We start from the raw sequence: 72089 nt of genomic DNA, 5'->3' as shown, positions 1-72089 counted from the left end.
TTCTCACTCAAAAATTACGTTCTATGGATATTTAGTAAGGTCTTGAGACGATTTAAATTTCTTATATTACACTACTTTTCCATTTAAGCAGTGTTAGGCCCTCATATTTCCATATCTTTGAAGAGATGTATGGATACTGCCCAACAGAAACCACCAAGAAAGAAAAATCCATATCTCGAGTTCTAGGTATTCAAAAATTACCAAATTTTAACCACAGCTTCCACATATCATATAAAAGGTACTTTAAAAATTTCATGACCATTGGATTAGTATAGCATAGTCAAATCCTTGCTCAATGTTGGTGATGAATAGTAAATCCGAAAATTAACTTTGTTTTCTTGGCTTAGGTTTTGAAGGATCTACCCACTATAAGTATCATCCAAGCCATACAAGACCTATAAAAAATAGTTATAGTGTCCCTTGTACTCAAGAAGGTATAAACTCTTACTTTTAAAGATTTATAGGATGAGTTTTGTGAATGATGTTGAGATAAGGTTTAGTATGTTGAATTCTTAAAAGATTAGTACACTTAAGATGTAATCTTGATGAGTAATGCTTATTTTAAAGATGTGACTTTTGGATGTTGATTAAGATAAACTAAAATACATGTTAATGGATGAATATTGGTGAGTTTGAGTGTTGGTATGAGATTTAAGGGATGAAAATCTCAAGGATTTGATGTTGTTTTGAATTTGAGACTTTGATTGCATATGAACTGGTTAGATAGAAGGTTTAGGCCATGTAAGTTCCGTAAAGTAAAACTGACTGGAAATGTAAAGCTATCTCTTAATTTGTAGTTTATGTACATATAAAAAACACGTCAAGGAGATTTACGGTTTAGGAGATATGACAGTTTTAGTAAAATACTTACGCGAAAGCAAACTGCTGAAAATTTGTCTAAAAGTTGGACGTTTTTGAAACCCTTAAAGCATTCCAAGACTTTGAAAGAATTGGACAAACTATCTAAGATGGTAAGGAAAAAATTCCTAAAAAGAATCGTGTTAAAATTTGAAATTTTCGATTTTATAAAAATGTCCAAGTGAAAAGCGTGCAAGTAGAAAATGCATAAAAAGGATGCTTCGACGCGCGTTTTCTCACGCGAACACTTAAGACTCGAAATGGATTTTGTAAATTAAACGAGCGATAAGAAAACCCGTTAAGGTCGTAAAGATATTGTTTAAGTTCCAAGTATGGGTAAAACGAAAATTAATTGCATTGACATGTTTACAAAAATTAATAGTTAAATCGAGACGTTAGTCGGGTGCTAACCGAGAACGTGACCTTTGTTATAGGCTGTCATCCGAGAAACCGAGGTCGTGCACCCCCTAGCACCAAGGCAAGTTTCAAACCCTACATTTTAAGATTTTTTGTGTTATGATTTCTTTTAAATACTACAATATATGCATGATACTGCTTAAACTATTTTACCGAACAAGATATATTGTTGCGAGTAATTGTTAACATTATTTATATAGTAAAACACCGGATTTGAAATGATATATACATTTAGACCGAGAGTAGGTCGGTGTAAGTTTATAAAAACTCGGAAGTATTCCGAAAGTGTTTATATTTGAGAATATTTACGCTAGCGAGTAGCGTGGTATTATATATTATAGATAGAGAGTCGGTCGGAATAATTTAGTTTAAAACTCGGTAGCATTCCGGAGATGTTTTGGACGAGTAAAGTCCGTATCTATTTTACTCCAAGGGACTCGATGTCCTCTTACGATTTATTAATTACCTCAAATTTTATTTAAAAACGATTTCTAAAGATCATATTCCATCAACTCTATTTAATTATCCGAGCAATGAATATTATTTGAAATATTCATTCAAATAGGGAGAAGTATTCTCCAACGTTTATTTTACTTTAAAACCAATTATTTATATATATTAATATTAATTTAATTACTTAACCATAAATTAGTTGAGGAATATTCTTTCAAATATTCTTTTAAAATAAAATTATTCGAGGTTTAATTATATAATTATTACTATTTAATTATTAAATATTTATTAAATGATTTAATATGATTTAAAAATCATAAAACCTATTTTAAAATATTTTCTAGGTTTCAAAAAATCATTATAATCCTTTCGGATCGTCGAAAAATATTATCTTGACATATTTTAAATATTTTGACTGTAGTGTCAGAAGAAACCCCCCTTATTTATTTATCTATTGACAACGGTCAACTCACATTATATTAGTAATTCCTCCGAAAATTCTCGAAAGTACATATATACATATATAAGATGAGATGTGCCAATCAACAAGCAAAACGCTTGGGGATCTTCGATGTAGTTCGAGTTCTAGGGATATGATAGGATGCTTCAAGGACAAGGAGGGGTAGACTCTAGTACTTTGTGTATTGGAGCAACTACTGGTGGCAATGCCCGAATGCTAGGGGTGAGCAAACAAAAACCGAAAAACCGAAAAACTGAAAAACCGCACCGAAAAAAACCGAAACCGGTAAAAACCGAAAAAAACCATAACCAAACCGAACCGATATAACGGTTTGTTAACGGTTATGGTTTTAACATTAAAACCGAACCAAAAAACCAAACCGTTTTATATAATTTAATATTTTTTATTTATCATTATATGATAATAATATAATTATAATAATATAATTATAATAATATAGTATAATTATATATAATACTTTACTTATCATACAAGACCTAGTAGTAGTAATAAACCGAAGGCTCTTTCTTATGTGATGGTAGTTGTCTGTATGGATTAGACGGTCTACTTAATTCTAATAGACTGATACAGAAGTTAAGTAGTAATTACTAGCTTAGGTCTTTAATTCTGCATCTAAAAGACTACTTAATAAATATAATAATAAAAAGTGCGTGATTATGAATTTTAAATCCATCTTTTTTATCTTATAATTTTGAATCTTATTATTATAAAATGTGTTCAATATTTTTTAAATTTGTATAAAATCGAGAAAAATCGAAACCGACAAACGGTTAACCGAACCAAAAAAAACCGTTCTGAACAGTTTGGTTACGGTTAATAGGTAAAAACTAAACTGAACCGACATATACGGTTAGGTAACGGTTTTCGGAAAAAACTGAACCGAACCGATCCGTGCACACCCCTACCGAATGCGGTAAGGGTGATAACTAAAGAATGTGAAAAACCTGGATGTATGGGCCACATATAATATGCCCGAATGCGGTAAGGGTGACAACTGGATGTATGGGAGTCGTCTTTCTACATGTAGAGAACAATAAATATTAACCTTTATACGTCTGATCATCGTATTTCAGGGGCTCCGGTTAATGTCCTATTCTTCCAATTGGAATTGAGATGCAATAATGTAACCCAAGCCTAGGTGCTGGGTTTACTATTAAGGTATTTGCAGACTAATAAGTCAATCAAAAACATTATTTTGAAAAGAGGTGTATAACACCAAGAGATTGATTCTCATAAGTACATAATACTATCGAGAGCATTGTAAAGATATTTTGATATATATAAAGTATCTGATTTGATTTAAAGAGAAAAAATGCATACCACCAGGTTTTTAAATCATCCTATTATACGACGAAGTATTATTTTAACAGTTATTTTCCTACTGTTTTGTACATTATGGATGAGCATCATTGTTCACTCTTGCTTTCTTTTAAATACCACAACACAACAGATTACCAGTATGCCGGTGTGGGACTTAGTCACTTGAAATCGTGGGGAGAATCCCTTGCAGCTTTGTCTCAGGTGGACCAGAGTATTCAGATAAGTATAAGATGTTAGCAGTAATTATTATAACTTCATGAGGTTACGAATAATTGTTTAAGATCCTGTAAAGTACATTTGAGTTTTAATAAAAGAAGATTACATTTTTTACATCTTTTATAAGGCTATAACTTATGTGTATGTGTGCGTGAGATTGGGGTCTGTTAGATTATTGAATCAATATGCGTTATACATGATTGAAGGATGTCTTGACGACCCAGATACCTGACCCCATATTTGGGGGCATTACAGAAATGGTATCAGAGCAATAAGTTATAGTACTCAAAGATGAGAGTGTCAGGAGTTTGTCTAGATGCGAGATTGTGTAAGAGCTCATATAGAGTTAATCATTAGACTACCGGATATAGCCCTAATGTGTAGGTTAGGATAAGTGTATATTTGAGATACTGAAGTAACACAAATAGAACCATTGGAGATTATCAAAATGATGAGAATAAAAATTAGAATCATATATGATTTGGCAAGGATGTGGATGTAAAACTTAGAGCTGAGTCTCCAGGGCATTTGGGGTAAAAACGGTATTATCAACACCATATGTTCATTTTGATAACACGAGTCTGGTTACTCGTAGTTTCTTATAGGTTGCCCATGAGGGGGAAGCACATATGAGAACCATGAAGTCTAATTATTAATATACAGTTGAGGTTATTGAGCCAAATTAGTTGAAGGTGTCATTTTATCAATGAGGATTTGAATATTGTATTAATAACGAATTCAACAAATATATTGTTAAATATACCCTTAAGGACTTTAATCTATTAAGGAAGATTTGAATGTAATATAAGAATGTTATCCTAAAACGATTATACTACATGATATTATTAGTGTGCTTAACATGTAAGGTTATGATGGTTTAGCTCAGAGATCGAGAGCGTTGAGAATTGATGGCATGTCTATAATTAAATGGCGTAAGATTACAACGAGCGATGGTTCGATCTTAGAACCTTCTAAAAGGATAGGACAATGAGTCTAGAGCGGAATTCTTCGATAGAAATGATGTCAGAGGCTACGTATATATCTTCGTAGACCTCTAATATATTCGGTAATGTATGTTCACTTACATACATATGCCACCGAACTTAAGGACTGCATTGAGATCCCTAATAGATCTCTTTGATCTATTCTCAGGGGGAACTGGCCACTTGTAATTAGTAGCGGATATGTGTAGTAGGCCCCTATCGGCTTACCAGATGCTTTTGGAATAATTCTGAGAAAGGTCTTTGAGGTAACACACTGGAATGACATATATACTTGCGAAAGTCAAGTTAGTAAGTGACTTTAAAATGATGTTGAGAAAGACACTAGTTGAAACATGAAATTATCAAAATAAAGAGATGGGATCATGCTCGGATGGATAATGACGAGGGTTAGGATAATTAGTGAATTATTTTGGCATCTACTCACCGTCACAGTACTCCCTCCAAACTGTTTACCATTCACATTGCCATGATAAGTCATATCATGCAGTCCTTTTAGTTCCATACTTTAAACTTATGATGTGAATGTCCTATTCTTCCAATTAGAATTGAGATGCGATACCGTAACCCAAGCCTAGTTGTTGGGTTTACCATTAAGGTATCTGCAAACTAATAAGTCAATCGAAAATATTATTTTGAAAAGAGGTGTATAACATCAAGAGATTGATTCTCCTGAGTACATAATACTATCGAGAGCATTGTATAGATATTTTGATATATATAAAATATCTGATTTGATTTAAAGAAAAAAAGGTGCATACCACCAAGTTTTCAAATCATCCTATTATACGATGAAGTATTATTTTAACAGTTATTTTCCTACTATTTTGTATATTATGGTTAAGCATCATTGCTCATTCTTTCTTTCTTTTAAATGTCATAACACAACAGATTACTAGTATGCCGGTGTAGGACTTAGTCACTTGGAATCGTAGGGAGAATCCCTTGCAGGTTTGTCTCAGGTGGACCAGAGTATTCAGATAGGTATAAGATGTTAGTAGTAATTATTTTAACTTCTTGTAGAGGTTACGAATAATCGTTTAAGATCCTGTAAAGTATATTTGAGTTGTAATAAAAGAAGATTACATTTTGTACATCATTTGTAAGACTATAACTTGTGGGTGTGTGCACGCATGAGATTGGGATCTGTTGGATTATTGAATCAATACAGGTTATACATGATTGAAGGATGACATGACGACCCAGATTCCTGACCCCGAATTTGGGAGCGTTACATTTCCAAAATAAAGTGATGTTAAAATCATGAAGGTGCTTCAAACCTAGGTCACCAAAAAATTTTGGCTGACACATATGGTCCCATGACATTCAGTGAATATTTTTATCCTTCTTAGTGGATGACCTCCACCAGAATTCACATATTGGCCTATCCATTTTTTTGCACATTTCCAAGGGGAGAAGAAACACAGACATATCATAATTTGGAATTGTTTGAGCTACTGATTTCAAAAGGAACTCTTTGCCACCCTTTGTTATCAATCTACAATCCTATTGTTTAACTCTCTCCATAACCCTTTCCTTCAAATAACCCAGCATCGCTGATTTTTTCCGCCCAATAAAGTTTGGAAGACCCAGGTAATGACTTATTTCACCTGCTTCTATGTGCACCCCAACTGTGGCCAATCGAACCGTTGACAAAATTTTGGAATAATATTTTTTATTTATTTGATTAACTTTTACCATAATAATATATGAGAATATTACATATCTATAATAGAAATACACTTTGGCAAAATTTAGTTATAGAATTTACCTTATAACAACTAATTTATTGATATGTTTAGAATTGTTATTAAAAATTATTGTGTTGTTAGAAAAAGGGCTGGTAAAAAATATTATGGTGAAAAACTAGATGACTGTTTGGTAGTACTCTCTCTCTATATATATGTATATATATTACATATTTATGTTTTGATGTAAAATATCAAAAAAAGATGTTTTAAATGAGATTACGGGAAAATCATTCACTACTATTTGCAAAAAAAATGAAAATGATTTTTTCCAAAACTATGAGAAACATGTTTTCTCTAACGACAAATTTTTATTTACCTAATTGTTCTTTAGCTATTTTTCAGTACAAATACGTTGATGTCTTCCATAGCAACGCCTCTAAGAGCAAGTCCAATGAATGATGCTAAAGGCATCTCCAACCCAACTTCAAATTTACACTTTTACAACATTTTAGTGTAATATTCTCCTCCAACTCAATTTCAAATCTTACACCATTTTGAATGTAAAAATAGTATAATTTTTACACTATTTTAATGTTAAAATCATACCAAAATATTGTTATGCATCAGAGATGCTCTAAAGTTGTGTTATTATTATAATACAATTTCAATAAATGCTGAACTCAGATGAAAAATAATAAAGTGCTCTAATCGGTGTTGAATATAGTACAAGTATAAATATTATTGTATTAATAAAGTAACAGTGATAAATATAAGTGTTTATTTTAAGATTAGGTAATTAGTATATGACTTTATTTGAAAATGTTAAATATTATTTTATATTTATCATTGAATTATAAGTTCTATTTTAACACTAAAATCATTTCTTGATTATGTTTAATGTTGCGATGTTATCTGTACTTTACCAAAAAAAAGATTATTCATCCAATATTTTGCTAAATATTATTTAAATATCATAAAGGTATCTTAGTAGATGGGGCCACATATAAAAGAAAATATAGAAATTGCTATATCTATCCCAATAATTTAAAAGTAAAAAGTGAAAAAAATACATTAAAAATATGTCAGGAGGCAATTTAGTTAAATTTCAAAAAAATAATATTCAAATTAAAAATTTATTTATATTTAGAGCAGAGAAATTATGTTAATTTAACATTAAACTACTTCACAATGTATAATCAATTAAAACATAGACGTGGACGTGGACTTGGCTTATTCAGAATTGATGTATAAACCTGGTAAATTGGGAGATCATGCTTGCTAATGTGCTCCATAGTTTGGAATTTAGTTCTTAACTAGAAAAAAACCGAAATAAGCTTCGCCTGTCCAACTTGGCATAAATGAATGCTATTAGATATAATTATGATGTCATGTCTAATATGATTTGTGTTTAGTTTTCAGATCTTACTTAACAGGACAAATCAGGACTTAACTGTAAATCAGTACTTATACTGAAGTTAGGACTTAAGATATCAGAACTTAAGTTGTCAGAACTTAACTTATCAGGAGATATTTATCAGGAGATAATATTAGGACTTAAGGAGACTTTCAGATAAGGAAGGCGGCTAATTGAAAGGAAAGAAGATCAAGACAAATACAAGAAGAGATATGCATGAAGAAGAATTCTATAAGGAATAGAATACTTGGAAGAAAAGATAACTGATTGATATATATTAGGAAGCAAGATTATATTTGATATCAATTAGAAGATTATCTTGCAACTGTGTAGTATATAAAAACAGACATAGGGTTTACACTATATGTGTTATAATAATCGAGTTTATTATTCATTGTAACCCTAACAGCTCTCGTGATAATTTGTTCATCACTAAGAGAGGACAGTTCTTTGTAATAGAGTTTATTGTGTTAAATAAAATCTGTGATTTGTTACTTGAGTTCTTATATTCGATTTGATTGTAGTAAATACTGTATTCAACCCCCTTCTACAGTGTGTGTGACCTAACAAATGCAAAAAATCTGAAGTGAAATGGGCTGAATCTCTAAAAAACAGAGCATTTACATAAAATGTAGATATAAAAATAAATAATACATGGCCCTTGATAGGAACGGTATTATAAAGCAGATGATCGGGATCATACCATGATCAGATACAACTTCTATTTCTTTGTTATGGTCGACAATGCCCTAATTTTGTTAAAAAGAAAATAAATACACTGTTTGTTATGGAGAACGATAAGTGCTGATTATAGAGCTATAGAACACGCACAAATTTATAACGAGATATAAAATATTTAAAGACATCCCGACCATTCAACTTTGACAGTCTATTAAAATAATTGTTAATTCACGGATTGTAGGAGTAGAGAGTGACCATCTATATTTTTGTGAGCAACTGCAACAAATACAAATATATAAAATTTATGGGGGTAAATATAACATTTCATTTTGTTAAAAATTATTCATAAAAATGCATATTGTTGTATCCATATTTCTGTAAGAAGCTGCAACAAATAAAAATACACATACATAGATAAATATGTATTAGGTGAAAATGCTCTAAGTCAAAATCAAGGTCTGCTGGGATATGCATAAGGCATCAGGAATCATGATATGCCGGGTGTCGGGATCTGCATGGAGTAAGGATGAAGACGGACGTCAGAATATGTGTACTTATCAGGATATGCAGAATAGATTAGTATCTATTGATTTATACAATCCCAGTATCATAGGAGAGATTGATATGCCGGTTCTTGACTTATAGGAAGACAACTATTAATTAGGACATGTATAAAAATATGATATTTATTCTTATAACATATCTTGTAATTTGATATAGTAGTTGTATGATGCATAAACACAGAATAGGTTATCATTTAGATGAACTTTATCATAAATATCATTGTAACCTAGCAGCTCTCAAGAACATCTGAATTTCTTGAGAGAGGTTTGTAGTAGTTTTACCATAATTAATAAATTGTTATCATTCTTACATCCTGATTTCAATTTAATAGTATAATTGTATCCAAACCCCCTTAAACAATTATATTTTACTGGGTAATAAGTGGTATCAGAGCGGTCTAATTTATTTTAATCAGAAAAGATCAAAGATGTCAGGAAGTAAGTATGAAAGTATGAAAATACCAATCCTGAAAAAGGTTGACTACTCAATATGGAAGGTGAAGATGATGATATTTCTTGAACCTATTGATTGTGATTATCTTGACATAATCAATGATGGACCACCTTATCCAAAAAAGCTTGTTTCATTAACCCATACTGTTCCTGAACACTATATCAGGAAATAAAGATCAAAATGGTCTGCTAAAGTAAAAGTTTCCATGCTTAAGGATGCCAAGGTAAGGAACATTCTACATAATAGTTTAGAAACTGTTATGTCAAAGAGAGTGATTGCCTGCAAAACTGAAAAAGACACATGGGATGCACTGAAAATACAATGTCAAGGAACTATAAATATTAAGAAAAATAGAAGAGCCGATCTTATTCAAGAGTATGAACAGTTTGAGGCAAAATCTGACGAGTCTCTTACTAACACTTATGACATATTTCTGACACTACTGGATGATTCGTCACTGACTGAAAGGAGTATGATAAAGAAGATTCCAATACTAAGTTTCTAAAAGCTCTTCCTGAAGAATGGGATACTCAAAAATCTATCATCAGGCATCAGTATAACCTGGATCAACATTCATTGGATGAAATCTATGAAATGCTGAAAAGTCATGACTTGGAGATTCAATAGAGGAAAATAAGAAAGGAAACAAGATGAAATATGTTGCACTGAATGCTGAAACTCACTAATCCAAGGAAAAGATTAATGAGAACTCGAGAAGAAAAAATGTTGCTACAATGTCAGATACTAATGACTCATCAGATCCTGACGCTGATACTGATGAGGATTTTGAGATACAGCTTGATGATCCTCAAGTAATTCAGATGGCTGTAATGTTGGTCAAAGGCTTCAGAAGGATAAGATTCAAAAAAGTCACAGAGAAATGGAGATTTTAATAAGAAGTTTTTTGGTGGTGACAAAGGTAGGTTCAGAAGAAAAGAAAATCATGATTCAAAGAGAAGACAGTTTGACAAGACAAAGGTAAAATTCCACAACTATAATGAAAGAGGACATCTTGCTACTGAATGCCCAAAAGGAAGTGAAAAAGCACTAATTACCTCAATAAAAGGACTAGATGGACTCATCAGAATTTGAATATGATGGTGAATGCTATACACTAATGGCAAACCATAAAAATAATATCTCCTCTGTTGATAAAGTATCAGTGACTATTTTTCCTGTAAATACTGATAATATTTATGAACTTAAAAATTTTCTAAAATCATTGCATGTAAATTTTAAAAATAATTCTCTTGAAAATGATAACTTACTTCTGAGAATACTGAACTGAAAAAGAGAAATGATCATCTGGAAGCTGAGTTAATATATTTGCATGAAATTGAAGTTGTTTATAATAAGGCTAAGCATAATGAAACTCATATAAATATTAAGTATTCCATTTTAGAGGAAGTTCTGGAAAAGGAAAGGCAAATATTTAAAATATTGATTAGTGTTAGGAATATGTTGTGAACTTGATGATAAGTTGAACAAAATACCTTAGTAGATTTAACTTAGTGTTTTTGTAGCTCTCAACGGATGTTCTACAATAGTCTCGATATATGAACTTTATAGTCCCGACGGACGACCACTGAACATCCATCGAGAATGTAGCTTATGTAATAATAAGTCTTGTAGCACATGTCTGCAAACAATAATGTATTAGTTGAGTAGATGCTGTAGGATTCTTTAAGTCATGTTGACTACTAGATTTATATGCAGAATAGGTTGGCTAATTGTAAATATAAGATGTCTTATAATTATGTATAAGTAAAATAGAGTCAAGTGGCAGAAAGGCTCCCGACGGATGATCTACAAAGGCTCCCAACAGATAATCAACAAGGATTCTGACGGATGACCAACATAGTTCCAACGGATGATCATATTCAAAAGAGCAGTTGACAGTGACAACACAGTCATATGCGTCGGGTGTTTGCAAATGGAATGTGGCAGCCTAATTGTAAGATTTAGAGAACAAAGAAGCATTACCATTTCCATGCAATTATGAAGATATTCAAAGATGCTGGATAGTGTAATGAAGCAGGATGAAATTAGACTAGAAACAATTTTTGTTTTACTTGTTTGTCTTTTTATCATGTAACTTGGTAGTATATAAACCAAGTGTAGCAAGTAGAACAGATAACTAAGTTAGTAAGCATTATTTTCAGAGAGACAAAAAAGGCTGTATCTGTTAAAAATCTCTTTGTAATTCTGCAAGTTTACTTGTAAGCGGCTGTGTGCTATTCAAGCATCACAGAGTTCTCATCTTAATATATATATATATCTTTGGTGGATAAAGTTCAAATCCACCAGAAAGTTTTAAAGTCTTGTGTTTTATTTCCTTGTGTTTGATTTTCATATCTTTATCATTCCACAACATAGAAAAATCTGCACAGTTATATTATTAAGTAAGAATAGTTATAAAATCAGAAAAAGAAACCATAATTATATTCAACCCCCCCCCTTCTGTAATTCTTGTTGCACTGTTTGGGAATAAAAATTGGTATCAGAGCAAGCTCTTGAAGTACAAAGAGTGTAAAGATCACCACAATCAACAAGATGAACAAAAAAGATGTTGGAGTAAATATTCCATTTCTGGAAAAATACAACTATCACCACTGGAAGGTGAAGATGCATCTGCATCTCCTGTCTCAAGAAAAAGCATATGTGGACTGCATTGAGAAAGGTCCACATGTCCCTATAAGAGCTGCTACATGAAATGGAGCATCAGTCCCAAAGCCATAAGCAGAATGGTCAGATCCAGATAAAGAACAAGTTCAAAAGGATAAAATGGCCATGAACATTCTGTTTAATGGTGTTGACAGTGACATGTTTGACAACATCATAAACTGCAAGACTGCTAAGGATGTCTGGGATACAATTCAAGTTATATGTGATGGAACTGAGCAAGTAAGGGAGAACAAGATGCAACTCTTGATTCAGCAATATGAGCATTTCCATAGTGAAGAAGGTGAGTCACTCACTACAATTTTCAATAGGTTCCAAAAACTAATGAATGCTCTAAAACTGCATGGAAGGGTCTATCAAACCTCAAATTCCTTAGATCTCTGCCAAAGAAAGGGAAGCCTATGATAGTCTCATTGAGAAATTCTTAAGATTACAAGGAGTTCACCTTGGATAGACTGTATGGTATCCTAAAAACCTATGAGCTTGAAATAGAGCAAGATGAGAAGATGAAGAAAGGAAGAAAGAAGGGAGGGTCCATTGCATTAGTTGCTGAGCAAGAAAAGGAGAAGGAGATAAAGGTTGAAGCTGTTGAATCTACACCAAACTTAAGAGTTTGTGAAGGCAAAGGAAAGGGACTAGTAACTGAACATGAAGACCAGCTTAGTCAAGATGACACAGATGACATAGATGGGCATCTTGCTTTTCTATCTAGGAGATTTTCCAAGCTCAAATTTAAAAAGAATTTTGGAGCAGCCAAGTCAAACAGAAACATGGTTGATAAGTCTAAATTTAGATGTTTCAAGTGTGGCTTGGAAGGTCATTTTTCTAGTGAGTGTAGAAAGCCTGATTCTGGTAAAAAGAAGTTTGAGGCTATTGATTAAAAGCAGAAATACTTTGAGTTGCTCAAGCAAAAGGAAAGGGCTTTCATTACACAAGAAAATGACTGGGCTGCAGATGGATTGAAAGAGGATGAAGATACAAGCTATGTCAATCTAGCACTTATGGCCAAATCATATGAAACAGATACAAGTTCATCAAGCAAGCAGGTAATCACTACCAACCTAGCTCATTTATCTAAAAATGAGTGTAATGATGCCATAAATGACATGTTTACTGAGTTATATCACCTGCGTGTTACACTCAAGTCTCTCACTAAAGAAAACAATAAAATTAAAGAGAACAATGTGTTTTTAAGTGAAAGAAACAATGTGCTAGAGACTCAATTTGTTGAGTTTGAAAAATTGAAAACAGAATGCAAGATTGCTAAGGATGAACTAACTGAATCATTAAAGAAAGAGGAGATTTTAAGAAAGCAACTTGAACGAGAACAGGAAGTAATTAAGGCATGGAAATCATCTAGAGATATCCATGCTCAAATTACTAAAGTTCAAGGTATATAATCTTTCTGTGATGCAGCCTGGAAAAAGAACAAGGGGAAGCTTGATTCCAATCTATTTGAAAGAGATTCAACGGATGTGGACTCGACGGATGATGAAAATTATCCGTCGAATAATCAAAAAGATTTTCCGTCGAAAGACAATGAGCCACATCTGTTGAGTGCAAGTGAACCAGTTGGCAAAGCTAAGCTACCCAAGTTAAATGAAAAATATGGATCAGTTTTCAAGAACTTTGTTCCAGGAGAAATAAGTCAAATTAAAAAGAACAAAAGAGTCAATGTAGGTCATTTGTCTATCAAGCAATTGAATGGCAGATTGGAGAAAATTTAAGTGAAAGCAGAGTCAAAAAGGAAAAACAATAGAAATGGGAAAGTAGGGATTAACAAACATAACAACTACATACCTGATAAATATGCACCAAGAAAGATCTGTGTTAAATGTGGTAGTGTTAATCATTTGTCTGTTAATTACAAACTTGCTATGCCTGCTTCCATGTCTGTACCATCTTCATTTCCCAGCATGCCTATAATGACTGTAAATGTTATGCCTACACACAATTTGAATGCACAGTATGCTAGTATGCCATTTGCATAAAATCCATATTATACTGTATTTAGTATGCCTCAAATGCAATTTAGCATGCCTTAATGTAATAATATGTTTGCACATAGCTTGTCTTTTCATGTTAATCAAAATGTGCATGAAAATTATGTTTCGGTGAATAGTTTCAAAGGTCCAACTCAAATGACAAAGGATTAATATGAAATACCCAAGTCAAATGAGGTCAAACTTAAGAAACCAAAGAAAAAGGCTAACAAGGCAGGACCCAAGAAAACTTGGGTACCAAAATCAACTTGATTTGATTTTGATGTGTGCATGGAAACAAAAAGAATCATTGGTATCTGGATAGTGGTTGCTCAAGGCATATGACTGAAGATTCTACCCTACTTAATGGTTTTAGAGAAAGAGCTGGCCCAAGTATTATATTTGGAGATGACAACAAGGCTTATACTGTAGGATATGGCTTGATTTCAAAGGATAATGTCATCATTGAGGAAGTTGCACTAGTGGATGGTCTCAAGCACAATCTGTTGAGTATCAGCTATCTTTGTGATAAGGGCAACTCAGTTACTTTTAATGCAGAAGCCTGTGTTGTGACTGACATGAAGAGCAACAAAGTGGTTCTCATTGGAGTGAGAAAAGGCAATATGTATCTAGCTGATTTCAACTCAACAAATGCAGAATCTATAACTTGTCTTCTCTAGTAAAGCAAGTCAAGATGAAAGTTGGCTATGGCACAAGAAGCTGTCCCATCTAAACTTCAAGACCATGAATGAGCTAGTCAAGAAAAAATTGGTTAGAGGTATTCTTCAAGTGGAGTTTTCAAAGGATGGATTGTGTGATGCCTGCCAGAAAGGAAAGCAGATTAAAGCATCATCCAAAAAGAAGCTTGATTCAACAATTGAAGAACCTTGCAACTATTGCACATGGATTTGTTTGGACCAGTCAATGTGTTATCCATCTCAAGGAAAAGATATTTCCTAGTAATTGTAGATGATTTCTCAAAGTTCTCTTGGACATATTTTCTAAAATCCAAATATGAAGCTAGAGATATCATCATCAATCACATAAGGCAAGTCAATAATCATATTGATTTCAAAGTAAGAAGAATCAGGAGTGACAATGGAACTGAGTTCAAGAATTCTGTTATAAGATTATTTTCTGAAGAGAATGGGATTATGCATGAGTTTTCTACAGCTAGATCCTCACAACAAAATGGAGTGGTGGAAAGGAAAAACAGATCTCTTATTGAAGCTGCAAGGACAATACTAGAAGAATCAAAGTTACCAATATATTTTTGGGCTGAAAGAATGAATACTGCATGCTACACTCAAAATATTTCTTTGGTCAATCAAGAAAAATGCATGACAACCTATCAATTGTTCAAGAATAAGAAGCCAACCCTAAATTTTCTTCATTTCTTTGGATGGAAATGCTACATTCTAAGGAATCAAACTGAATAACATGAAAAGTTTGATGCTAAAGCAGATGAATGAATTTTTGTTGGATATGCTGTTGGAAAGGCATATAGAGTCTACAATCTAAGAACAAACATTGTTATCGAATCTGTACATGTTGTGTTTGAAGATAAGAAGATTGAAGGACTAAAAGATGAAGGTTTCCATGATAGTCTCAAATTTGACAATGTTGAGATAATTTTTGATGACAGTGATGATGATAGTGATCAAGAAATAGTGGTTAAGGATAATGCAGAAAAGTCTATCTCCAATGATGCACACAATTCAGCATCAGTCGAGGTACAAAATGCATCATTCGTTGGAATACAATCAGCTTCATCCGTCGGGATACAAAGTGCATCATCCGTCGGAACAATCAGAGAAGATGAGAGTCAAAATAGATCACTTGCAGAAAGAACTCCTTCTTCAAATCAAAGATCCAGAAACTCAGGGGGAGCTCTTTCTAATCAAAACTCAGTCACACATCAAGACAACAATGAGGCCTCTTCATCTAGAGCTAATCTACCTCAACAGAGAAAATGGACTAGAGATCACCCATTTGAATTGATTATTGGTGATGTGTCCTCAAGAGTGCAAACAAGGAAAGCAACTCAAGAGGAATGTCTATATAGCAGCTTTATATATCAGAAAGAACCTAAAAAGGTAGAAGAAGCTTTGTCGGATCCTGATTGGGTTTTAGCTATGTAAGAGGAGCTAAACCAATTTGAGAGGAATAAAATATGAAAACTGGTACCCAAGCCTAAAGGAAAGAATCCAATTGACACCAAGTGGGTATTCAGAAACAAGATGGATGAAAATGGCATAGTTGTTAGGAACAAAGCTAGATTGGTTGCTAAGGGCTACTGCCAACAAGAAGGAATAGGTTTTGATGAGACTTTTGCTCCTGTTACAAGACTTGAATCCATCACAATTTTCTTAGCTTATGCATCTCATGCCAATTATAAAGTCTATCAAATGGATGCCAAAAGTGCCTTTCTGAATGGAGAATAGGAGGAAGTCTATGTCAGTCAGCCTCCTGGTTTTGAAGATCCAAATTTTCCAGAATATTTCTACTATCTTTTGAAAGCACTTTATGGATTGAAGCAAACACCTAGAGCGTAGTATGATACTTTGTCAAAGTTTCTCTTAGAAAATCACTTCACAAGAGGTACTGTTGATAAAATATTATTCTTCAGAAATATTATGGCTCTAGTATACTTGTTCAAATTTATGTAGATGATATTATATTTGGCTCTACAGATGAAAAACTTTGCAAAAAGTTTGCCAAATTGATGCAAAGTAAGTATGAAATGAGTATGATGGGAGAACTAACTTACTTTCTTGGTTTAAAAGTTAAGCAAGTTATTGATGGAATATTCATTAGTCAAACCAAATATATTTATGATCTTGTACAGAAATTTGATCTAATGGATTGCACATCTGCAAAAACTCCCATGGTCAATGCAACTAAACTTGAATTAAACACTACTGAAAAGTCTGTGGATATTTCAAGCTATAGAGGCATGGTTGGTTCAATTTTATACTTAACAGCTAGTAGGCCATATATAATATTTTCTACTTATCTCTGTGCTAGATTTTAGGCTGATCCTAGAGAATATCATTTAATAACTATTAAGAGAATTTTCAGATATCTCAAGGGTACACCAAAATTTGGCATTTAGTACCCTAGAGATTTTGATTTTGATCTAACTGGTTATTCAGATGCAGATTATGTAGGTTGTAAAATTGATAGAAAAAGTATAACAGGAACCTGCCAATTTCTAGGAAACAAGCTGGTATCCTGGTTCAGTAAAAAGCAAAATTCAGTTTCTACTTTTAAAGCTGAAGCTGAATATATTGATGCTGGTAGTTGCTATGCACATATTCTATGGATGAAAAAATAATTGTTGGACTATGGTCTTCAAGTGGACAAAATTCCTATTTTCTGTGATAACACAAGTGCAATTGCCATTAATGAAAATCTAGTACAACATTCAAGAACAAAACACATATACATCAAGTACCACTTCATTAGGGAACATGTAATGAATGGTACTGTGAAACTTCATTTTTTTCTAAGTGAGAAGCAACTTGCAGATATCTTTACCAAGCCACTTGATGAATCCACCTTCACTAAGTTGGTGAGTGAGTTAGGTATGCTTAATTATTCTTAAATCATTTTTGATAATTTTGCAAGTTGAAATGCAGCCAGAAACTTAATTGATTTTTCTATTTTGGATGAAAATTTAGCAAAGTCAAAATCTACATATCGACGGATGTTCATTATCCATCTAGTTTGATCATCCGTCGAAATAGAATAGCTTGGTAAAAATCAATTACTTTTCAGGATTATTTTAAACCTGACGAATAATTGCTTTATTCTCATCCGTCGAATTGTCTACATCTTAGCCGTTAAAATTCTGAACATTATCCATCGGATTTACTTACAGTCTGTAAGTATATCACGACGGATAATTGACAGAATTTTGACAGTTTATTTTACTTTTAAACGGCTATTTTGGGCAATTTTCATTGGGTCTTTAATTTTTACCTCTAATTTTTATCTCATTTTATCTGAGAATATATATAAAAGCCTAACTTCAAGTTTATTTTAGCTTTTATCTTTCTCTATTGCAATTAAATGCTCTCTTCTTCCTCAAAGCAAAACCCTCTTTCTTTCTGCAACTTTCCTTGCTTAACAATGGCACCAGTAGTCAAGATCATGTCTCAGTCAGGATTCATTTATAAGAAGAACAACTTTATGGGTCTTGTGAACAAAGAGATTCCAGGCTCTGAAGATTATCACAAAATGATGGATTTTGTGAAGGGATGCAAGCTTAACTATGCCATGCCAGAATCACCCACAATCTACTGTGAAGTTGTAGAGGAGATGTAGACCACTACTGTGTATCAGCCAACTGACAAAACTATAACTCTCTCCATTAAAGGTAAGGAATTTTGTATTAACAGTGATACTATCCAAGCATGCTTTAAAATTCCTGAAAATACTACTACTAAACCACACACAGATGCTGATTTAGTTAACTTGCTTAATTCTATTGGCTATGCACTGCCTACCACTAAATTAAGTGAGATTAGGAGACTAGGTCTTAGAAAAGAGTGGAGCTTTCTGTGTGATGTAGTTACCATGGTGTTTTCTGGTAAAATAAGCAACTTTGATTCTATCAATACTGCTATGCTTAACATGCTCTACATGCTGCTTACTGATAATTACTATAATTTTAGTGATGCTATCATATTTGAGATAGGCTACAAGTTAGGGGAGATTAAAAAAAGATCTACGCATGTTTATTATGCTAGATTCTTTATGATTATTGCTAACCATATTTATGAGGATCTTGTGATTGAGAACCCAACCAACAAACTAGATTGTTGGGTTTAAGAAAGAAGAATAATTGCAGATTTAAATAGAGCTGATCACCACAAGGAGGTGCCCCTTGTTTACTTACCTATCATGGAGGGCACTCAGGTAAGTGAGGTAAATGTTTCTGTCCCTACTCCTTCTACCTCTCAAGTTTCTTTGCCATTAACTGTGGCTCTGACATCTGTGTCAATGACCCAACAGATGCCTACCCAAGTCATAAAATCCAACCTTCAAAATCCAAATCAAAGAAACCACACTCTGGTGTCTCTCAAAAGATGCCAGTTTCAAAATCTACCAAAAACAAAGAGGGGAGTGTGAAAGTGGGTGAGATTGGTGAGGGACAGGGTGAACATCAAAGAATCCCTAAGAATAAGGATGGTGAGGTGAGTGTACCCAAACCTAGCCATACCACAGTTTCCCAACAAACTGTGGTGCTTAATAAGGAAATTAGCACATCTCTAGTTCCATCCTCCCAAAAGGATGCTACTATTGAAACAAGCTCCCAACCAGGAGCACAGGCCAAAAGGGGCAAGTGAATCACCCCAGACTTATATAAGAAATAAGAAGTCTAGAAAACTTGGGGATGCACATGGATCACACACAGTGCAAACTGCAGCTGAAAACTCAGTCGCTGCACCTTCTCAAACTCAGTTTGATTGGGCTCCAATAAATGTGGAGTCACAACCAAAATCTCTAACAATAAACATCTCACACACACTAGATACATAAAACTCTCCCACCAATTCTCCGGATGTGGATATGATTCACACATCAAATCATGATTCTCCTTCTTTAACTCTGTTGGAGAAGCCAAAATTCAGTGCAAGTGAGCATCATCTTCTAGATGATCTGTTTGCTCACTTGCCAATTCTTTCAGGAACTATTGAGACTTCTGTGCCTAAATTATCATCAATCTGCATAGAGTCCATAATAATTTCTACTCCAAACTCTATTTTTCCTCTATTCCGATGGATATTGTTCATCCATCGGCTAGTGATTGTATCCCGATGGATGTGCCCAACAACAGTCATCCGTCGGCTATCCTAACTACTACCCCGATGGATGTTCCTCATCCGTCATTACTCACCACACAAGCTGAAATTTCAACAATTTTTACAAGTGTAGATGAGCTAGTAGTTGTAAAATCACTCCTAGGATTGAGGGAAGAGAGTGAACAGAGTGAGAGGCTGAGTTGCTCTCAGGAAAAAGGAGAGGAAAAGAGAGAAAATATGCAGGCTATTTCTTCCATCCTGGCAAAAGTGAGTGAGGGGAGTTTTACCTTAGTAGGTGAAGGTGAGGGTGTGAGGGTGGTGATCCAAAGGGAGCCCTTGATGCAAGAATATAGAGAACATGAGAGAAATTCAGGTACTGAAGTTTGGGAAGAGCCTATTGTTACTGAGTTAATGGATGCCAATGAAGCTGGCAAGAAACAGCTATTTCAGCAAGATTATCAAGCTGTCTTAGATTCTGTTTCTTTTGATGTTGAGACATTTACTCATCATGTTCCAGCTTATCAACTTCTAGTTGAACAGGGCAATGATGCAGTTGAGAAAAATTTAAATCTGGTGCACACAACTGCTTCTATGCAAAGGGCCAAGGATGCAGTGAATGCCTTGCCTACTACAACTGGTGTAGATTCTGATTCTCTCAGTGGTGAATTTGGAGACAGTGGTGGAGATTATGAAGAGGAGGATCCCATGGATTTAGGGGGAGAAGCTGGTTCAAGAAGGAATGCAAACACTACATCATGGATGTTTAGCAAAGAATACAGTGAGCATAATTTCAAGTCAACCCTAATCTCTCTTATCAAACAAACCAATACAACTCTTCAAGCCTCCACAGATGCCAACACCAAAAGTCTGCTACAAGATCATCTCAACTCCCTTCAATTACATCAAATATCAAATCTCAAACAGACTCAAAAGGTATATGCACTCAAAGCCTCCATAGCTGATATCAAGGGGGATGTATCTGACAGACTGGAGTCCAAGCTTCCTGAAGCTACAATGAGAGATCTACATCAAAGACTCAGGAGGGAGTCTGAAACAAACTCTAAAATTGAAGCTGTTAGAAGAAGGGTGATTAATTTGAAGAGTGAGCTCACTAAAATCAGACTCAATCAAGCTCATCAAACTATGCTTCTTCAATAGCTAGTGGCTACACATACCAAACCTAAAACTTCTCAACTTGATGCTAACAAAAAGGGGGAGAAAGGCTCAATTACCTCAGTTAGTCAAGGTGTCGCAAGTGAGGGGGATACAGTGCTGAAGATAAATGTCAGTAAGGTAATTGTTCCAGAAATCACCTTCACTAAGCCACCAGTGATGGACAATATATATTTGATCAATATCAAGGCAGCTGAACTAAATGAAAAGTAGGAGGAATTTGACAAGAAGATTGAGCAGGAATTTGGTCAAATAGAGAAACCAGACAAGATCTTTCATCACTTCTCTCAAGTCAAGCAAATCTCAATGAATGAAATGAGTCTGGATAATATGGAAAAGGGCCAACCTTCATGTATAAAGTCTCCAAAAGCCAACTTGGTTTTGAAGCCCAAAAGAAATTATCCAAAGTCATCTGATAAGAACCCCTTGGATCTTATGTTTGAGACTCCAAGGCCAGATGAAAAGAAGCTGATGGCAAGGTCCATTGCATTCTTCAAGGATCCAACTGACCCTATACTAAAGAGAAGAATTGCTAAGATCTACAGGAATGTGAAAGAAATCTGTGTGGTGGCTGGACACCCTCAGTTTGCAGAAGCTAAAAAGGAAGAAAATGTGAGAATTAAACAAGAAAATAAGCAAGCTGCTTTAGATGCTAAGAATCTCAAACAGAAGAAAAAGCAAGCTGCTATAGTAGCCAAGCTCCAAGCTGTGAAAACTGCAACTGAGCTTTTTGAGAAGCAACCTGTGATAGCTGAAGCTCAGGATCAGAAAATGCACAAGGAACCTCAACAGACAAAGAAGCCAAGATACAAAGTTAGTGTCAAAAGAAGATTGGACTTCACTGATGATGAGATGGAAGATTATATTTCCAACCAGTCTACATCTACAACTCAAATATCCAAGCCCTCAGTGGTGCAGGAGGAATTTAAGGTGGATCCTACAAGGAATTATCATGGTGAACCAATAGTTCCCAAAGATGAGCTAGTAGACTGGGATAGCTTGCCTCTTCCTGAGCTAAATTTACCAATCTTCAGCAAGTTAAAGAAGACAAAGACAAGAGCAATCAAGAAGGTCAAGCCTGTGAGACTCAAAACCAAAACCTTAACCAAAACTCAACCAACTGTCAACAAGGGAGATCTTCTATATATCAGTGACATCAAGGAATTTTCAGATATAAATCTCTACATGGATGAGCTAAAAGAAGTAAGAGCAATTAATGCTCACATAAATCTCCCTGAAAGACTGGTGTTCAAATACAAGGGTGAGAAAGAGATCATATGGCCCTTTCACAGGATTCTTCAAGAAAGTTGTTCTGTTTTGATAAAGATCTTCTCATCTTTCAAGAAAAATTTTGGATTCAATATAACTGCCAAGAAAATGGTTCTAAAGAAGATAGAAGAACTAAGGAGCTGAAAAGCCTCTTATGCACTCCCAAGGACTCTATCAATTCCCTTCATAGGAAATACAGTGCACTTGAGGCCTTACTGGCTGATGGAATTCATGGATGAAAAAGGTGTTAAGAGATTCTTCAGACTGGATGACCAATTGAGCATCTCAAGCAATGAAACTTTTTTGGAAATGCAAGAAAAGCTGGATCTATCAAATGCTGAAGAATTTGAATTTCACAGACAACTCCAAAATCAAAATAGAAGAAAACAACAGGAAGCTTGGGAAGAAATCAATACAATCAAAGAGATAGATCATATCTGCTCAGACTAGAGGAGCACCTTGAAAATGATTATGAGAACTCTTTGTACACTTTACTTTGTTCAATTTTCAAATAAACTGTAGCACTTACCAGTTTTATCTACCATAATTCAATCTGTACATTTAGGGTATTTTGTTATCATCAAGTTTCTCTTAATTTATGCCTACAGTTCTAGTAGACATAAATTGGGGGAGATTGTTAGGAATATGTTGTGAACTTGATGATAAGTTGAACAAAACACCTTAGTAGATTTAAATTAGTGTTTTTGTAGCTCTCGACGGATTTTCTATAATAGTCCCGACGGATGAACTTTATAGTCCCGACGGATGACCACTAAACATCCATCGAGAGTGTAGCTTATGTAATAATAAGTCTTGTAGCACATGTCTGCAAACAATAATGTATTAGTTGAATAGATGTTGTAGTAAATATAAGATGTCTTGTAATTCTGTATAAGTCAAATAGAGTCAACTAATAGAAAGGCTCCCGACGGATGATCTACAAAGACTCTCGACAGATAATCAATAAGGATTCCGGCGGATGATCATATTCAAAAGTGCAGTTCACAGTGACAACATAGTCACATGCGTCGGGTGTTTGCAAATGGAATGTGGCAGCCTAATTGCAAGATTTAGAGAACAAAGAAGCATTACCATTTCCATGCAATTATGAAGATATTCAAAGATGCTGGATAGTGTAATGAAGCAACATGAAATTAGACTAGAAACAATTTTTGTTTTACTTTTTTGTCTTTTTATAATGTAACTTGGTAGTATATAAACCAAGTGTAGCAAGTAGAATAGATAACTAAGTTAGTAAACATTATTTTCAGAGAGACAGAAAAGGCTGTATTTGTTAAGCATCTCTTTGTAATTCTGCAAGTTCACTTGTAAACAGCTGTGTGCTATTCAAACATCACAGAGTTCTCATCTTAATATATATATCTTTGGTGGATAAAGTTTAAATCCACCAGAAAGTTTTAAAGCCTTGTGTTTTATTTCTTTATGTTTGATTTTCATATCTTTATCATTCTGAAACATAGAAAAATCTACACAATTATATTATTAAGTAAGCACAATTATAAAATTAGAAAAAGAAACCAGAATTACATTCAACCCCCCTTCTATAATTCTTGTTGCATTGTTTGGGAATAACAATTAGTTCAGGTAAAAAGGTTCATAATTTGATAACTGACAGGAATTGGAAAAAGTGTTTAGGCTACAATAAAAATAGTGATAAAAATCTTAATAAACATATCACTAACACCACTTCTGTTGAATTTGTTAGCAATATTCAAAATGAACCTAAGTCAGTCTATGAAAAAAGGATCTACTTCTAGAAATACCGACAAGAGGAAAGTTGAGGTGAGATAAAAACATAGGTCTTTTATCTAAGGGACAACTGAAAAAGAAAATAAGTGAGATAACTGGTAAATCTCATAATCAGGGTTCTAAAAGAGGTAAAATGGAAAACATGGAATTATTAAAGCAAATAATTATAAATATATTCATGATGATCATAGAAAGGTTTGCTTTAAATGTGGTAATACTAATCATATTGCTATTGATTGCATGATAATTAAAAAAAAGGCTTCTGTTATTCTTGAGTTTGATGTTAGGGGTAGATTAGTATTTTATAAGCCACAAAATCCTTGTTTTCATTGTGGTAATGTTTGACATTCAATTTACATTTATCATAAGTATCATAGTTTATATCACAACTATTATGATCCTTTACCCAAGTTCAATAAATTGCAAATTCTATTAGCACTACTAAATTGAGTAAGCATGCATCTTATAGAATAAAAACTTACAGGACAAATCCTGATGGAGCAAATCCTGATGGTCCAAATCTTGCCAAGAAGTCTTCTGCTGCAAAATTACATAACATATTAAAAAGAACCCAACAAGTGTGGGTTCTTAAAAATGCTAACTGATTTCCTAATTATGATTGTAAGGTACCAAAAAGAATGTGTTAGTGCTGGACAGTGGATGTTCTGCACATATGACTGGAAATAAGACCCTGTTTCCAGAATTTGAGAAGAAGGTTGGCCTAATGGTCTCACACGGTGATGAAAATATAGGAAACACTTTGGGATATGTAAACATCATTATTGGAAATGTCATCATTCAAGATGTAGCTATGGTAGATGGACTGAAGCACAATTTATTGAGCATCAGTCAAATTATTGACAGAAGATTTCATGTTGTCTTCTATTATACTCACGATGAAGTAGTTCATAAAGTATCTAAGAAAGTTGTATTAATTGCATACATACATGGAAACATTTATGAAGGAAAATTTCATGCAAATACTAATGGTCCTGAAACTTGCCTGATCAGCAAAGCATCAATAGATGAAAGTCGGAACTGGCACAAGAAGCTTTCTTATCTCAACTTTAATAATTTTAATGAGTTGAATAAGAAAGATTTGGTAAGAGGTTTACCACACATGTACTTATCTGCTGATGGATTTTGTGATCCTTGTCAACAAACAAAGCAGAAAAGACTTCTTTTAAAAGCAAGACAGAATCATCCATCAAGAAGCCATATCAAATTTTGCATCTGGATCTCTTTGGTCCTGTAAATATTATGTCTATCAACAAGTTTAGGTACACCTTAGTTGTTGTTGATGAATTTACCAGATTTACCTGGGTATATTTCTTGCACATAAAAGATGAAACTTCATACATTCTTCTGGATCTATAAGGATAATTTAAAATGAATCAAAGAACAAAGTGCAAATACTCAGGAGTGACAATGGCACATAATTCAGGAATTCTAAGTTGGATGAGTTATAAAGGTACAAAGGAATCTCTCAACAATTTTTAGCTCCAGGTTCTCCTCAACAAAATGGTGTTATGAAAAGAAAGAAGCGAACTCTAATTAAAGTTGGAAGGAAAATGCTTGTCGAAGTAAATTTTCCAATATACTTTTGGGCAGAAGCTGTCAATACTGCATGTTACACTCAGATACTGACTTCTATAAATAGGCATGAACTGACTCTTTATCAAATGGTCAAGAAAAAGAAACCTAGTGTAAAGCATCTCCACATCTTTGGATGCAAATGCTTTGTACTATGAACACATCCAGAAAAACTTGGAAAATTTGACAGAAAAGTCGACAAAGGCATCTTTATTGGATATCCATCATCTAAAGCTTACAAAGTTTTCAATCTGAGAACTAGAAAAATTGTTGAATCTATTCATGTGTCATTTGATGATAAAAAGATTCCTGGTTTTGAAGAAATTAATGACTCTACTGGAAAATTTTCAAATCACACTGATTCATTACATGGTAACTCATCAGGAGGAGATAATTCAACTGATCAGAATGAGTCATTTAATGATCAAATCTCAAATGGAAGCTCTACATAATCAGGAACTGAGAGCAATGACTCAGGGGGAGCTTCACATGAAAATAACTTTAATGATGCATCCAAAGCATGGGGAGAATCAAGTAGTAGAACTCAACTTCTAAGAGCAGTCAAATGGAAAAAGGTTCACACTCCTGATCTTATTATTGGAAATTCTGATGTTGGTGTTCAAACTAAAAGTGCAACTGAACATGAATGTTTATATCATAATTTTTTTTCTAAGGAGAAACCTAAGAATGTTGAAGATGCCCTTAAAGATGCTGACTGGATTGCTGCTATGCAAGAAGAACTAAATGAATTTAAAAAAAATGAAGTTTGGAAGCTAGTACCTAGACCAAAGAACATAATAGTGGCACAAAATGGGTTTTCAGAAACAAGACTGATTTTGATGGTACAATAATCAGGAACAAGGATATACTTATTGCCAAATGATATTCTCAACAAGAAGGGATTGACTATGATGAAACCTTTGCTCTTGTTGTAAGATTGGAAGCTATCAGGATCTTTCCAGCTTATGCAGCATATATGAAATTCAAGGTCTTTCAAAGGAATGTCAAAAGTGCTTTTTTAAATGGAGAACTAGAAGAGGAAGTCTATATTGAGCAACCACCGGGATTCATTAATCCAAGATTTCTGGATAATGTTTACAAACTTGACAAAAAAACTGTATGTACTCAAGCAAGCACCAAGGGTCTGGTATGAAATACTTGCTCAATTCATGTTTGAAAGTGGTTTCAAAAGAGGTACAATTGACAAAACCTTATCTTACATTAATAAGGGTAAAGATCTGATTTTGGTATAAATTTATGTTGATGACATAATATTTGGGTCTACTAACAACAAATTGTGCAAGAAATTTTTTCATTTTATCAAGTCAAGGTATCAAATAAGCATGATGGGAGAAATGAGTTACTTTCTGGGTTTGCATGGTAAACATGCTGATGAAGGGATTTTTATCAATCAGTATAAATATACAAAGAATTTGCTGACAAGGTTTAACATGCAAGAAAATACAACTGCAACTACTCTTATGGCTATAACAACAAACCTAGATCTTGATCAAGGTAATGAGGTTGATGTAACTGCTTATAAATATATGATTGGTTCCTTACTATATCTTACTGCAAGTAGGCCAGATAATATGTATGCAATTTGTTTATGTGAAAGATTTCAGGAAAAGCCTAGAGAACCTCATTTGATTGATGTAATAAGTATTTTGAGATATCTAAAGGGTTCCCAATCCCCTGGCTTGTGGTATACAAGAGAATCAAATTTTAATCTGATTGGTTTTTCATATGCTGATTTTGCATGGTGCAAAATTGGTATAAAAAGTACATCAGATGGTTGTCACTATTTAGATGGAAGACTTGTTTCATGGCAAAACAAGAAACACAAATCTATTTCAACTTCTACAGCTGAAGCTCATTACATTGTTGGAGGAAGTTATTGTGCTCAGATTCTTTGGATGAGAAATTTGCTTTTGGACTATGGATTGCCTATTCAAAATTTCTTATTTATTGTGACAATCAAAGTGCCATAGCTATGACAGGAAATCCAATTCAACATTCTCTCACCAAGCACATCAGTATCAGAAATCATTTTATCCAAGAACATGTCATGGAAGGAAGAATTGAGCTTCATTTTATCCCAACTGGTCAACAAGTAGCTAATATCTTCACAAAGTCATTACCTGAAGCAACTTTTGCTAAGCTAATACATGAACTTAGAATGATCATATATAAGAAATAATGTCTAGTTAAATCCTGACAGGATAAGTCAGATCCTGACAGGTATATCCTGACAAGGTTAGTCAAATCTTGACATGATCAAATACTGATAGATATCATTTCATGATTATTTGAATTTATTATGACAAGTCGGAAATAAATTATCTATTTTTTATTTATACTTAAATTAAATCAGTATAATTAGTATTATTGTCAACGCTAAGTATTAGTCGTTTGTAATTCATGAGAGGGTTTTTGTGGTATATGCATAATTATAGGCGCAATAACACACTACCGCTCCTTAAAAGTCGTGCATTATTAACTATCAATACATGTAATTTGGTCCAGTAATTACTCCTCTCAATCAGTATCTGTCGTGTGTCATGCATGTCTATCTGTGTGTCTAAACCAAAATTGGTTTAACAAAACTAATCATATTCTTTCACAATATTTACACACACTCATTCATATTTTACTCTCTTTCTCTCTGCAAAAATACATACACACAAATTTCTCTACTAAATCCTAAAATATTTTCAATGGAATCTTCTACTCCAATTTCTAAAACTATTTATACCAAGTATATCACTCAAGAGAGGACCTTTGGACCAAACAATTTCAAAGCTCCACTATCCCATTATGGTGTTCATCCTGATTTTATATGATTCATATTTTCTTGCTCAAAGTGATATTGGTTATGCTCTAACTGCTCCTTTTAGAGTATGGTTTAGACAAGTCATGTAAATTTGGAGCACAACTCGAATTGATACAAAAGAGGTACCATTTTCTTTGGGTATGATAACAAGGAGTATGAGATTATAGCAGAAGTGGTGGAAAAAGCTTTGGGTCTTCCAAAATTAGGTGATAGAACAGCTGTGGCGACTTCTACTGCCACCCTTTTTGAGTTTGTCAGGAACATTGGTCACAACACACCTATTACCAAAACAAGGGAGCTTTTCAGAACCAAAGTTCAGGAAAGAATGGAACTTTTACTTTGATTGCATTATTAGGTGTTTTCTAAATAAGGTATCCAACTTTGATGTACTTTCACTTGTTTCTTTGAAATTATATTATTTTATGATTTATAATCATGTTTTTGACTATGAAGGAACAATATTACAATTCTCGATAGCTAGGTTAAGTGTTAAAGAGGGTGTTATAGGTTATACTAGATTTATGCAATTAATTTTTACTCATTTTCTTCCTGATGTCACTTTTCAAGATGATGAGTTAATTTCAATATTTCAAATTTCTGCTAATTCTATGACTGACCCGGGTAAAAAGGATGAATCTAATAAATTTCCGGAAAAGCTGATTTACCAATTGAAATTTGGCAATTCTTGCAGAGGACTATGACAAATAAATACACTGTTACAAATCCTGATGCTATGGAATATGACACAACATATCTTGTTCCTAACCCAAGCATTTCATCTCCCAAACACAAATCCAAACACTTAACCACCTCCGGTTCTTCTCAAAAGGAATCAGTTATAAAATCTAAAAATCATCTAGAACTGATGTGTCTGGAAGACAATCAAGTTCAAGTATTTTTTCACATTCACCCACACAAGTGGAGGTACAAGGTGGAGAAAGGAGAGTGCATGGACCCAATAAAATAATTCCTAAAAGAAAGAGGATTAGACATGCACTTGCAGATGAGAAGTTAAAGAGAAAAGAAAGAGTAGGGATGAGTAATATTATTTCCAAATAAGACTTTATTGATGAAGATCAAGCACCAGTGGTTTTCAAGCCCAAGCCTATATGAGTTACTAATGATGTTAAAGAGGATAATGTGATTGAGGAAAGTGGTGCTCAGAAAAAGAAAAGGAAGTTGGTGAGGTTAGATGATAAGCTTGAAGCACATAAATAAAGTGTTAAGATGCAGAAACAACTTCATGCTACTCCTGATCAATCAACTCTATATCCTGACAGTGAGAAAAATGACATTCCTACTATATTGGTGTAACACCCCCAAATCCGGGGTCGGGGATCCGGGTTGTCACGAGTTCCATTTCCCTTAATAACACCCAATCTCAATAAATAATCAACTACTCTGTACTGTGACCCCACAATAAACACACACACCACAAGTTATAGTCTCAGAGATGAATATCCAAAAATAATCACAAGTCATTTTATTTCACAATTATCTGCCAATACACCTTAAAAGGGTTTCTGAATAATTTACATTTCTTTGCCATTATTACAATTCATAAATATACATAAATCTGGTATATCAAAAGTTGAAGCCTAGCCTATTGGTAGTTCCTACCTCAGCTACAGCGACATCAATGCCTATAGAAAACTGCAGAACGTTTCCTATCCGCTCGCGAATTGGGAGCTTGGTCATGTTCATCTTTTCTATCTGTTGTTGTGTGAGGAAAGAAGAAAGCAAGGGTGAGCAGCAAGCCCACCAAAATAATATGTATAATGATTAACAATATATGAGCCTTCTCATAGTACTCATGAAAGTCTTGGTCAAAAGAAATGAACCAAGTTTGATATCTTAATGCGATGAAGTCGCAAAATATTCAGTATATATACATATATACTTTTCAAAATCTTGGAAGTCCTCTTCCATGCATAATATACACAGAGTTCCAGTTTATAACTGTATAAAACTATCGTTGCCAGGTGATCTCATATATCTAACCTTGTCTCAACGTTTTTCTGAAAATCTTTGACATACATAAGATAATCATTTACTAGATATAAGTTTAAAAGATGAAGTTACAAGATACTCCAATATACTTATATCTTTTCCAAATACTACTTGAACTACCACCGTTCAAGTTATAATTAGTTTCAACAGTTCATCACATAGATGAGACTACAAGACAAGATTTGAATAGATTAAGTCTTTGAAATATTATTGAATGAAATGAAGTTACGAGATACTTCATTAAGTCCCGATATATATATACACCTATATATACCTCTCATACATTTCCTGAAAACCTCTGTCATGTAAAGTATGAACAGAGTTGCAATATCCAATGAATTTGGAAAGAAAAGAAATTTTGGCATAAACCTGATATCTTGCTGATCAGGCAAAGATACCAATAAGTAACCTTTTCTACTAGTAGATGGATGAATCCCCCACCGGTCATCACCCTGGCCACATAAGGACCTTGTGCTGGACCGCCACCCGGCCTCTTACGCGTTGATGGACTGCCACCCAGCCACTTACACTTTGATAGACCGTACCCCGGCTTGTCGCTTATGCCGACTCAATTAGATGGACTTACTTCCCGAATGATGGGTAAGTAATCAATTCATTTATCAAAACAGCAACCTTGTTGCGAATATAAAATACACCACAGAGCCGGATCCCTTAGATTTTTGAGCGAGTATTCAAGTCCCCTTCAAAAAGGAAGATCTTAAATTTGAAAATGAGTTTTGGGATCCGCTCTAACCTTTAAAAATCATTTTGAAGACTCGAAAACACTTTAAAGAATGTTTGGAGTAATGCTGATTTAATAAAGTAAATCAGTCCCGATATATTAGAAAATATCTGAATATTATTAAATAATATTCCCATAAGGATAATCTCTATATAAGTAACTTGAAGTAGAAGTTGTAAAACTTATACTTGAAATGAGTATTAAATAACCAAAGATATACTTATACGAAAGTATTATCTTTATTTGAATAATCATAAATAAGTTTGATTATCGACACCTTATTCTTTAATAAAATAAAGAATATATTTCAGTAAATAATCGGAGTCATAGGTCATCAAATTAATATTCAAATAATATTCAATAAATAATATAAAGTGAGTCATAAGTCCTCGAATGAATATTCAAGTAATATTCATTAAATAATATAAAGGAGTCATAAATCCTCGAATGAATATTCAAGTAATATTCATTAATTAAAATAAAGTTAAAGTTATCGAATAAACCTTATTCGATTAATAATTTTGAAAACTATAACCATATATATATGAAAAAATATATATTATACTCGGGAACATCGACTCCCGGTTTAGAAATATGTTCACCTTTGGGTCCCCTATACTAAGGGTAAACTCAAATACCGCTTATCTCTAGCATAGGTATTATGCAACTATAAGCATTTGAACCAACAGATATATAAATCAAGAATATGAAACAGGAATGCATATATACCATATCACATGCTACAATATATCGCAAGAATTTGCTAATATTTATCGCAAGATCATGCATATACACATATACATCACAACAACAGTTATACGGGTAGAAAACTTGCCTGAGTGCTCCTGGATGGGCTTAAGCTTAGAGTGGGTCTGATAACCTATGAACAACAACATAAGTCGGAATTAAACCACGGTCGCTTAAGAAACTAGACTTTAACCATTTAGAGTCCTAACGTTCGCTTTTGCGCTTAACGATTTACTTAAGTCGCTCGAGTATCCTCGGCTCCACCATTTTTAATAAATTAACCATTAAGGGTTTTAAGGCGATTCCTTTGCGAGTGTCTTACCAACTGCCTAATACACTTTAAAAAAATGATTCATACTCCCATTTAGTCCTTTAAGGTCTTTAACCTATGTTTCAAAGTAAGGCGAGTGGTAATGGTTCAGTCGTGAAACACCGTTACTTAAAACGGTCGTTTCTCCTAAACCGTACATCGGAATCAAACGAACTACATATCAAAACGAAGCTCGTAACATGAACTATCTAATCATAGAAATGGTCAAAACCTAGCAGTGAGTTCACGGGTCCTAATGTTAAGAACAAAAACAGCCTAAAGTAAATCGGACATTACGACGGCTATGTTTACGCGATTTCCCAATTTTATACCATCTCAAATCGACCACCAATCAATCCCAATTCATTCATACAACCAACATCCCTCCAAAACACACTACAACAGTCCCAACACTTCAAGTTCTTCCAATTTATGTTATTCTCATCATGAATTTAAACTATACTTAATTCCTTTAACAAATTAACAAGATTCAACATTCATTTCACTACCACTCCAACCCAAACTCTAAACAAACAAGCTTCATGCTTTACATATACTATATCAATCATAACCATTCCTAAATACTCAAAACTAAAGCTAGGGTTTGGAGTTTATACCTTCTTGAAGCTTCTTAACACAACACAAGAGCTTTGAATGCCCAAAGAACCTTGATCCTTGCTTGTATAACCTTAAACTTTCATAAAATTCAAGAAAACTAAAGTTATTTTTTTGAAAGTTACTATTCACCATCTTCTTCCTTGAATTATTGGAAGAGATTGTGAAGGAATTTGAAGCTTAAACTTATGGGATAGCTATATCTATGCATAAGGAGTACTAGATAATTAACTTACTAATTAAGGAAGCTTGGAACTTGAATTTTGAAATTCTTCTTCTTGAAAATGGGGAAAAGCCGAGAGCAAGCTTGGAAAAAAGAGAGATTTTTGTGTTTGTGATTTGTTTAGCTTAGCTTGGTTGGTTTTGTTTTGATTTTTGGTTAATTACCTTATTAACCTTATATTTGTGTGGTTATAAACCAACCACACCTCCTCCTTGATTAACTTCCTAATTGTTTGCCTAATGACCGCTGATCTGCTATACGGTTCGCTTAACTTTCGTTTTCGTTTATCGTTTGAGGGATCATACCCGGGATCTTATTATTTGGGTTTCCTTAACCTTTCTCAATACATTATAATCCTTTTATGATCCTCTCTTAAAATCCTTTAATTTAAATCCTTTTATCCTGTTACCTTATACTCAATTCTTTCCGTATCTAGTGGATTTCCGGGAAAAATCAAAGTGTTCGGAACTGGATTCTGACGATCTTTACATACACTTATATACCATATAGAGTACTAATAAAATCTCAGAATATCAATCAAAGAACCCCTACATAGTGTGGCAAGAAAAGTATCTTTATTCAGCATAATCAGCAAAACACTATTCATAAGGGTTATAAGAAAGTTCAAAATTTTGGGGTTATTACAATTGGTCAGCTCTTCTGACAGAGTGATTACTATTCTAGATACTGCTCCTCTTCCTGACGACCCTCCATCTAAATTCATTGAAGTTTTTGCTGAGAGAATGGCTCAACTTTCAAGGGAAGTTGGCCTTGATACATTGGGGAAGAAAACTAAGTTCCGGTCTCCATAAAAAGAGCACAACACACAAGAACTTGATTCTAAAAGGGATTCAACAACTATTAAGGATTCAATCACACAAGAACTAATTTCTCAAATTGAAAGTGCAAACATACAAACCCAAAGGACAGTTCCCAACAGTGCTCAATGGGTCCTGATTCTGTGGATACTAATGTGGCATCTGCAAAAAAAGGAAGATCATCAGGAACATTTGGCCAAGCTGGATGCAGTCATAAATAATCCACTATTTTAGGGAAGCCCACAAGAACCTTCAGTCAAAGGGTTGAGGAAGCTCCAAAGCCTTAGGTCCCATAAGAACCATCAGTTCAAAGTAATGATGCAGACCAATCTGAAAATCCTGATTCAGTTCCTGATGTTGTTTCAAAGTTAGTTACAGATGCATCAAATCCTAATCATGCCAATCCTAATCCCGATATCAACATTGTTGCTGAAAAGCAGAACACATGAGCAATCTTGGTCACTCATCATTCTGCTATACCTTTAGAGTCATCTACAAAAGATATAATATCTACTCCCACTTCTACTTTATCTATCAGTATGAGTATAAATAAACCTTTGCATGAGGATACTCGTATTTATATGACTGTAGACCACTCATCTCAACCCTCTCTTATTTATTCTTTTGTGAGTGATTTGAGCCTTTCAAGTGAGATTTTGAGAAAATAATTAGTGAAAATTAAAACTGCTGAAAGGCAGTCTTCTGTACTGGTAAAAGGAGAGGTAGACATGAGTGAAAATAGTGTGAAAAATATTACTCTTAAAAGTAATATAAGTGTGAGAAGTGATGAGATCACTTTAAAAGAACAGAGAGACCTAGGTGTTTTATGGTTCTTTTATCTCAGGAACAGATCATGATGATGTACCTAAACTTTCAAAAGATGATCAAAAGCTAAAAGGTATAGCTGAAGAACCAATACTTGATGTTGATCTTGATTTTCCACCTTTTACTGGTGATGGTGGTGGTGGTGATGATGATGAAGATGATGATGATCCCGATGCACAAATTCTTAAATATGTCTTGGAGGCTTCTAAGCAATCTGCTTTTGGTTCTTCATCAGGACTTGCATCAGATACTCACACTCTGTTTCTCAGTCATCACAGAAATCATGAATGGAATAATTCTTGAAGGTTGGTAAATGAGACCATCTCTTACAAAGATGTTCATATTCTTTCTGATCATGCTGTAAATTACATTAAGAATCATGATCTCAAGAATGTTGTCAAGGCCACTACTGTTCTTAATAAAGGGCTTGAATTCAGGAATCATGAAAACAAAGGAATTCAGTAGATTAATTGACTACTTCCATCAGTGGCACTAATAAGTATCCAGGATTAAGCAAAAGGCTTGCTGCTGTGGAAAGGAATCAGGATTCTATGGATGAAAGGCTGTCTATTATGGAGAAAAATTAAAACTCCACTAATCAAAAGCTGGATGTTATTCTCTCCTTCCTACAAGGTCTTGATGCCAAAAAGGGGGAGATAGTAGGTCAGAAAAAATATATACCTGAGTCAGTATTGAGGAAAGATGATGTCAATATTGATGATGATAGTAGAAATCAAAGCACATGACCTCTGTTGTTGTTGTGGTACAATCAAGAACTGGAATCAAGACTCAAACACAAACCACACAGTCAACTCATGTCTATATTGATAGTGCAAATACTGTTAGAACTGAAATAGTGACTCACTCTCAGATACTGATGGAAGAGCAAACACTATCTGCAATTCCTGAAGAAGATGAAGTGATTATTGATAATCCTGCATATGCACAAAGGTTCTACAGATCTATGAAGCAAGGTAAAATTATGACACTCGATCACAAAGACAAAAGGGTTGAAGATCTGTTTGATAGGAAAACCATTACACACCTGGCTAATGAATTTCCTGACATGTCTGAGAAAGAAATGATAAAGCAATAGGAGGAAATTCTGAAACAACTTCAAGTTAGAAGTGAAGGTCCATCTAGAGGTAGAGGAAGAGCTAGAGGATCTAGAGGTTCTAGAAGGGGAGGAAAAGAAGGACTCTCAAGCCAAGTCAAGCCATAGTTCCCTCTCAAATAAGGACAAGGTCAAGTGGTGTCAGGATTGAAGAAATTTCGGAGACATCTCAGTCTCAGGCTCCAAAAATTCTCATTGATCCATAATTTCTCAATCCTGAGCCAATAGCATATTCAATCAGAAATATGAACCCCTTTGTGGAAGAGCCTTTTGAAGAGTCAGAAATTTCATTGACTAGAAGACCAAGACAATTGCAAATAACAAGTTATGATCAACCATCAAATCCTGATCCTGAAAACATCATTCCTGATCCTGACACAAGTCATCCTGACAGAATAATTCTCGATCCTCACAAATCTATTCTGATCCGACATAAGACCAATTTCTATAAATTCTAATTCTAAAGTTGAAGTGAAAAATGTTAAATCGGAAGAGGATCAAAAGTGTCTAGATAAACTAAATATCATGATTCTTTCTGTCTTTGTTGACTCTCATAATTTTGAAGTTGATCAATAAGAAAAAAGAGAACATGCAAGGATCAGGAAAGCAGTGAACAAAGCAAATGCTGATTTTAAAGTTATTCTCAGGAAGTCTGAAATGGAAAGATGGCATCTTGAAAATCTTGAAGAAAAAGAGAAGAAAAGAACTTACTTTCCAATCATAAAAGGAAACAGAAAATGGAAAAAGATAGATGACATAGAGTGTTCTGGACATTTGAACTATGCTGGTGGAATGAGAGAAGTAAATCAAATTGAACCTGTTATAAATTTAGATTCACCTTCTTGGTTGAGACAAGCACAAGGTCTCAGATTGTTGGGATCACACAGTAGACCAGGAACTGGACATCATGAAGCTAAAAAAATTTAAGAGTGATAAACTTTACTTTGGCTGATAGACATGGAAAATAAGTCACTATTGATCATCTGAAAAGGATTGGAGCTGTGAAGATTATTATTGACAAACCTGATGGTTCAGAACCAAAGGAGAAAATTATGTTGATGTTGGAGGGTGATCAAGTTCAAATTCTTTCTTCTGATGAACTTCTAATGATGTCAACCAAGAAATTGAAAATACATTATCTTCTAATGGTTGAGAATCAAGCAACTAAAGAATGGTCTGATTTGACCTTCTATTCAATCAAAAAAAGAATTCAAGATAGAGATTTTAAATATTTTGGCCATTATGTTCCCATGTACATGAACTACAGGCATCAAAAAGTGGAAATGAGAAGGGTTGCGGCTGTGTTTGAAACAGTTCTTACTTCAAGATGATTGACACTCAATCATGATGGTCTAAGGGCTACTTATGTATACTTTTTGATGAGCTGATGATTGAAAGAACTCCAATTGGATACTTGAGAGTTGCTATATATTAATTATCTGAGAAAACTAAATATGAAAGGAATTTGAAGATCAAACTAAAACAACTTCTTAGAAAGAAGGTAAATGACAGAGTGAAAGCCTTTGTCAAGAGATACTCAAGGGTATATGAAGAACCAATAAATTAATATCAATAGAAGTTGCTGAGTCTGCTCTATATATCTCTACTCAATATTTTATCTTCCTATTTTTGGCATCGACTAGAGCATATAATTTATGCTTATTCCATAAAGCATAAACAAGGGGAGATTGTTAGGCGAAGATGTTTTAAGTCAAAATTAGGATCTGCTGGGATATGTACAAGGTGTCAGGATATGCAGGGTGTCAGGATCTGCATAGAGTCAGGACGAAGATAGACGTCAGGATATGTGTACTTATCAGGATATGCAGAATAAATCATTATCTACTGATTTATGCAGTCCTAGTATTATAGGAGATATTGGTATGTCGGTTCTTTACTTATAGGAATGCAACTGTTAATTATGATATGTATGGAAACATGATAATCATTCTTATAACATTTCATGTAATTGATAGAGTAGTTGTGTGATATATAAACACAAAATAGGTTATCATTTAGATTAACTTTATCACGAGTATCTTTGTGACCTAGCAGCTCTCAAGAACGTCAGAATTTCTTGAGAGAGTTTTGTAACAATTTTACCAGAATTATTAAACTTATCATTCTTATATCCTGATTTCGATTTAATAGTATAATTGTATCCAACCCCGCCAAACAATTACTCCCTCTGTCCCTCCCATTTATTTACACTTTCCTTTTTGGGATGTTCCTTCCAATTGTTTACATTTAATTTTTTTCCAAAAATAGTAAAGTTTTAATAAGTTTTAAAATAACTACATCCACTACTTCTCTCCACAATACCCACTTTATACATATAATATTAATCAGTCTCACTATTTTACTCACTTTTTTAACTTTCTTCTCCTACTTAATCATTTGTTGTATTATATATAATTAAATTAAATTATCTTATGACTACATTTAATTGCGACAATTACCAAAAATTATCTTTACCCGTTATTAACTTCATTCGACTAACCCATAAACTATTTGTTAATTACAAGCTTGCTGATAAATATTTGTTAGGAACTAGGTACCTGTATAATATATGTTATATTTTTATAAATAATACTCATATGTAAAAAATAAAAATTCTCCAATAATGTTTTATTTTCATAAAATTGATTTGCAAAAATTAACTTGATATAATTTAACAAAAATTAACTTGATAAAATTTAGCAAAAATTTAACTTAATAAAAATTAATTGTAAGATAATTTTTATTATTATTCCTATAAAAGTGTTATTAATAACAACAGAATAAGTGATCTATATATATTTAAAAGAACTTTTATAGATATAACTTTCTTATAGAAGTTACTATATACATTTATATTGTGACTATATTATATCTAAATAAATAAAAACTAATTAAATCAATTAAGATAATGTTAAAAATAAAAGAAAAATATTTCGGGCCGATTATAATCTTGTAGGCTTTAGCCCATTAGAATTATAGGCCCACGAGGCATAATTGTTGTACTGATCACACGAGCGTGCCTATTTTCTATTGTATACAGATCGACACTAGTGTGGATTGGGATATAGCAAAAGACACCCATCAAAGAGGCTCCGTCCCTTTTTTGTTACATTTGAATGAAAGAGTCACTTATTTGATATAGCTGTTTAGAAATTTCCATTTATGGTACAGAACGCCTCTTCTTTTGGGAAACACCAACTAACCCCCAGAACAAGTGGCATTCTGGGGTAATTTTATTTTTATTTTTTATTTTTTCTCTTTTCTCGTGATGAAGTTGTGTTAGTGTGTTTTGAACGAAATTAAATTAGGTGAAGGGCTATTTTTGGACTTCCATATTAAATAAATAGAAAATGTTTTCACTAATTTTTTTTTGTTGGCTTGTAATGTAAACCTAATTTATGTGTGTATTTTTAATTGAAATAAAAAACCGTCTAAATATGAATTTTGTAGCTCCGAAAAGGGTGTCGTAAAATGTGAGTGTAAAAAGTGTAGGTGAGTGCATGTTTTGGCACGTGAGTATGTAAATAACCGTAGAATTTTTGGCTTCCAAATTTTTTTGTTGTGTTGTAATGTAAACCTATATTTTGGGAAAATTTTAATTTTGAATTAAATATTTATATGACCAACACTTTTGTAGCTTCGAAAATGGTGTCTTGAGCGTCGAGTGCGTAATTGTCACGGGACGACAAATTTATGCACGACATATTTAGATAACCGGAAATTTGTTTAGGTCCATTTTTCTATTGTTTTGTAGGTATGTAAAAACATTTGGAGTCTGTATGATTAAATAATAAATTTTATTTATTGGAGAGAGGGTGTCATAATGTTAAATTTAAAAACGTTAACTGTTATTTAAAATGAATGTGCAATGAGCATTTGAAACCAAAATATTATGATAGAACAAGTAAATAATGAAATGGAAAACAAGGAAACAGAACCATATTATAAGTAGACAGCTTGTAATAGCATTAGTACATATGTTTGATAACAAGATCACGTGTTTCAGTGTGGGCGCCCTGGGCATTTCTTACTACGCTTGGTGTGATCTTCTTGGTTACATAAACTACATTTCTTTCCAGACCGCGGACCATCAATCTCCGTTCGGATCCGCACCGATTGTCCTTTATCCCCGCGTTTTTTCTTTAATTTCTTCAAGGACTTTTCCGGCACTAACTTTCCATACCCCTGCCAAAGTACGGGTAAGTCGTAGTTCCAGTATTCAGTTGGTTCCAACGGATAAATTATTGGCCTGTACAAGTTCTGCACTGTTTGGTTCTTATGGAAATGTTCGATGAAATGCTCCCAACTCAATCCATGTGTTATTCAACCTGCCATTGCATGGGAGCACAACATGTGATGGGTCGACCATTTTTCCACAGGTGCACGTACGGTCATTGAGGTTGACAACCTGGGTTTTACCTCCCTTTACCGTCCCCTTAGCAGTTGTGTACTGATGTGTTAGTATTTTCATAATCCCGTGGAGACGATGGAAAGTAATAACCATATGTCCTGTTGCCTTCCTCTGAATTTTTGCTAACATAGCGGCGGAATGTTCACATAACTGTTGCCCCTCTTATAGACCGTCATCCACTATGCTCCAATGTTTATCTTCAATTGTTGTGGAGCCCTCCAAACCCGGGTCAGAAGTTTGTGGTCCACACTCACACCTTATTTATAACCTGCTTATAACAATAATAAAGATAATAATAATATATGCAGTGACCCTACTTACCAACCACCACGGACCGCAACAGGTTAAAGTATGCACACAAGCCAAACACACTAATATATTACAAACCGTTCAAATCCCAACTATTCCAAACTCAAAACTGAGTATTAAACTTTATTACAACTTTTACAACCTTAAATTATCCCAAAAGAAGCCTACTAGCTCAGCTTCCCCAACCTGAACCTGAACCCCTAGCTCTCGCGCTGGACTGGGGATCCTCTTTACCAACTGGTTCCTTTTTTAACTGGAAAGAATATAAACAACATCGCACAAATGAGCTAACTAGCTCAGCAAGTCACAATGACAAAACTGAGAATAATGATCATCAGGTGAACATGATTATGATATCAAGTGAACAATGTATTATGATTTGGAATTGGATATTATACTTTTAATTTAAAAACCAAGGTTAGGCTGCTGATCAGTCACGCACTAACCCCGAGCAAGGCACACATCATTGCTCTAACTACTGGATCCAAGGCACATATTGGCCTAACTTGACCATTATATGGTCTGACCACGAATCTGGTCCACAATTTTATAAAAACAATCCAATTCTAACATAATAACAGAATATGCAATAATAAACAATAACCAGAATCATTAACAACAATGAGTGTTTAACAATGAAAGGGTTTCAATCTTTGTAAGGATCAATAAGATAATTTAAAAGCTTGGATGCTGGGTAATGAAAGAATTAGATAACAAAGGAATTGACATTTCAGGGTTTCAAAGATTTGGGCTTTCAAAGCATCAAATACAATGGTTTGAAGGTATAAGCAATCTGGTTCCGTGTTTTATATTTAATATGTATGTATTTGTGGAGTAGTATTGTATACTTGAGGTTCGTGTTTGGGTATACAACAATCAATGGTATAGAAAGAATAAGGTTTAAGGCTCAAGAACAATAACTGGAATCAGGGTTTGGGTTTCAGTGCTTCAAGCACTTGCAATATCAACAAGACTATCAAGTACTATAATATCTCGAGAAAGTTCAGAACACTTGCCTGGTATTAGCTTACTACACTGTACTCGCTTCCAATCACAATCGTCTTACTCCTCAACTACCTGTTTCCCTTTCCTATGCCTTGCCTCTTCTGCTCACATATCATAAGCATCTATCAATCATCAACTCATAGGATTCTATTCAACATATACTTCTATCTACCCTTCGTTTTACCCAAATCCGATTAACGGATTGAAAGTTATGCAATAATCAAGTAAACACCGAATGTATAGACCGATAGTCAACCAACATATCACATATAACACATAATACGTCACATAATCAATGACATATCATTTATAAAGACATTTCGGGTCATAAATAGGCTTTCTGATATTTAAAATGATTTTTAAAACATTTTTCAGAATTAGAACGGGTAGTTGGATCAATTTCGGATTAATAAACAGGGTTCGGTTGGCCAATTCTGGCTCCGAAATAATTTTAGAATAATTATCGAGCCTTCGAAATAATTTAGAATAATATTTTAAAGCTCGAAACTATTTTTCGGAATTTTTAAATCATTTTTAAATAATTAAATCTAATTAAATAATTGATTAAAATCAATTAATAATTAATTAAATCAATTAATAATTAATTAAATCAATTAATAATTAATTAAATCAATTAATCAATTAATTTTTAAATTAATTGACCAATTAATCAATTAAAAATTAACTGAAATTAATTAACTAATTAATTCAGATTTATTTTTGAATTAAAAATAATTTTCGGAATTAAAATACTAATTTTTAGAATTTTCAGAAATTAAAAATGAATTTTTTATACTAAAAATAAATAGGAAATACGATTTTTAAACATTTTTAAAACAGGAATCCTAAATTTGCAAAGTCTAGAAACTTCAGGGACCGAACTGCATCGTTTTCAAAATTATAGGTAATAAACTGTAATTTTCCAGCCCCGTCGCCGGAAAATACAAGGGTGGCCGGAGAACACGTTCCCGGCGTCCTCACCCCACCAACACCTCCAGATCACATCTATATTTCACCAGGAACTCAACCATACCAACAAATCATTCTAATCATCCCTGAGTTGGCCGGAATTTGGCCGTGAAGTTTTCCAGTTTCCGGCAAACTTCGGAAAATTTCAAAAGACAACTCCCTTCTCTACAGACCTCGGTGATTCATGAAACTTATATGACTAGATTGCAAATTTCACAGAGAACACAATCCACTATATCACAACATCAATCTATTCCAGAATAAGAAACCCCCAAATTTCAATTAAGAACATTCATACGGGTTATAAACCCTAATTTTGAAATTCGAAAATCAAACTCAAATTTGAACATGTTATTGAACTCCAAATCAGACGTATAATATATCAAAATCATCAGGAAAACAAGCTCTATAACATGCACTCATCAAATCATACAAACAATCATCCGAACAAAAATTCATATTTTTAATAAATTTAATTCGAAAATAAATAAAATTATAGAAAATAAACCTTGATTTCTGCAGTAAAACAAAGCTCAGAATCTGGTTGAACACTTCAAATCCTTCGTTTTGGTTACTCAAGCTTTGAAAACAGAGATTGGTAACGCCTTCGTTTTGCTGTTTGATTCTTAGAACAGTTTATGTAATTAGGGTTTTTCTCTGAAAATTATAAAATTAACTATCTGCAAATGATTTTGATACGAAATAAAATACGATAAAAGGCTATTTGTAATTACGGAAAATGAGTATCCCGTTGGATCATTCCGGATATAAAACGGTACGTTTATTTATAAAAACTGATCCAAACGGTATCAGTTTTCGGGATAATTATCCAAATCAGTACAATTTGTACTTGCGGTCTTGGTCTCAGCACTTGGTTACACGTATTACGAAGTGATAATTGTGATAGTTTAATAAAAAGCTCCCGTTTATCGAAAATACGGGTTTTATTGATTTACCGAAACAAATATTATATCGAAAATGTTACGCCGGGACAAGCGCAGAACAAACCGTACGCCGGATCGAAAAAGTCGAAACATGGAATATGCTCGGAATATTACAATTAGGTTAGGAAGGAGTTCTTGAAAGAGTTTAGGGTTCCAAAAATGTAACAACAGTTGACGTCGGTTGGTTCCCGTTTTTATAAAATAGATTTTACATACTCGGAAAAAGATTTTAGAAATTTCATATGATTCATATAGATCCATAAATCAACATAAAAATAATTAGGAAGATATGACAATTATTTATATTTTATTTTGGACATATAAAAATTAAAATACTCAATTAATATTATTTTTGAATATCCAAGTACAGATATCACTTAACAATTAACTCACAGAATAGATACTGAACACACATAATAATTATTTAATAGCAAAAATAATTACATGATATATCCTGGATATTACATCCTTCCCCCCTTAAAAGGATTCTGTCTTCAGAATCTCCTAAGAAAACAAATGAGGGTACTTTTCTCTCATATTACTTTCTAACTCCCAGGTTGACTCTTCAACCTTTGGGTTTCTCCACAATACTATTACTAACTTTACCACTTTATTTCTCAATACTTTCTCCCTTTCCTCTAGAATCTCTATCGGACCCTCTATATATGACAAATCTGCCTGAAGCTCATTTTGGCTCATATTCTATTACATGCCTGGAGTCTGGATTATATTTCTTGAGCATCGATACGTGAAAAACATTGTGAATGTGCTCCATGTGCGGTGGTAACGCCAACTCGTAAGCTACTTTGCCAATGCGCTTTAGGATCTCAAAAGGTCCGACATATCTTGGACTCAGCTTTCCTTTCTTTCCAAACCTCATTAGTCCTTTCCACGGTGATACTTTCAGTAATACCAAGCTTCCTTCTTCAAATTCCATGTTTTCCTTGACTGATCTGCATACTTCCTCTGATGATCTTATGCGGCTATTAATCTCTTCTGGATAATTTTAACAACTTCCTTTGTCTGCTGCACCAATTCAGGTCCGAGTATTTTGTGTTCTCCTACTTCGTCCCAATATACTGGAGATCTATATTTACGTCCATAAAGGGCTTCATAGGGTGGCATCCCAATGCTGGCATGATAACTGTTGTTGTAAGCAAACTCTACCAGAGGTAAATGTTCGTCCCAACTTCCTTTGAAATCAATATCACAAACACGTAACATGTCCTCGATTGTCTGGATTGTTCTTTCACTTTGGCCATCTGTCTGGGGGTGATAGGCCGTACTCATATTCAGTCTTGTTCCCAAACATTCTTGAAAACTCTTCCAAAATCTTAAATTAAACCTTGGATCTCGATCAGATACAATAGACACGGGAACTCCATGACGAACTACGATTTCCTTCAGGTACATATGGACTAACTTGTCGAGCAAAAATCCTTCATTTATAGGCAGAAAATGAGCTGACTTGGTAAGTCTATCCACTATAACCCAAATGGCATCATGATTAGCCGTTGTCCTTGGTAATCCAACTATGAAATCCATGGTAATATGTTCCCACTTCCACTCTGGAATCTCTAATGGCTGTAGCAATCCGCTTGGTCTCTGATGCTCTACTTTAACCCTCTGACAGGTATAACATTTGCTAACCCATTCCACAATTTCCCTCTTCATGTCTGGCCACCAATAATTCTTCTTTAAATCTCTATACATTTTGGTACTTCCTGGATGGATGGAATACCTTGAATTATGTGCCTCCTATAGAATTTCATTCTTTAACTTTGTCACCGGTGAAATCCAAATTCTAGATGAAAACCTCAGAATACCTTGGTCATCTTTCTGCGTGCATAACTCTTCCCCTACCAAACGATTTATATCTTGATCCATTACATCTTCCTGACATTTATTTATTTTCTCTAATAATTCCGGTTAGAAAATCATACTGTACACTTTTACTTCCTCAGGCTTGCAAACTCTAATCTCCAATTCCAATTTCTGAAATTCCTTATATATCTCTTCAGGTACGGACAACACATTTAACCTGTCCTTCTGACTTAGCACGTTTGCTACAACATTCGCTTTACCGGGATGATAATTAATCGAGCAATCATAATCCTTGATCAACTCTAACCATCTCATTTGCCTCATATTGAGTTCCTTCTGGGTAAATATATACTTCAAACTTTTGTGATCCGTATAAATTTCACATTTCTCTCCATACAGATAATGTCTCCAAATCTTCAAAGCAAACACTATGGCTGCTAGTTCCAAATCATGAGTAGGATACTTTTGTTCGTGTGGTTTCAATTGCCTTGACGCATACGCAATCACCTTGTCGTGCTGCATAAGAACACATCCTAATCCTTTGTAAGAAGCATCACTATAAATTACGAAATTCCCTTGATCATCTGGAAGTGACAAAATAGGTGCCGTGATTAATCGTCGCTTCAATTCTTGAAAACTTTCCTCACATTTCTCGTTCCATATAAACTTCTCATTCTTTCGTGTAAGCTTTGTTAATGGTGTGGCAATCCTCGAGAAATTTTGAACGAATCGACGATAATATCCCGCCAATCCTAAGAAACTTCTTACCTCGGTGGGTGTTCTCGGTTTCTCCCAATTCGTAATTGCCTCGATCTTTGTCGGGTCCACTTTGATCCCTTCATTACTAACTATGTGTCCTAAGAACTGAACTTCCAGTAACCAAAACTCACACTTCGAGAATTTAGCATACAACTTCTTTTTCCTTAAAATCTCCAAAGCTGTCTTTAAATGTTCCGCATGATCCTCTTCTGTCTTTGAATAGATCAAAATATCATCTATAAATACAATAATGAACTTGTCCAAGTATTCCTTGAAGATTCTGTTCATCAGATCCATAAATGCTGCCGGGGCGATGGTCAATCCAAAAGACATTACTAGAAATTCATAATGTCCATACCTTGTTCGAAAAGCTGTCTTTGGTATATCTTCTGGCTTGATCTTCAGTTGATGATATCCCGATCTTAAATCGATCTTGGAGAAATACTTGGCTCCCTTCAATTGGTCAAACAAATCATCAATTCTAGGTAACGGATACTTATTCTTGATTGTAAGCTTGTTGAGCTCCCTATAGTCGATACACAGTCTCATGCTTCCATCTTTCTTCTTAACAAATAATACCGGGGCTCCCCACGGGGATACACTGGATCTGATTACTCCTTTCTCTAACAACTCATGTAGTTGCTTTGCTAGCTCTTTCATCTCAACAGGCGCCATTCTGTACGGGGCCTTGGATACTGGTTCTGTTCCAGGTGCTAAATCGATCGCAAATTCAATTTCTCTATCTGGGGGAAGTCCTGGTAATTCGTCGGGAAATACATCTGGAAATTCGTTTACAACTGGAATATCTTCAAGTTTTGCTGGCTCCTGACTTCTGTCGATCACATATGCCATGAAATGCTCACATCCTTGTCGTAGTAACTTATTGGCTTGAATCATCATTAAAAACTTCTTTACTTGTTTCTGACCTTTGAACGTTACTATTCTTTCGTATGGCGTTTTCACCATTACTTTCTTATTTCGACAATCTATCTAGGCATCATGCTTAGATAACCAATCCATCCCTAATATAACGTCAAATTTTCCTAACTTAAATGGTATCAAATCTACAATTCCCACAAACTTGGTTAACAGTTACACGTTCTTGATTTGCTAATTCCACAGTCATTATTTCATTTAAACACTCAACTGGCCAATTTAACTTACTAACAAAATCTTGTGAAACAAACGATCAAGTTGCTCCCGAATCTATTAACACTTTGGCACATAAAGAATTCACATTAAGCGTACCTGCCATGACATCTGTATTCTGAATAGCATCCTTCACAGACATATCAAAAACTCTAGCCCTTGGAGTCTCATTCACTGTTGGGGTAGATCCCATAATCCCCAATGCATTACTGACTGGGGCTGGTGTCTTGCAATCCCTGGCCATATGTCATGGCTTCCCACATTTAAAGCATGTAAATCCAATTCAAAAATGGCTACCTTCCCTCTGATCCATGGTTTCAAACCTTGCTGAAATCTTTTAGCTTTCTTCCTGTCATTATCCACATACGACGGTACATACCTTGACACTTCCTCAAACTTACCCTCATAATCTGTTACCGATATGTTCCCTTGCTTTAATTCTAAAAACTTCAGCTCCATTTGATCCTGAACAAACTGAGGAAAATACTTTTCTAAAAACAATTCCTTAAACCTTTCCCAAGTAATAACATCTGTACCTTCCAATATCTTCACCATTTCCCACCAATAGGTGGCCTCATTCTTCAGATAGTAACTTGCAAACTCAACCTTCTGTTCTTCCTTTACTTTCACCAAGGCAAATGTCTTCTCTATTTCCTTTAACCAAACATTTGCTTCAATTGGCTCTAAGGAACCCTTGAATTCTGGTGGGGTTACTGCCTGAAAAGTTTTAAAAGTTACCTGGGAATTGGTCTGTCTTTGTTGTTGTTGTGTCAGGTGAACTGTTTGTTGGGCCAAGATTTGAAGAATCTGGGCTATTGCTGGATCTATGGGTCCTGGGTTCACATTCGGGTTTGTATCATCTTGGTTGTTGTTGTTGTTATTGTTGGTTTCTTCATTCTGGGTGTTGGTGCGGGTATTTCTTTTGGGAGGCATTTTCTGTAAAGAATCAATCAACTTATTTAGCTTTTGAATCAATCTTTTACATAAAAAAATAGTTTTGCAAAACAGAATATTTCTTTTTGAAAACAGTTGTAACTAAATAAATTGCATGCTTCTTTACAGAATATAAATAGTTATGGAAAACATGGTACATGGTATCACAGGGGTATAACTAGTGCAATAAATAAGGTAAGGTAAAACAGGTGCAATAAAGTAAATGACAGTGTTGGAAAGGAAAAAGGTAATGATATATATAGATCAAAAGTTTTAGGTAGTACAAGCGTAAAGACGCTTCGGAAGTAAAAGCAAAAAGGGTACAACAACCTACTCACTAGTCAGCATAGCTAGTCTATAAATACAACTCAAAAGTTTACTAATACACACTACACACTACTATACATACTATGTAACCATATCAACACTGCTCAGAATTTCTGACTCATGACAAGTCTGGACCTCCAATCTCCTCAAGCTCCTCTAGAACCCACTTAGCCCACTCCACAAGGAAATTAGGGGTGATGTCCTCATGTGTAGCCTCAGCAATCCTCACAGCAGCTGCTCTACGAAATGCCTGTAGCCTCTCTCTGAGTCGCCTCTCACCACTCCCAACCTCTATGGTACGCATGATATGTAGTAATTCCTGAATCTGACCCTGAAGGAATCGCTGCTCCATAAGGCAAGTCTCAAACTGATGATATAGGACAGGATAGGAAGAGAACTGAAAAGGTACTCCTGTAACTGAATAACTAGTAAATCCTGAATCAGTAGGTGGGGGGTCCTCTAACAGGTGGCCTCATGCCTGGAGGTGGAATAGCCTGCAGTGGTACGGGCTGCAACACAGGTGGAGGTAGTATAGCCAACACTGGTGGAACAACAGGACGTGGATCCGAAGACGGTACTCCAACTGAAGGCTCTGAGTGATCAGCTGATATAGGAATAAAAGAGTCAGCCATCGCTGCTATCTGAAATTATATCGTAATATAAGAATCTCGAACCACGATGCGAATTATACTACTACTGGTTATACCGTAACACTCAACCTCTCAACGTTCTATCTTTCTATTCCTTACTTCTAATCCTAACCCTCTACCCATTCCCGTCAACCTAGGCTTGTGTTAGTGACTTATAACCTGTAGCTTTGATACCAAACCTGTGGCGCCCTCCAAACCCGGGTTAGAAGTTTGGGGTCCACACTCACACCTTATTTATAACCTGCTTATAACAATAATAAAGATAATAATAATATATGCAGTGACCCTACTTACCAACCACCACGGATCGCAACAGGTTAAAGTATGCACACAAGCCAAACACACTAATATATTACAAACCGTTCAAATCCCAACTATTCCAAACTCAAAACTGAGTATTAAACTTTATTACAACTTTTACAACCTTAAATTATCCCAAAAGAAGCCTACTAGCTCAGCTTCCCCAACCTGAACCTGAACCCCTAGCTCTCGTGCTGGACTGGGGATCCTCTTTACCAACTGGTTCCTTTTTTAACTGGAAAGAATATAAACAACATCGCACAAATGAGCTAACTAGCTCAGCAAGTCACAATGACAAAACTGAGAATAATGATAATCAGGTGAACATGATTATGGTATCAAGTGAACAATGGATTATGATTTAGAATTGGATATTATACTTTTAATTTAAAAACCAAGGTTAGGCTGCTGATCAGTCACACACTAACCCCGAGCAAGGCACACAACATTGCTCTAACTACTGGATCCAATGCACACATTGGCCTAACTTGACCATTGTATGGTCTGACCACGAATCTGGTCCACAATTTTATAAAAACAATCCAATTCTAACATAATAACAGAATATGCAATAATAAACAATAACCAGAATCAATAACAATAATGAGTGTTTAACAATGAAAGGGTTTCAATCTTTGTAAGGATCAATAAGATAATTTAAAAGCTTGGATGCCGGGTAATGAAAGAATTGGATAACAAAGAAATCGACATTTCAGGGTTTCAAAGATTTGGGCTTTCAAAGCATAAAATACAATGGTTTGAAGGTATAAGCAATCTGGTTCCGTGTTTTATATTTAATATGTATGTATTTGTGGAGTAGTATTGTATACTTGAGGTTCGTGTTTGGGTATACAACAATCAATGGTATAGAAAGAATAAGGTTCATGACTCAAGAACAATAACTGGAATCAGGGTTTGGGTTTTAGTGCTTCAAGCACTTGCAATATCAACAAGACTATCAAGTACTATAATATCTCGAGAAAGTTCAGAACACATGCCTGGTATTAGCTTACTACACTGCACTCGCTTCCAATCACAATCGTCTTACCCTGTTTCCCTTTCCTATGCCTTGCCTCTTCTGCTCACATATCATAAGCATCTATCAATCATCAACTCATAGGATTCTATTCAACACATACTTCTATCTACCCTTCGTTTTACCCAAATCCGATCAACGGATTGAAAGTTATGCAATAATCAAGTAAACACCGAATGTATAGACCGATAGTCAACCAACATATCACATATAACACATAATACGTCACATAATCAATGACATATCATTTATAAAGATATTTCTGGTCATAAATAGTCTTTCTGGTATTTAAAATGATTTTTAAAACATTTTTCAGAATTAGAACAGGTCGTTGGATCAATTTCGGATTAATAAACATGGTTCGGTTGGCCAATTCTGGCTCCGAAATAATTTTAGAATAATTATCGAGCCTTCGAAATAATTTAGAATAATATTTTAAAGCTCGAAACTATTTTTTGGAATTTTTAAATCATTTTTAAATAATTAAATCTAATTAAATAATTGATTAAAATCAATTAATAATTAATTAAATCAATTAATCAATTAATTTTCGAATTAATTGACCAATTAATCAATTAAAAATTAATTGAAATTAATTAACTAATTAATTCAGATTTATTTTTGAATTAATAATAATTTTCGGAATTAAAATACTAATTTTTAGAATTTTCAGAAATTAAAAATGATTTTTTTATACTAAAAATAAATAGGAAATATGATTTTTAAACATTTTTAAAACAGGAATCCTAAATTTGCAAAGTTTGGAAACTTCAGGGACCAAACTGCATCGTTTTCAAAATTATAGGTACTAAACTGTAATTTTCCAGCCCCGTCGCCGGAAAATACAAGGGTGGCCGGAGAACACGTTCCCGGCGTCCTCACCCCACCAACACCTCCAGATCACATCTATATTTCTCCAGGAACTCAACCATACCAACAAATCATTATAATCATCCCTGAGTTGGCCGGAATTTGGCCGTGAAGTTTTCCAGTTTCCGGCGAACTTCGAAAAATTTCAAAAGACAACTCCCTTCTCTACAGACCTCGGTGATTCATGAAACTTATATGACTAGATTGCAAATTTCACAGAGAACACAATCCACTATATCACAACATCAATCTATTCCAGAATAAGAAACCCCCAAATTTCAATTAAGAACATTCATAATGGTTATAAACCCTAATTTTGAAATTCGAAAATCTAGCTCAAATTTGAACATGTTATTGATCCTCAAATCAGACGTATAATATATCAAAATCATCAGGAAAACAAGCTCTATAACATGCAATCATCAAATCATACAAACAATCATCCGAACAAAAATTCATATTTTTAATAAATTTAATTCGAAAATAAATTAAATTATAGAAAATAAACCTTGATTTCTGCAGTAAAACAAAGCTCAGTATCTCGTAGAACACTTCAAATCCTTCGTTTTGGTTACTCAAGCTTTGAAAACAGAGATTGGTAACGCCTTCGTTTTGCTGTTTGATTCTTAGAACAGTTTATGTAATTAGGGTTTTTCTCTGAAAATTATAAAATTAACTATCTGCAAATGATTTTGATACAAAATAAAATACGGTAAAAGGCTATTTATAATTACGGAAAATTAGTATCCCGTTGGATCATTCCGGATATAAAACGGTACGTTTATTTATAAAAACTGATCCAAACGGTATCGGTTTTCGGGATAATTATCCAAATCAGTACAATTTGTACTGCGGTCTTGGTCTCAGCGCCTGGTTACATGTATTACGAAGTGATAATTGTGATAGTTTAATAAAAAGCTCCCGTTTATCGAAAATACGGGTTTTATTGATTTACCGAAACAAATATTGTATCGAAAATGTTGCGCCGGGACCCGCGCAGAACAAACCATACGCCGGATCGAAAAAGTCGAAACATGGAATATGCTCAGAATATTACAATTAGGTTAGGAAGGAGTCCTCGGAAGAGTTTCGGTTCCAAAAACGTAACAACGGTTGACGTCGGTTGGTTCCCGTTTTTATAAAATAGATTTTACATACTCGGAAAAAGATTTTAGAAATTTCATATGATTCATATATATCCATAAATCAACATAAAAATAATTAGGAAGATATGACAATTATTTATATTTTATTTTGGACATATAAAAATTAAAATACTCAATTAATATTATTTTTGAATATCCAAGTACAGATATCACTTAACAATTAACTCACAGAATAGATACTGAACACACATAATAATTATTTAATAGCAAAAATAATTACACGATATATCCCGGATAATACAATTATGACCACCTTGTAGAAGAGGTACTCCATCATTGCTGTTACTGGAAGAAAACGAGCCCTCCTTATGTTGCCGTTGAAGCCCTCAAGCATGTTTGTGGTTGTTTGACCGCAGCGAACACCACTATCGTGGGAAAGTGTCCACCTCTCCACGGGTATTGTAGCAAGATTTTGTAGGGCAGTGGGGGAAATTTCACCAATCCTTGACATATATGCGTCGTGCTTTGAGACTTGTGTGGTTCTTCCACCTTTCCACATTAATTTTTTTAGTTCACCACCTGGGTGATGACTGCAAAAGTTACTTCTTACATGGAAGAGACAGAACCTATGGATGCCGAGTGGCTCAGCAAAACCGTTTTGCGGGTCTCGTAGGGCGGAGATAATGCTGGCAGCACAGTCAGAAATGATACAGATGCCGGTTCGTTGCCGATAGACATGTCTTCGAAGACGCTGCAAAAACCAAGACCAGTTCTCGTACGTCTCCTCATCAACCAAGCCATAACAGAGAGGGAACTGGTGGTTGTTCGAATCAACACCCATAGCAATAAGCAGCTTGCCCCTATATCTTCGTTTCAAGAATGTCCCATCTATTAAAATCACAGGACGTGCATGTTGCCACCCGTCCATCATTGCCTTTAAAGACAAAAAATTCCGCTTGCAGACGGACGTGCCCCGCTCCTTAGCATGAGGAACAACATCGATCTCAGCAATGGTTCCAGGATTTGTCTTCATAATGGCTTCCAGGAACATGGGTAGAGCTTGGTATATTGTAGCCCAACTTCCATACACTTCCTCAATTGTTATTTGCTTCCCTCTCCACGCTTTCTTGTACCCCACTATGTGGTTGTGCTCGTTGTTGATCAGGGGGATAATGGTTTTAATTGGAATTTCTGGTATATCTATTACCTGTTTCACATAAAACAGTAAATGTCAAACAAAATTCGGCTTTAATAAGTGGCGTTTGCTAAAGATTTACTTACAAGTGGTTTTACAAGCTGCGCAATCATCCTTGCAGATAACTTCTTGTGATCTTGTAACGGCTGATCGACCATGCATTTATGTTCCTCTCTATTAACATTAATCCGCCAGTACCCGGAATCATGCATGAAAGTAGCCCTCATCCTCCAGTTACACCCCTCATCCTGACATTGTGCAATGAGCTATTCTTTGTTACTCCTTGTAGTTTTATATGTACGATCAGTGTTAATATGTGCACGCCTCACTGCTCCAAAGAACGTTGGTTTGTCACGGTAACACATTCCCTCACCCAGTTCCCCCTTGTCGAGGTCTTCATCATCATATATATCATTAGGGTTAACTATGATTGGTGGAGTGTATTGCTCTGTACGAAACCATGGAACCCTTGGAACATGATGTTCTTCTCCAACTACCGGCCATGTATTGGAAATTTCTTCATTTCTCTCTGAATGTCCTTCACCATTTTCGGTGGCAGAAGATTCCTCGTCGTCATCATCGTGAAGATGAAAATTCTCCTTACTTGATGAATTGGCTACAACTCCATCTGCCAGCAGGGCTAACCGCTGACCTAAACCTCTTCCCACCACATCACTTTCATAACTAGCCCCCCTTGAAACCGGCCACTGTATTGACTGTTTTCCCCTCCATACCCTCTACCATGTTCAGTAGTCCCCCCTCCATAGCCTCCACCATATTGACTACTCCACCCTCCGTTACCCCCTCCATGTTTAGTAGTCCCCCCTCCATACCCCTCACCATATTGACTACTCCCCCCTCCATACCCCTCACCATATTGACTACTCCCCCCTCCATACCCTGCACCATATTGACTACTCCCCCCTCCATAGCCTCCATTATATTGTATACTCCCCCACCATACCCTCCAACATATTGACTACTATCCCCTTCATACCGTCCACCATATTCACTAGCCCCCTACCAGACCCTCCACCATGTTGAGTAGTCTTCCCTCCATACCCTACACCTTGATCAAAAAGTACATTTGACCACAGTGGCTGTACATCACCACCGTATGTTGTTGCTATTGGTTGTGACCCGAAATTAAGCTGGAATGAGTACGGGTCATCAACAACAATTTCTTCTATTTCGATGAACAAAGAAACATCTCCTTGAACGTTTAGCAACATGGCAGGAACATTTAACATGCGTGTAACATCATCATCACATAAAATATCCATTTGATAAAAACCTTCAACTAGGTTGTACTGACCAAGATATGGATACTTTAAACTCAATTTTAAATTCCACTGATACGAACTAATGTTCATTAAATTATACACGACACTTTTAAGCTCATTGTAAGTGGTACCACACCTAATAAACATCAATTTTTTGGATCGATAGAGTAATTGATATTACTACCATCTCGATTAACTACTCCGCCCCAAAAAAAATTGACGTTTACTTGGCCTTCCATATCCATGCGTTGAAGACATCATTAACAGTTAGGAAACAAAAGTCAAGATTGTACATGTAAACAAACATACATGTAATGCTGACATACCTTAGAATTGCAGTATGAACAATATTATTTTCCTAAAGATTTAGGAACTTAGAATTGCAGTATGTTTTGAATACATGCAATGTTGGAGGACACATATAAATAGGAATAGAAGTTGTAGGCTAGAGATAGCTAAACATTTTGAGAATTCGGATAGGAATGCATTATTGATAGAATCCAATGGAGATTTCGGATAGGATATTTGTCAAAGAGAAATCTACTATTAATGCATTCTCGTCTTTATTATGCCATGATTTCAGTTTGTATGCACTTTAGACTTTACTTTATGGATTATGGTTACTTTCAGACTTGTTATATTTTATTATGCCACGATCAAGTCAGTTCCGTTCCCGGTATTAGTATTCAAAATGATATCTAAAGTTAAACAATTTAAAACTTGAGCCAAATGAAATTAATGTTACAAGGGAAGCATTGGAAAACTAAAATAATACATCAATAATAATTCAGCCACGCAATGAAAGTAATTGAATAACAGTATGGAAAACAGCAATGACAACTCAAATCACATATTTGCAAATTAATTGTTGGTTGCTGTTGCTGTTGCTGTTGCTGATAAGATTACAGTGGTTGTTAGATAACATTTTAAAATTATATTTGTTGGGGAGTTTACTATAAGCATGCAAAATAACCTTTACGTTGTACCACTACAAGGCTCATTTTTCCCTATAAATACATCATACTTCATAACTTTAAACCATATGTTCAAATACAAGTAAGTAAGGAAAATATTAGATAAGTTCAGAACAGAAAGAAGGGAATGTCAAATAGTTAAGTTGAGATTACTATATACGAATTATAGTATTATCTCAAATACAAGTTCTAACTTGAAAACAGAAGCTTGAAAGTACAATTTGAAAGCAACAATACTTGAAAAATACAACTTCTACATTGAAAACAAATGGTGAATAACAGAGCTTCGGATTTATTAAATTCGAGCATCGTTGATGGTGGTTTCCACTTCCCGGACCTTCTCAATCACCTGAGCACGAATCGCAGCCAACTTCTCCTGATAATATGCCCACAATTCCATTTTCATGTCATAGTGTTTCCTGTCCATCTCCTTGTAAAGCTAGTGAACAGATTCCAAAGCACGGCCTGTAAGAGGCTCATCGAGCCAAACAAAGTAAGCACACTTCCGGCTAGCACACCGCTCCCAACGCCTACCGGCAACTTCACCGATCCACATATTACCTATTTCAGGTTCCACCCCACAGAAACACATTTCTTGCCTCTCCATCACAACAACTGCTAAGATAAATATGTTTGAGAATATAAACTTATGCATGGTAAGAAAAATGGAAACTGCTATTTATAGGGAAAAATGTAAAGCAACCTTATCCTTTTGGATTCATATCTTATCCCAGCAGATTTTGTGGTCATGACTTTTGATTGGGATCTTATCCCTTTTGATTCAATTTTTAACATCTGATCTGAAATAAAGCAGAAATCACATGCATTATTATTGTATTAATTTGAGATGACTACTCACTGCGTATATTGAAGTTTTCAATAAATTATTGTAATTGTATAGTCATTGTAGCTCATGAATGAAATTTAAACAACCAATATGAAATTGCCCCATGTTCTCGTCTTCATTATGCCATGTTTTCAGTTTGTATGCAGTTTAGACTTTACTTTATTAATTATGGTTACTTTCGGACTTCTTGTATTTTATTATGCCACGATCAAGTCAGTTACGTTCTCGGTATTAGTATTGAAAATGCTTTCTAAACTTAAACAATTTAAAACTTGAGCCAAATGAAATTAATGTTACAAGGGAAGTATTGGAAAACTAAAATGATACATCAATAATAATTCAGCCACGCAATGACAGTAATTGAATGACAGTAAAGCTACATTGAATGATACATCAATAATAATTCAGACACGTAATGATAGATTGCTATAATGTTACTGTAAAGCTACATTGAATGACAGTAATACACTATAGAACCCACTGATAAAAGTAATTCGGACACGCAATGGACTAATAATGACAATCTCACTACAACGAGTAGTCTTTTCAATCTTTATTCACGCTCTACAGTTGTTACACAATAATAGTAAATTTTTCCTACTTTCACTACAACGAGTAGTCATTTCAGAATAATTGAAGATAATTGCATGTGAAAATATGACAACTGACTGTCTTCATTAAAGGCAGTATGGAAAACAGCAATGACAACTCAAATCACATATTTGCAAATTAATTGTTGGTTGTTGTTGCTGATAAGATTACAGTGGTTGTTGGATAACATTTTAAAATTATATTTGTTGGGGAGTTTACTGTAAGCATGCAAAATAACCTTTACATTGTACCACTACAAGGCTCATTTTGCCCCTATAAATACATCATACTTCATAACTTTAAACCATGTGTTCAAACTGTAGGCATCTTATTACAGATAAAATGGATAAGGGCAAAGGGTTGGCAACGCCTACAAATGTTAAGAGAGGTATGCGTCAACTAAGTTTAGCTGAATCCGTTGAACGTGGAAGGAAAAAGAAAGCATCCAAAACCACAAAGAAATCGTAAAGGTTAATCAGAAAATATTGGACGAAATAAAAGCTGATAAAATGAAGATTGAAAGGGCCTATAACGATATGTCCCAAACAGAGGAGGAACGTATCCGTCAGGTGGATGAGGTTTACAAAAAATATGACATAATGGAAATCAACCTTATTGAATAAGACGATAACTTAATAGCAAGGTACGTTGTGGCTCATCAGCAACACCTACAGATGGAGGCTGAGGATGAAGAGTCTGGTGAAGAGTCTGATGAATATGTCATTAACCTTGCTGATTTTTAGCAAATAATGTAATTTCTTTGCCTCATTGTAATAGGTTCTTCCCTCAAATATCTTCTTCTTATCCATCACTGCATTAAACACCCCATTTGCGAATCTCCTCGGAATTAATATAAGTTGAAACAAGTATTGTGTGCTTTTCGAAGGTATTGCATATTTAATAATTCAGAACTTTAGTCACGTGCAAATGTTTTAAATGATTTGACAACTCAAACTATTAAATTCACCTTCGAAATTATTGCCCCAGTTTAAAATTTAAAGTTTTACCAGTTCTTTTTTTTTACTATAAATATCTGCGAATCTATAAGTCATCATCTCCATTTCACCCCTCTCTAATTTAACATTCTCCACATTTTTAGATTCATACTGTAATAACTCAAATTTTTGAGACCCTGTAAAACGTTTAATGAATAGTAACCCTGACAGACGGGAAAACTTTTGACCCCACACTATATAGTGCATAAGAAAATGAGTTTCGGAATAGATATTACGACTATACGTACCAAATAAGTGTATGTACACGCTATTAGTTTTCGAAGAAAATGAACTTTGAAAAACAACCGTAATTACGACCTATCAAGGACTACGGGAATCATAATATAATTATGAGATTAAGATCCTACGGATTTATATTCAATTAGGATAAATAAAAATATAAGGAATAAATACGAAAAGAATTACATTGCGAACCATTTACGAATAAGTATTGCGGAGAACGTTTAAGTAACCGAGCGAACGCGTAAACGATTAATTAAACGTAACGCACTAACTAAACCATGGTAAGGAAGTAACCATGTTTACTTCATCAAATAGTAAGCTAATCCTAGGATGACCAAGCTAGCTAGCAAATAGTGTGCTAAGGAGCTAACCTTGTAGTTTAGCTTGTAAGCTAGCAAGCTACAAAGATTTGTCCATGGATTTGGAGACAAGGAATAAACCTAAGCTATCCTAGGAAGAATAAAGATCAACTTGCAAAGATATCAAGTCATCTTCCAAGAAGCAACCTAGAATTCATCCAAGAGAAGCAACCAAGGGCTATAAATACCCCCCCCCCCCCACCCCCATTTGCTCCCATTCGGCTATTTGAAGAAAAAAAGAAGGAATTGCAATTCAAAACTTCAAGCTCTAGTTCTTGTAAAATCCCACAATTATTTCCCAAGCCTCCTAGCAACTAAACTAAGGTAAGAAAAATCTTTTATCTCTTTTTATCAAGGTTTGATGGGTGGAATAAATTCAAGAAACTCACTAGTGAATAGTGTGAATATTAACCTCTCTTTGGTTTCTTGATTTTAATGGTGGTTTTAGGTTCCAAAAATCATACCAAGCACTTCCAAGCCTCCACCATCCTCAAGAACACATCTCAAGCTTTCAAGAAAGGTAAAAAAATCTTTGAACTAACTTTATTTAAGGTTCATGTTTATGATCCATTTAGTGGGTGTTAGTAAACCTAGCTTACTAAGTGTTGTTTATGAAATCTTGATGATTAAGTTAAGTAGATTTAAGGTTGGTTGTTGTTGCCTCAAGAACATGATGTTCTTGAGAGGAGTTTGTGTGTTGATGATGATATGATGATTGTTGGTGGTTGTGTTGATAGTTAAGGCATAAACGAAACCCCGATCATAAACGTAACTTCGTTAAAAACAACAAACCGTAACTTTAAGTTTCTGCAGAAAGTCTCGAAGTTGTAAACTGTAGATTCTTAAGAAATAACCTTTGTTTAAGATATACAATGTTATAAGGATCGTTTAGGCGCTTGAATCTCTTAATTCCGATTTACGGATCAAAAGTTATGATCGTTTTAGTAAAAGTATTTTACGCGACAAAAACTGCTACAAATCACGAACTTTGAAAATATAAAGGATAGACTTAAAAGTATTCATAAATCATGAAATTTTTACAGAGAGTAACATGTGGAGTTTCCTAACTGTCATAAAAATTTCCAGTGAAAAAAATGATTTCTCAATTTTATAAAAATGTCGGAGCCGAGACCACGCGAGTAGAAACCGTAAGAATCCTTAAGCGGAGCCGACAACGATAATGAGAATGAACTCAAGATACTTAGGAAAATGAAGTGACCATAAAGTGTTTATGACTTAAAAGAAATGTTAAGGGTAGTATGAGTTGAGAGGGTGTATAATGAGTAGCGCATGAGTGCGAATTATCGTGAATTAGGACGGAACCTAACGAAATAAAATATGTTTATAGTTATAGATTTCCGAGCGGAACCTAGAGCATCCTCCACCTCGAGATACCCAGGCAAGTTTACAAACCCAACTCCATTTTACTGTTGTGTTGTGAAAAGATTGTTTTACTATCATCGCATAAATACTATGTTTTCCATGATATGTATTATATAAGACCGAGGGTAGGTCGGGATTTAAGATAAAACCCGGGAATCGTTCCAGAGATATTATAGGGCGGATATAAGTCCATAATAGTATATTTTAAAGGGACTCATCGTCCACTTACGAAACATTAAAACACCTCGAACTTTTAAAACGATTTCCCAATGAGCATATTCCCTCAACTATATTTTATTGATTTGGATATTAAATATTATATACGTATTCCTTTATTATAGGAGTAGTATACTTCAACGTTTATTTATTTCAAACCCGATTAATCATGATAGATTATTAATTATGTAAACACAAACTAGTTGAGGAATACTATTTAAATAAATCTTTTAGAGAATAACTCATTCGAGGTATGATGAATATCAATTATCATTTAATTATTTATAGACTACTATTTAATTAATGATTATTTATTTAAGGATTGTTATTGATTTAAAGATCATAGATCCTGATATACCTTCTGATTTAGAAGTATCATTCGAATAATTTCAGATCGTCGGTGAATATTATCCCGACTTATTATTATATTGAATATAGTTTTAAGAAGAAACTTTTCCCCTTATTAATTATCTGTTGACAACGGTCAACTCACATCCCTAGTACTTCCTTCGAAATTCTCGGAAGTACGTATATACATATATATACACTTATATTCTAAAAAGATAAATAATCTCTATCAACAAGCAAAACGCTTGGGGAACTTCGATGTGGTTCAAGTTCCCGGGATGGATAGAATTCTGTTGAAGGACAATGGAGGGGTAGACTCTGGTACTACGTGTGCTGGATGGGCTACCAAAGGTACCGCAGGTGAAGGTACTTTGTGTACTCAGGAACTTGTGAAGTATGTGTATACCCGAAAATGGGACACGTAGCCCGAATGCGGCCAGGGTGATACCCAAGAGATGACGGTATTAGTCCTTTTACTAGTAAAGAAGGTTACTTTCCGTAGGACGAATGATCATCGTATGCGGTGGCTCCTGTGAGATGTCCAAAATCTTCCAATTGGAATTGATATGCAATACCGTAACCCAAGCCTAGGTGCTGGGATTACTATTAAGGTATTCGCATGTTATAAAAACCCCTTAAAAGAATTATTCTCATAAGAAGGTGTGGGACACCGAGAAATCTACTTTTAAATAAAACATATATATAATATATGATGTTATTATACAGTCATTTTCATACTGTACATTATTATGCTGAGCATCTTAGCTCACACTTGTTTTCTTAAATTGACACAACACAACAGTGAATCAAGATGCCTGCCATGAGAACCACAGCCAGGAAACGGGTAGGAAATGGCCAGCTGTTCCGTAGATTGTTTGGTGCAGTACCTCAGGTAGTCGGAATAAGCTGGATTAGTTTTCAGTTGTTTATAGTTCGGCTTATTTATAAGTATGGTTTATGTAAAATAAGAAATAAGAAGCGTATATTCGGCCGGCGGATTAACCTTACTTAAAGGTCACCCCCGGTAAGACTAATTACATTTGGGTTGTAATAAAATTTCTCTAGTAAATGATGGTTCGTTTCCAAGACAATAACCTGTAGTGTGTGTGTGTTAAGTGTGGGGTCATGAAGCGTGAGTATTTACATATTGTAGTGTGAGTTGTGTGAGTTTAGATAGCGTGGCTTCCGAGACTCCTGACCCCGGGTTTTGGGGCGCCACATATACACTGAGGTCATGAACAAGGGCAAGGGACGAGCAAGGTCGGAAATGCGTAACAACGGGGAAGTTAATTGGTATAAATGGACCGAATCTCAGGTACCTACTGATTCTCACAGAGCAAAAATCAGTGAGGTCAAGCAATTTGTCCGAAGAATGCGAGCTATACGTGCTGCACAAGGATTCGCCGTCCGTGACATTGAACAGTTTCTTGGGTACGGGGAAATGCACTTCGACTTTATGAAATCATCGATCCGGTACGAAGATAACATTATTAACAATTTCAACGCTGGTAACATTTCAAAGGAAGAACATGATTATGAATTAAAAGAAACGTCTCGATACTACCACTTCATGGAGGACAAGCTTGAGATGAGGAAAAAGGAGGTTGAGGATGTACTCGTAAGGTGTAGGAGTGAAAAGATACGTGAAGAGGAACAACAGTGGGATAATAAATATGCTAAGTATATTGTCAAACTTGGGGATTTTTCTCAAGGCCACGATGATGCTGGTGAAGGAATTTACGAATGAGCGGAAGCGTGAAATAACATTTATTCCGTAAAAAAACCATATACCGCACATATAGAAAAATGTATAAAAGGGAAAAACTGAGGAATCGTAACCATACCTTGTGAATCGAAGCTTTATAAAAATGGAATGCTAGCAGTTGCTCCTCAATGTGTGAAGCACTCTACCGGTATCCACCAAGAACGATCCTCTTCGATGAACCTTTTTATAAAACTGAGCTTTTATAAAATGGAGGTTTGAGAGAGAGAGAGAGGAAGAAGATGGAGGCTAGGGTTTTCACAAAACCAAAATTGTGTGTATAAATTGAATGAGCCATCCATCTCATTCTATTTATAGGGCTCTCCTAGGGTTTTATAATATATCTTTATATATATTAACCCCCACATTTTATCTTCATAAAATGCTTTAATAATAATTAAAACTATTTTAATCATTATTTCTTTTTCTTAACTATTTAGAAAATAATTCTCTCTCTCATTATTTCATCAAAGAAAATATTCTTTTATGGTGTGACCCTGTAGGTTCAATATTATGCCGGTAGTAGAAATAAATAATAATAAACTTTTATTAATTATTTACATGAATACTAAAATTCACTAAATATAATTAACTGATTAATTATATTTATTCTACATCGTGAGTGATGCTTCTCAACATATCGCGACTATCCGGATAATATGAATTCACTGCTTAGAATATCAAGAACCTGTCAGTGACTAGTTACCGTACAATGAATTCCTTCTACCCTTATAATATCTTGAATAAATACAAGGCATGGATCTCATGTCAAGCCTATCAAATTTAATCATATGATTTCTTATTCATAATGCAAAGTTCATATTAATGCAAATTAGAAACTCCTTTCTAATTTTATACACTCTGGCCAGAGATTCCAGAACTCGCATACTAAGAATAACATAGGATATTCTCTTCCTATACTGGAAGGGGTAGATCCTTTATTGACGTTAACTATCTCTATACACAAATCCCTATGCCCAGAATAGACCTAATGGATGTCCTTGAGACTAAGGACTAAACCAAAGCACAGTTCATTATATATAAGATACCTTTAACGATCTCAAGTCTAAGGACACTTGTACAACTATCACTCAGTGAATAACTATTGACACGTGAGTAATCTCCATTAGTTGTTCAACTTATCGAGTCATGTTCAGTGAACTTATTCCCTAATAAGCACCTACATACTAGCTATAGTGTCACCACACAAATGTCTATGAGAACAGACATCCTCCTGAAGGGAGCAAGCATAGTATGTACCAATCTTTGCGGATTATTAATTACCAGTTAGTAATCCTATGACCAGGAACTATTTAAATTTAGAGTTATCATCTTTTACGTCTCACTATTATGATCTCATCATAATCCATAAAAAGCATTACTCTAAACTATGGTATATCTTATTTAAACACTTAAATAGATAGAGCCCGTAATAAAAACAAAACAAGTCTTTTATTAATATCAATGAAATCAAAATAGATTACATAAAAGTTATTCCTAAATCCTTATACGTGATTGGACTTAGGACATATCTCTTTCAATCTCCCACTTGTACTAAAGCCAATCACTCTGGTATCTAATACCCATCTTGTCTTTATGACGATCAAAGTGACTTTCAGAAAGTGGCTTTGTGAGTGGGTCTGCTATGTTGTTATGTGTGTCAACTCTCTTTCAATACAATACAAGAAATGTTACCGCGCTCCCACTAACCCTTTTGTAGACACATGGTTCATCTACGTTTTTGATAAAACCAAACTCTTTGATTGTCTCATCAAAACGGATGTTCCATCTACGAGAAGCTTGCTTTAAACCACATATGGTGTGCAACAGCTTACACACTAGGTTTTCATTTCCCTTGGAAAGAAAACCATCTGGCCATTTGCCAGATCTCATAATCGTAGTAAGCAGCAATCGCAAGCAAAATCCGAACTAATTTTAACAGGGCTACAGGTAAAAGGTTTCATCAAAGTCAATCCATTGCCTTTGTTTGAATCCTTTTGCCACAAGCCTGGCTTTAAAGGTCTCCACCTGGCCATCTGCTCTAATCTTTCTTTTGTATACCGTATACATAGATTCCTTTACCATTTCATGGCACTTTTCCATTTCATGGCACTTTGCCATTTCTCTGAGTCAACACTACTCATAGCCTCATTATAGGTCATAGGGTCGTCATCATCAATGATTGACAACTCATTGTCATTCTCAATGACAAGGCCATAATACCTCTCAGGTTGGCGAGACACTCTCCCTGACCTACGAATGGGCTGTTCCACAGAAGGTTGTTCAGTCTGAACAGGTGTTTCCACTTGATTCGTAGTAGTTTGTGCTTCTTGAACTTCATCAAGTTCAATTTTGCTCCCACTGTTTCCTTCAAGGATAAACTGCTTTTCCAAGAAAGTAGCATGTCTGGAGACAAACACCCTATGATCGATGTAAAAGTAATACCCTAAAGTCTCTTTAGGATATCCCACAAAACTACATTTTACGGATCGAGATTCCAGCTTATCTGGGTCAACTTTCTTGACATAAGCTGGACATCCCCAAATCTTAACGTGTTTAAGACTCGGTTTCCTTTATTTCCATATCTCATATGGAGTTTTAGGGACAAATTTGGAAGGCACCTTATTCAGTAAATATGCTGAGGTTTCCAATGCATAACCCCATAAGAATACTAGAAGATTCGCATAGCTCATCATGGACCGAACCATGTCTAACAAAGTTCGATTTCTCCTTTCAGATACCAATCTGGAGGAGTCTACTGGGAGACTATACCCTTTTCTTTGAGATAATCCAGAAACTCTCCATTCAAGTATTCACCACCTCGATCTGATCGAAGAGTTATAATACCATTTTTGGTTTATTTCTCCACTTCATACTTATACTCCTTGAACTTTTCAAAGGCATCAGACTTGTGTTTCATCAAACACATATCTGAATCTAGATCTATCATCTATGAAAGTAATGAAGTATGAAAATCCACCCATGGCTTGCGTAGACATTGGTCCACATACATCTGTGTGTACCAATCCTAGCAAATCTGCAGCCCTCTCTCCATGTCCACTAAATGGAGATTTGGTCATTTTACCCAATAGACAAGACTCGTATGTAGGATATGATTCAAAATAAAAAGGGGTCAAGTAACCCTTCCTTATGCAATGTCCGCAGTCTATTTTCACTAATATGACCAAGTCTGCAGTGCCAAAAGAAAGTGAGATTTTCATCATCCCTTTTCTTTTTTTAGTTTGTTCAATCTGAAGTAAATTATGTCACATACATACAGACCATTATTTAAAATACCACGTCAATAAAGAATATTATCTCTAAGGATAGAACATTCATTATTCTTAATAATAAAATGAAAAACCATCAAAATCCAACATAGGAATAGAAACAATATTCCTTACAATCGAGGAAACAAAATAACAATTATTTCAAACAATAGTCTTGCCCGTAGGCATATGTAAATGAAATGATCCTACATCTTCAGCAGCAACTCTTGCTCCATTTCCCATCAGTAGAATCACCTCCTCTTTCTTAAGAGTCCTACTTCTCCTTAGTCCCTGCAACGAATTGCAGATGTAAGAACCACAGGTATCTAATACCCAAGTAGAAATTTGACTTAATGACATATTCATTTCTATCATGAACATACCTGAATCAGAAGCGGTAGTCTCACTCCCCTTCTTCTTCTTCAACTCTGCAAGGTAAACCTTGCAGTTCCTCTTCCAGTGCCCCACCTTGTTACAGTGAAAGCAAACAACTTTGCTCTTGGGGTCTTCAGCTTTTGGTGGAACCGGCTTTTCTTCACCTACTTTCTTCTTCTTGGAAGGGTTCCTCTTCCTTTTCTTAAGATTGGAACCTTCACCAATTAGAAGAACAGAGCTCTTCTTTGGGGGGAAATTCGATTCCACAGTCTTCAACATGTTGTGGAGTTCAGCCAGGCTGACATCCAGCTTATTCATGTGAAAGTTCACAACAAACTGTGAAAATGAACCCGGAAGTGATTGCAAGACCAAGTCTTGGCTCAGCTCCCCATCCATGGCAAAACCAAGTTGTCCAAGACGTTCAATCAAATTGATCATCTTAAGTACATGGTCATTCACGGATGATCCCTCAGACATCCTATAACCGAACAGCTCCTTCGAGATCTCATATCGAGCTGTCCTCCCTGTCACATCATACAACTCTTGTAGATGCATTAGGATAGTGTGAGCATCCATATGCTCATGTTGCTTCTGTAGCTCAATGTTCATGGAAGCTAGCATGATGCATTGAACAACATTTGCATCATCTATCCACTTACGATACACAACATGTTTATCATTATGTGCATCGTTAGCAGGTTCAGTAGGCTTAGGTGAGGCAAGCATATATTCCAGCTTCTCCACCCTGAGAACAATTCTCAAGTTTAAGCCAGTCAGCAAAATTAGGACCAGTCAACTTGTGAGCATCTAGTATACTCCGTAGTGATAGTGCAGAAGACATAACGAATATAGTAAATCTGTAAATGATAAACACATAACAACACTTAGCAAATATTCAATTTTATTTCAAAACACTATATGAATTGGGTCTTTATTCATAAGTGGCTCCCACTAGTTTATCTAATTTATACACCCCCTAAGTGAAAATTAGGCATTCATAATGCTAGTGGGAATAGGGATCCTACATTACATTACACAACCTCGGCTGTAGCACGAAACGTCATGTGATGTTCAATAGGCAGACAGCTCTTGTCAATTACATCTTATGTTATTCCCTAATATAATTTTAGCCTCTTGAATAATTGAGTCACGGCTGTAGCATGACAAACTCAATATTCTAAGTCAAGTCTAACCCAACATTTCGTACAATTGAATCTGTCTCCAACGGCCCACGGCTATAGCACGTAACGACCTTTAGATTCTAATTCAATGTACACATCTCTATGTAATAGACAAGTATTTCTTATTTCGAAATCAAAGCCCTCGGCTGTAGCACGAAATGACAATGATATAAAAATAAGAACCACTTTATATCATGTTGGAAGGCTATGACCGACACAAGCCCGTTGTGTCATTGGCCAATTACTACTTGATATTATTTAATTTTAGAGGGATTATATTACGTTACAATCATAATCATATTATAAAGATATTCTTCCTTTTAAATTAAATATTTCAAATCAATAATCGGTAATCAGATGATTCCCAGATCGGGTGGAGCATTGTCAAGAGGCGTCACTTAATAACCCTTTCTTACAGATAGAAATCTGTTGTTGACAGAATCATCCTTTCTCTCAAAATTGAAAATTTATATTTAATTACGTGTTTCATAAACACAAGAATCACATGATTGTATTCATAATATTATTGTCAAGGCAAGAAACGATTCATATTCTAGATTTTCTAGAGCACGCCTTTATATTGATTTAAGTTTACCTAAATCTAACATCGCATGGTAAACACATGCATATATCTCATATATAAAAATAAATAAACAAGTAAACATGCAAGTAATATCATGTCACACATTGATATAATGATGTATGGATTTATTATAGCATTTAAAAGCAATTAAAACAATTAAAACATGCTTTAAAACACTTTCGGGAATATAAACAGTTCAAAACTTTTATATAAAAATATTTGACCACTCCATTAGATTCGTCTCGGAAAAACGAATCCAACGATATATTGCACGCCCAAAACGGAGTTACGAAACACCCAAAAATCAAATTTTAAAAAGACAGGTGGGCTGTTACGCATTACAGGATTGCGTTACAATCCCTGTAACGTATTCTGGTAATGCGTTACAGCCCTTTTAAGCCATTAAAGGGTGTAACGCATCCCAGAAATGCGCAACAGGGTGTAACGCATTCCGGGAATGCGCAACACCCCCCGCGCATGCGCCTCACGCGGCCGCACCTGACCGTTGCAGCAGCAGTAGGTTTTTTTTTTGTTGTTTCTTCTTCTCCTGTCGTTTCCTCCTTCCATTTACTAACTGCTGTTACAAAAAGGAGATGTAACCCCCTTTCCCTTTACTCCCTTATTAATAACTCTTTATTAATATTATTCTTATTTTAATTTTATTATTAATAAATTAATTAACATTTAATTAATAAATTAATATAAATCAAAATAATATGATTTCTCAAATCAGGCAGTAGCAGAAAATTACCAGATCAGCCATGGGTCCTTGTGCAAATTTTAATCATAATTATTCACATGTATAATTATTCCATGAATTTTAATTAAAATAATTTTTTTAAAAAATTCATAACAAATAATCTACACATCACAAAATTATGAAAAAAATACCTAGACAATCTACAACACTTGTGGAAACCCAGATCAGTAGTCAAAATCTCATGCAAAAATTATTTCGAATTAATTCATAATTAAATCCAAATAAACTTGTAAAAATCATAATAAATCCATACATGCATAAAAAAATCTGAATTTTTTTATATGAATCTCTATCTGCAGAACCTAGCTCTGATGCCAATGAAGGAATTTACGGATGAGCGAAAGCGTAAAATAACATTTATTCCGTAAAAACCATATACCGCACATATAGAAAAATGTATAAAAGGGAAAAACTGAGGAATCGTAACCATACCTTGTGAATCGAAGCTTTATAAAAATGGAATGCTAGCAGTTGCTCCTCAATGTGTGAAGCACTCTACCGGTATCCACCAAGAACGATCATCTTCGATGAACTTTTTATAAAACTGAGCTTTTATAAAATGGAGTTTTGAGAGAGAGAGAGAGAGGAAGAAGATGGAGGCTAGGGTTTTCACAAAACCAAAATTGTGTGTATAAATTAAATGAGTCATCCATCTCATTCTATTTATAGGGCTCTCCTAGGGTTTTATAATATATCTTTATATATATTAATCCCCACATTTTATCTTCATAAAATGCTTTAATAATAATTAAAACTATTTTAATCATTATTTCTTTTTCTTAACTATTTAGAAAATAATTCTCTCTCTCATTATTTCATCAAAGAAAATATTCTTTTATGGTGTGACCCTGTAGGTTCAATATTATGCCGGTAGTAGAAATAAATAATAATAAACTTTTATTAATTATTTACATGAATACTAAAATTCACTAAATGTAATTAACTGATTAATTATATTTATTCTACATCGTGAGTGATACTTCTCAACATATTGCGACTATCCGGATAATATGAATTCACTGCTTAGAATATCAAGAACATGTCAGTGACTAGTTACCGTACAATGAATTCCTTCTACCCTTATAATATCCCGAATAAATACAAGGCATGGATCTCGTGTCAAGCCTATCAAATTTAATCATATGATTTCTTATTCATAATGCAAAGTTCATATTAATGCAAATTAGAAACTCCTTTCTAATTTCATACACTCTGGCCAGAGATTCCAGAACTCGCATACTAAGAATAACATAGGATATTCTCTTCCTATACTGGAAGGGGTAGATCCTCTATTGACGTTAACTATCTCTATACACAAATCTCTATGCCCAGAATAGACCTAATGGATGTCCTTGAGACTAAGGACTAAACCAAAGCACAGTTCATTATATATAAGATACCTTTAACGATCTCAAGTCTAAGGATACTTGTACAACTATCACTCAGTGAATAACTATTGACACGTGAGTAATCTCCATTAGTTGTTCAACTTATCGAGTCATGTTCAGTGAACTTATTCCCTAATAAGCACCTACATACTAGCTATAGTGTCACCACACAAATGCCTATGAGAACATACATCCTCCTGAAGGGAGCAAGCATAGTATGTACCAATCTTTGCGGATTATTAATTACCAGTTAGTAATCCTATGACCAGGAACTATTTAAGTTTAGAGTTATCATCTTTTAGGTCTCACTATTATGATCTCATCATAATCCATAAAAAGCTTTACTCTAAACTATGGTATATCTTATTTAAACACTTAAATAGATAGAGCCCTTAATAAAAACAAAACAAGTCTATTATTAATATCAATGAAATCAAAACAGATTACATAAAAGTTATTCCTAAATCCTCATACGTGATTGGACTTAGGACATATCTCTTTCAGCTGGTATGGCTACAAACATCTGTTATACTCGTCCCGGCCCCGACCCGTGGCCACCGGATCAAACTCGGTCGAGTAGGCACACATCGACCCACAAAAATGGGGAGGGAGGTCATAAGCATACCTCCCATCACATTCAAGGGGATGACGAAGAAAATGATGAGAAAGCTAATGAGATTGAAGATCAAGATTTTGATAATTACGTAGTTAATCTTGCGGATGACTAAAGAATTTTAGAGTTCTTTTATTATCCCTTTTTCAGTTGCAATGTACTTCCTACTTTATCATTTTCATTATCCCACTTTCCGTTACAACGTACTTTTAAATTCATGTTCCCACATGACACCGTTTCTCCAGTTTCAAATTAAAATCTAAAATATAACATATACAAATTTTCTGCCAGTTACGCACAAACATGCCCTTGCTTACAATTACGCAGTCGCCGCTCAATACACCATTTTCGAGGCTACAAAAGTGTTAGTGATATTAGTTTTTAATAAAAATAAAATATTTGCACAAAATATAGCTTTGCATTACAACACAACCAAAAAATTTGGAACCCAGAAATTCTACGGTTATTTACATACGCCCATGCCAAAACATTCCCTCACCTAAATATTTTGATCTCATATTGCACGACACCCTTTTTGGAGTTACAAAATTCATATTTAGACGAATTTTTATTTAAATTAAAAAATGCACACATAAATTAGGTTTACATTACAAGCCAACAAAAAAAATTAGTGAAAACATTTCCCATTTATTTAATATGGAAGTCCAAAAACAGCCCTTCAACAATTTTTATTTCGTTCAAAAACACACTAACACAACTTCATCACGAGAAAAAGAGAAAAAAAAAGTTAAAATTACCCCAGAATGCCACTTATTCTGGGGGTTAGTTGGTGTTTCCCAAAAGAAGAGGCGTTCTGTACCATAAATGGAAATTTCTCAACATATATACCAAATAAATGACTTTTTCATTCAACTATACCAAAAAAGTGACGGAGCCCATCAAAGAGGATTACAGTTTACAGCACACAATAACTTACAAAAAAAATAGCTATGAGCCTTATTCCTTTTTTAAGAGGAAGTCCCGTAATTTAACAATCTTAAAGCATTTCATACTTTTAACTAGTTTAATAAGTTGCGATTTATAGCCGCCTTTTAAAGGTATTTTTA

General features: G+C 34.6%; 2 protein-coding genes across 2 annotated transcripts; one reads left to right on the top strand and one right to left on the bottom strand.

Moving 5' to 3' along the window:
• The first annotated feature begins 27174 nt into the window (after positions 1-27174).
• Positions 27175-27819, top strand: LOC141714584 (secreted RxLR effector protein 161-like). The gene has a single exon (XM_074518098.1). The coding sequence runs from the start codon at positions 27175-27177 to the stop codon at positions 27817-27819; it is 645 nt and encodes a 214-aa protein (XP_074374199.1).
• A 12248-nt stretch (positions 27820-40067) lies between these two features.
• Positions 40068-54079, bottom strand: LOC141714583 (uncharacterized). The gene is made up of 3 exons (XM_074518097.1): positions 53939-54079; positions 52971-53864; positions 40068-40250 (listed from the first exon to the last, which is right to left on the bottom strand). Exons 1-3 carry the CDS (start codon positions 54077-54079, stop codon positions 40068-40070), a joined length of 1218 nt encoding a protein of 405 aa, XP_074374198.1.
• Between the last annotated feature and the right edge of the window lie 18010 nt (positions 54080-72089).

The sequence above is a fragment of the Apium graveolens genome, chromosome 3, assembly GCF_009905375.1.
Source record: "Apium graveolens cultivar Ventura chromosome 3, ASM990537v1, whole genome shotgun sequence".
Lineage (NCBI taxonomy): Eukaryota > Viridiplantae > Streptophyta > Magnoliopsida > Apiales > Apiaceae > Apium > Apium graveolens.
This window is presented reverse-complemented; position numbering and strand designations above follow the sequence as displayed.

Bases quoted from the DNA above. Each gene is read 5' to 3' on its own strand.
- LOC141714584 (XM_074518098.1), top strand. From the start codon at position 27,175: ATGGGAGAAATGAGTTACTTTCTGGGTTTGCATGGTAAACATGCTGAT.
- LOC141714583 (XM_074518097.1), bottom strand. From the start codon at position 54,079: ATGAGGGCTACTTTCATGCATGATTCCGGGTACTGGCGGATTAATGTT. The intron at 53,865-53,938 runs GTAAGTAAATCT...TATGTGAAACAG, and splicing joins CGCAGCTTGTAAAACCACTT to GTAATAGATATACCAGAAAT. The intron at 40,251-52,970 runs GTGGTCATAATT...GTACTTTGGCAG, and splicing joins TGGAGTACCTCTTCTACAAG to GGGTATGGAAAGTTAGTGCC.